Source organism: Ruditapes philippinarum, unplaced genomic scaffold (assembly GCF_026571515.1).
Source record: "Ruditapes philippinarum isolate M1 unplaced genomic scaffold, ASM2657151v2 ctg500_1_1_1_1, whole genome shotgun sequence".
Taxonomy (NCBI): domain Eukaryota; kingdom Metazoa; phylum Mollusca; class Bivalvia; order Venerida; family Veneridae; genus Ruditapes; species Ruditapes philippinarum.
In genome coordinates this window covers 256,794-308,779 of record NW_026867377.1, presented here as the reverse complement: position 1 = coordinate 308,779, position 51,986 = coordinate 256,794, and the positions used below count along the sequence as shown (strand labels likewise).

Sequence of the window (51,986 nt, the reverse complement as noted above, 5' to 3'; positions counted from 1 at the left end):
ATTTGCAAAGGTTTCGGATTTTGTCCTATTTATAAAGGTTGGGAAAGCAGTATTGGCAACCTGCATGGTTGGGGCGTTTTTGAATTATACCATAGGGATTTTTATGGGCCCGTCGGGCCCTTTTGATTTGTTGTTTTTAAAGGGTTTTTTAAGTTTTGGTGGATTTAACTGTTGCCCAAAAATTTTATTTAAATCAGCAATGGTCCCCATTACAAAATGTTGGGGATCTTGTGCCAGGGTAAAGGGTCTTTGGGTTTTCAAGTTCTTTTTTTTTCATCATTTTTAAAATTTTTTAATCACCCCAGGGACTTTAAGTTTTTTCTTATGGGTGATGTTCATGTAGTTTTTAAATTAGGTTTTTATTATGTGATGTTTGTTTCCCAAAAAACTCCAATCCCAAATTTTAATTTTGGGACTTTGTTGTTTAAATTAAAAAAATTAGTCTCTAATTACAATCCCGGGAAAAAGTTTTTCCCTGGGTCAATTTTAAATTATCTTAATAAAATTAGCCTTCGGGTTTTAAATTTCCCTTGTACAAACTAAAATTCAGTTTTAAAACTAACACTTCCCGATATTATTTCAAAATTTTGTTTAAAATTGTTTTTGCTAAGGTTTAAAATTTTTTTAAAAAAAGACAAAATTTTGATTTTAAAAAAACCATTTTAAAAAATTCCCCCGTCACAATTAAGGTTTAAACATTTAGGGGGTGTGCAAAAATAAAGTTAGTTCAATAAAGGGTAAATTAATTTTTGTGTTTTATGTAGGGGAGCAGTTTTTTTTTACTTACCATGTTGAAAAAGGTTCCGGAAGGGGGTGATAAAGTCCAAAATATATGTTGAAAAATTTTTGCCCATAACTTTTGTCAGACAATAGATAGATAGATTTCCCCTTATTAGGGTTGTTTTCTTTCGATGAAATGTCCTCATCCCCTAAAAAAAGAGTCAATTTTTCAAAAAACCCACTTGAAAAATGTAAGATTTTAAGGAAGAAACCAAGCTTCAGTTTTTAAAGAAAAATAATCAAATGTTTGTGAAATTTAAATGAGGGATTTTCCCAAGTTTTGTTTGTTTTTACTGTTTGTATAAGGGGGAAAAGGGTTTTTTTTGAAAAATTTTTTGGCCCCTCTTTTGGTATTTTTTGGTTTGTAGGTGCCTTTTTTGCTTTTGAAAATTTACTATTTTTGTTCAACTTTACAATATTTAACTTTTGAATACATTTTCAAAATTTTCACGAAAAATTAGCATTAATCTGGAGAGGCATGTTGCTTTAAAAAAAGCTTTGATGTCTAAGAAAACAGCATAACTTGACTTTTGAGGTCAATTGATGACATAGATAAATTGAACCATGTAACTTAGTTGTATATTGGTACATTGCGTTACATAACCTGCATTTTCTTCATTAAGTTTTGTTACTTTTACTTAATACTTATTATGTTATTTGTTCTGTGGTTAGATTTAATTCATATTATGGTACTACAGTTGAGTTAAAAATAAAGTTCCTACCTTTGTGCACTTAGTGTGCACTAAGAGTGCACATTGATATGTTTTTGATTAAAACTGCCATGATGATTCCTAGACAAGTTACTCCCCTTTATAATAATGTAAAGGTAATAATGAAAATATACTTTATTATTGGTATTTTGTTTTTGTTGTGTACTTTTTGATACTAAGCATTTATTGATAGACTTTCTTACATGCAGTATGATCTTAAATCCTTGCATCTAAACTTTTTAGAAAAATAATTATTGAAATAACATGGAAACTGGTATTTACATTTTCATGAAAAGTTAATACTTGGTTTTGTTGTTCATATTTATAGTTTGAGTCTTTCAGATTAATTTGAAAGCTGTCCAGCTATGGGTCTATACTGGTGCTTTTCTTAAAGGAACTCCACTGAGGTTTTTTGACATGATGGGACTGAAAATATTTTTTCCAGATAAATGTACCATTTGATGAAGGTTTAGACCACTAATCTTTGTGCAAAATTTCAGATCATTCGCCCACTTCGTTTTTCCAGAATAATTATACAAATTGTAAAAAGTGACCCAAAAATGAAAAGCGTTTTAAACGCTTTTCACTCAAATCGGGCTAAGGAAGGCCCAAACATACAATTTACAATTTATTTCAAAGTATATTTTTAACAATTTTTTGCATATATTACTGCTTAAAGTGTCCCAGCTCATTTATGTAAGAAATTCAAATGTTATGTTTTTAGGCTTTTAAACCTCAATTATAATATTTTAGAATAACTTATTGACTGTTCTTTCATCATAAGATCTGTAACACTGTCATGAAGCATTTAATTGTGGTCATGTGACTGATAGCCCAAATTAACTAAAGATCTTTTACAAGGTAAAATATATACTAGTTTTAAATTGATTTGGATAATAATTTTTGTTTACTTCAGTTGCTTTTTATGGAATATTTTAACTCAGTGTTCTGTTGTGTTCAAATTTTAATACACTTGTTAGAAAGATTATATAGTATCTTACTTTATTTGCTTTATTATATATATTTTTTGTATTAACTATTTTTTTGTAGTAACTTTTTGATCTCATAACATTTGTAGAATTACCCAATGAAAGGTTGGTTAATACAAAATTTATTGAGTTTCTCATACAGTAAACAACATTTTTAAGTTAAAAGGTAAGGTAAGGCTAAGTTGAAAGGTAATACATGTATATCTGTTGGTTGATAGGTCAGAATTGTACCATATCATGCATGGACTTTCACACCTTAAAATTTTGCAAACTTTTAATGGGCTAGCCCTGCTTTGAATTTGGAATAGTCCATTTACTGTTGTGGGGGAGTGGTGTTGAAATTGGAACAGTCCATTTACTGTTGTGGGGGAAGGGGTGTATACCAAAAGGCAAAATTTCAGGAGCCAGCTGTATAAGATGCTGGTATGACAATATATTGTTGAAAAAGGCTAACAAATATTTTATCTAGCATCCATATAGTTTACCCATCCTGCTGAATTTATAAATGGACTTGCCTGGCTTCAAGTTTTGGACAGTCCATTGTCAATTCAGGGTCATCAGGATGATAATTTTAATTTTGTCAGTCAAGAGTCTTGCCATACTGTTCAGATGTTCAGAAAGACCTGGTTCATATTGTTACATGTAGCAAATGCTTATCACTTTATATTCCAACAGAGTTACGGTTAAAAGGTATATAAGCAAAAAAAACTTTTTATTACAGAAAAATTAGTATTAATACTTTAATGATAAACCGATGAACTCATATAGAATCTTATGTTTAAACTTTTATATTGATAATTTCTGACAGAAGGTATGAAAAAGATTATTTTGATGCATAATATATTTATTTTTTAGATTCTGTAAGTTTTGTAAATTAAATATTTGCTTTTATCTAGAATTGTTTTTGTCTTTTCGTATGTTTCACTTGATATCTGTTTGATGAAAAATTTGCAAAAATTAATTCATTCTGTTGCTCTAATTGTATGTTTGATATCAAATATTACATCATTTTGTTGTAGTGATATATGTTTGATAACAAATATTACATCATTTTGTTGTAGTGATCAAATAGAACATCATTTTGTTGTTGTAATATGTGTTTGATATCAAATATTACATCATTTTGTTGTAGTAATATATGTTTGATAACAAATATTACATCATTTTGTTGTAGTGATCAAATAGAACATCATTTTGTTGTAGTAATATATGTTTGATATCAAATATTACATCATTTTGTTGTAGTAATATGTGTTTGATATAAATATTACATCATTTTGTTGTAGTAATATGTGTTTGATATCAAATATTACATCATTTTGTTGTAGTAATATGTGTTAGATATCAAATATAACATCATTTTGTTGTAGTAATATGTGTTTGATACAAATATTACATCATTTTGTTGAAGTTATATGTGTTTGATATCAAATAGCACAGCTGTTTATTCTGTTGCTCTAACTGTTGGCTCGACAATTTATCCACATAATGAAAATTGTTTCAAAGTTTTCATCCCTGATTACATTAAAATTGGGGTTCTATCAACTGTATTTTTGTAACTTGATGATATATTCAAGATATGTTTTGTTTGAGAGATTTAGTATATATACACAGAGTGTTTCACCTATTCTATTGTTGTATGGTACAATTTTGCATTATATATTGTATCAAGAGTTGTTGCCCCTGATTTGGTCTAGCTTATATAATTATATACTATATTAGATCTAAATTCCTTTGATTAGTATGTTGTATGCCGTAAAAAGTTAATGTTTGGAATGATATTTTACTTGCCTCTTATAATTCTGTAGCAGTGTTTTATATTTTTGTTAGCATGATATTTGTTGATGGTAATTAATATGAGCTGCCTTTTATTTCATTTTACATGAGTACTGATAACTGTTGGCGCAATTATCAATATAAGCATAAACAATCATAACCTTTAACTTGATGAATTATTATCATAAATTTGTACAGTCCAATATGAAAACATAAAGATTGATTTATCAACGGTATAGAGCCTGATATTACTGCACCTTTGTTCAGGCCAGGCTGGCTTTATATCAGTTGCCAAGGGTAACCACTTTCTGTTCCAACATGTGTTCCAGCACATAAAGGGTACATGTTATGAGATAAGAATTGTCTTAAAAACTGTGTCACATTTTTAGACTTTCCTCGCAAAAACCAATACTTATCTGTTTTTGCTAAAAAAAAACAAAAAACAAACTTCACCAATAATGCCACCGATATCATTTTGATACTGCATCAATCTGGGCTATTATTTATTAAAACCATTATTACTTTAAATTAGAAATGCACATTTCTGTCAAGTAAAAATTGCTCTCAGGGTTTTGAATTATTTTGATTTTTTGGACATTTGCTCAATATCAATTGAATCAAACTGCCAATACAATCTTCATTTACTTAAATCAACATTAATTACTGTTTCTTTACTTAGAAGATAACAGAGATACATTTCACATGCATTATTACAGTAGACAAACGAAATCTCTATTCACTGTCTTCACAGCCTATACAATTTGATAATTTACTATGTCTTTCGAGTACAAGCACTTGTTACTGCCAGTCACAGTACCTTCTAGTGGAGCCTATATATTTTAACTTGTACCTTTCTTGCTATAACAGGAAGTAGACTTGTTAATGCACTATTATTATACACAAGTCAGTATTTCAGTCATTATTTCTAATATGCAATTATTTATAATGTATCGACCATTTATTCAAGTGGGATAAGTTAATTGTCTCATGTTTTGAAATTTCTTGTCAAATTATCAAGTCAATAAAGATAAAAGTTCTTCGACTTAACTAGCTTGTGAATTTTTTCTTAGTTTTTCTCTGACTCGGTCTTTAATTTAAGTTGATAGCAAACCTTTTTTTATTAGAAACTTTATCATGTTTTGGGAATTTTTACTATTTTCTTGAAAAGTTTCATCTGTTTTATGAATTTATAAGGGTAAACATTTTGGGACCATGGTTCTTATTTACCATAACATTTTTTTTCTGCTTCTAACTGACTGAAAACTGTTTTTATTGCCTATTTAGAAAGAACTAGCAGGAAATACATGAAAAAAGTATTGGAAAATAAGTCATAAAAGAATCTGAAAACACCTGTAATTGTTGTTGACTTTTAACAACCTTACCCTCACAGCATAAGGGGAATGCACAGAGGGGAACTTGATGTCTTCCTTCATCAATAAAGCTGGAAGATTGCATATGACCTTTGATATGTTTGAGCAACATTAAACCCAACCAAAAAACAAAATCTGAAAAACATATTATTGTTGGACAACAACCCACCTTTAGAAATAATTATACAGTTTTCTTCTCTTATTTTTTTTTTCAAAGATTTTACTTTTGTCTATAACTTTTTCAAATTTAAAATCATTCTGGAAACAATTAATTTGTAATTATCTACTCCACAAAGTTTTCAACTCCAATGTTTCTAGGGGTTAAACCCCTCTTTATCAAGGAGTTTCTGTTGAGTTTTATAAACCACATATTTATCTTTTTATCTTACACTTTGTTATGTATACATGAAATTTTTCAAATTTAACTTTGATATTACATGTACCTACAGGATTTTCTACTGTTTACATTAGTGCTAAAAAGCTTACACCTCAAAAAAAATGTTTTTATTATATAATAATTTATATGTAATATGCTAAAAAAAGATCAAACACTGTCTCCCATTACTAACGGATATATTGGGCTCTTGGGTAAAAGGTGTATCTGTAACCTGGACAGAGCCTCATTACCCCTGTTAACAGATACTCTTGAGCCATAAGTTCAGGCTGTATAGGCAGCCAGTGTAAGATTCCTTTTTAAATGCTATCTGTTTTAACATCTACTTTTGTTTGCTTTTTCATTTACCATTGATCTGTTATAATATCAATCTTATTATTTTTACTTTATCATTTAAATTTTTTTGCTTTTCTATTTTATCTGCCAATAATATATACCTTTTAGCAGCTTTATTATCAACATTAATCTGCTTTGACTTTTACTGTTTATTTTCTTTTATATTTTCATTTTCCTTATATTCACTTTAATAATTTCCTTAAAATGAACCAACTTTTACCTTATATTTGCTTTAACATTTACTGTTTATTTGCTTTAACTTTTTCTTTATTCGCTTTAACATTTACCTATTTTCAACTTCAACATTTACTTTTTCTGCTTTATCATTTACTGTACCTTTTATTTGATTAAACAATTATAGTTCTTTTATTTGCTCTAACATTTAACTTATATTTCCTTTAACATTTACTTTTTAGCTCACCTGTCACAAAATGACAGGGTGAGCTTTTGTGATCGCTTTTCGTCCGGCGTCCGTCCGTCTGTCCGTCCGTCCGGCCGTCCGTCCGTAAACTTTTGCTTCAAATGACATCTCCTCATAAACCACTAAGCCAATTTCATCCAAACTTCACAGGAATGTTCCTTTGGTGGTCACCTTTAAAAATTGTTCAAAGAATTTAATGCCATGCAGAACTCTGGTTGCCATGGCAACCGAAAGAAAAAACTTTAAATATCTTCTTTTAAAGAACCCAAAGAGCTAGAGCTTAGATATTTGGCATGAAACATCTTCTAGTGAGTGTCTACCAAGTTTGTTCAAATAAAAGCCCTGGGGTCAAAATTGGCCCCGCCCCAGGGGTCATTGATTTTCCCTATATGCATATAGTAAAAACTTGAAAAATCTTCTTTTAAAGAACCCAAAGAGCTAGAGCTTAGATATTTGGCATGAAACATCTTCTAATGAGTGTCTACCAAGTTTGTTCAAATAAAAGCCCTGGGGTCAAAATTGGCCTGCCCCAGGGGGTCATTGATTTTCCCTATTTGCATATTGTAAAAACTTGAAAAATCTTCTTTTAAAGAACCCAAAGAGCTAGAGCTTAGATATTTGGCATGAAACATCTTCTAATGAGTGTCTACCAAGTTTGGTCAAATAAAAGCCCAGGGGTCAAAATTGGCCCCGCCCCAGGGGGTCATTGATTTTCCCTATATGCATATAGTAAAAACTTAAAAAATCTTCTTTTAAAGAACCCAAAGAGCTAGAGCTAAGATATTTAGCATGAAACATGTTCTAATGAGTGTCTACCAAATTTGTTCAAATAAAAGCCCTGGGGTCAAAATTGGCCCGGCCCCAGGGGGTCATTGATTTTCCCTATATGCAGATAGTAAAAACTTAAAAATCTTCTTTTAAAGAACTCAAAGAGCTAGAGCTAAGATATTTAGCATGAAACATGTTCTAATGGGTGTCTACTAAGTTTGTTCAAATAAAAGCCCTTGGGTCAAAATTGGCCCCGCCCCGGGGGTCATTGATTTTCCTTATATGTGTATAGCAAAAATTTCAAAAACCTTCTTTGAAAAAATCCCTAATAGCTAGAGTTTAGATATTAAGCATGAAACATCTTCTAGTGAGTGTCTACAAAGTTTGTTCAAATTAAAGCCCTGGGGTCAAAATTGGCCCCGCCCCGGGGGTCATTGATTTCCTTATATGTGTATAGCAAAAACTTAAAAAATCTTCTTTGAAAAAACCCAAATAGCTAGAGTTAGATATTAAGCATGAAACATCTTCTAATAAGTGTCTACAAAGTTTGTTCAAATAAAAGCCCTTGGGTCAAAACTGGCCCCGCCCCAGGGGTGTCATTGTTTTTAACTATATGTGTATAGTAAAAACTTAAAAAATCTTCTTTTAAAAAACCCAATGAGCTAGAGCTTAGATGTTTAGCATGAAACATCTTCTTATGGGTGTCTACCAAGTTTGTTCAAATAAAAGCCCTTGGGTTAAAATTAACTCTGCCAGGGGGGGGGGGGGGGAAGGTCATTGTTTTTCCTTATATGTGTATAGCAAAAACTTAACATCATGAAACATCTTCTAATGGGTGTCTTAATTCCAAGTTTGTTCAAAAAAAGCCCTGGGGTTTAAACTGGCCCCGCTTCGGGGGCCTATATACAGGTGAGCGACCTCAGGGCCCTCTTGTTCTGGTTTAACATTTACCTATTATATTCTTCAACATGCAATTTTTTATGCTTTCCCAGTTACTGTATATTTTATTTGCTTAAACAATTAACTTTATCTGTTTCAACATTTACCTTACATTTGCATTAACATTTACTAGTTATTTGCTTTAACATTTACTTTATCCGCTTTAACATTTGCCTTATTACTTTTTTCTTCTTTATCATTTACTATACCTTTTATTTGATAAACAATTTTAATTCTTTTATTTGCTCTAACATTTAACTTATATTTCCTTTAACATTTACTTTTTAGCTCACCTGTCACAAAGTGACAGGGTGAGCTTTTGTGATCGCTTTTCGTCCGGCGGCCGGCCGTCCGTCCGTCCGTAAACTTTTGCTTCAAATGACATCTTCTCATAAACCACTAAGCCAATTTCATCCAAACTTCACAGGAATGTTCCTTTGGTGGTCACCTTTAAAAATTGTTCAAAGATTTTAATTCCATGCAGAACTCTGGTTGCCATGGCAACCGAAAGAAAAAACTTTAAATATCTTCTTTTAAAGAACCCAAAGAGCTAGAGCTTAGATATTTGGCATGAAACATTTTCTAGTGAGTGTCTACAAAGTTTGTTCAAATAAAAGCCCTGGGGTCAAAATTGGCCCCGCCCCAGGGGGTCATTGATTTTCCCTATATGCATATAGTAAAAACTTGAAAAATCTTCTTTTAAAGAACCCAAAGAGCTAGAGCTTAGATATTTGGCATGAAACATCTTCTAATGAGTGTCTACCAAGTTTGTTCAAATAAAAGCCCTGGGGTCAAAATTGGCCCCGCCCCAGGGGGTCATTGATTTTCCCTATATGCATATAGTAAAAACTTAAAAAATCTTCTTTTAAAGAACCCAAAGAGCTAGAGCTAAGATATTTAGCATGAAACATGTTCTAATGAGTGTCTACCAAATTTGTTCAAATAAAAGCCCTGGGGTCAAAATTGGCCCCGCCCTGGGGGTCATTGATTTTCCTTATATGTGTATAGCAAAAATTTCAAAAACCTTCTTTGAAAAAATCTCAAATAGCTAGAGTTTAGATATTTAGATATTAAGCATGAAACATCTTCTAGTGAGTGTCTACAAAGTTTGTTCAAATTAAAGCCCTGGGGTCAAAATTGACCCCGCCCCGGGGGTCATTGATTTCCTTATATGTGTATAGCAAAAACTTAAAAAATCTTCTTTGAAAAAACCCAAATAGCTAGAGTTTAGATATTAAGCATGAAACATCTTCTAATAAGTGTCAACAAAGTTTGTTCAAATAAAAGCCCTGGGGTAAAAACTGGCCCCGCCCCAGGGATGTCATTGTTTTTAACTATATGTGTATAGTAAAAACTTAAAAAATCTTCTTTGAAAAAACCCAATGAGCTAGAGCTTAGATGTTTTGCATGAAACATCTTCTTATGGGCCAAGTTTGTTCAAATAAAAGCCCTTGGGTTAAAATTAACTCTGCCCGGGGGGGGGGGGGGAGGTCATTGTTTTTCCTTATATGTGTATAGCAAAAACTTAACATCATGAAACATCTTCTAATGGGTGTCTTAATTCCAAGTTTGTTCAAATAAAAGCCCTGGGGTCTAAACTGGCCAGCTTCGGGGGCCTATATACAGGTGAGCGACCTCAGGGCCATCATGGCCCTCTTGTTCTGGTTTAACATTTACCTATTATATTCTTCAACATGCAATTTTTTATGCTTTCCCAGTTACTGTATATTTTATTTGCTTAAACAATTAACTTTATCTGTTTCAACATTTACCTTACATTTGCATTAACATTTACTAGTTATTTGCTTTAACATTTACTTTATCCGCTTTAACATTTGCCTTATTACTTTTTTCTTCTTTATCATTTACTATACCTTTTATTTGATAAACAATTTTAATTCCTTTATTTGCTCTAACATTTAAGTTATATTTGCTTGAACATTTACTAGTTATTTGCTTTAACATTTACTTTATCCGCTTTAACATTTACCTAATTTACTTTTTTCTGCTTTATCATTTACTATACCTTTTATTTAATTAAATAATTCCTTTAGTTCTTTTATTTGCTCTAACATTTAAGTTATATTTGCTATAACATTTACTAGTTATTTGCTTTAACATTTACTTTATCCGCTTTAACATTTACCTAATTTACTTTTTTCTTCTTTATCATTTACTATACCTTTTATTTGATTAAACAATTTTAATTCCTTTATTTGCTCTAACATTTAAGTTATATTTGCTTTAACATTTACTAGTAATTTGCTTTAACATTTACCTATTACCAACTTCATTATTTTTTTTTCTGCTTGATTATTTATCATTCATTTTATTTTTATTTACAGTAAATAAAACAATTAACTTTTGCATTAACATTTACTGTTGATTTGTTTTAACATTCTCTTTATATGGTTTAACATTTACCAATGTATACCTTAGCATATTTTGGTATAACATTTCCCTTTTATTTACTGTGGATTCTGTTTGTTAACATTTTGCTGTTTCAAGGTAACCTGTTACTTGTCTATGAAGAAGTTCATGTTTGTTTTTGATTTTGGGGGTATTTTTTTCTTTTTCATGGTTTTCTTTTTATTAAATATGGAATGTGATGTTTTTTCTTTGAAATGAAATTTTATATTTTCAAGCAATTGGAAAATTTTTGGAAATTGTCATTTTGGATGAGGAAAATACTCTACTGATATATCGCGTACCGTTCATAAAAGTGCCATACTGATTGGTTGAGATATCACAAGTCTAGAAAAAGACGTGTAGACCCCTAAACACGTGTAGATCTGATTCTTTTAATCACAGCGTGATATTCTTTCAAACAAATAAACATATACTATATCTTAGCCCATTACTGCACCAAGTGAATATGTTTTTATGATTTGTTCCGTTGACTACCGTTTGAACCAATGAGATTGTAGCTATTTTTAGATCATATAATTATATATTTTATGAAGCAAGGGTGTCATATCTCTAAAGGAAGAGTATTATATCTTATAAAACGGGAAGAAGGGTAATGATTTTATGTTTACTGTGTTTACTTGAGTATTATATATTATGAAACACGAGTATTATATCCTGATATAGATAGCATCTTCGTCTCTGTTATTATGTTATTCATTATAATTATTCCAACAATCATTTGACATAGTCAGCCAGCGATCGTCTGGTCAAAAAGTCCAATCACCGAAATGGTATAATCAGTACATTTATAAGAGGTGTAAATGTCATAACTTAATACTGGGACATATATGTATTATACATGTATTATGTTACGTAATTATGTCCTAACTTGAAGCAGGGTCTTTCAAATAGAATTCTATTTGAAAGACCCTGCTTGAAGTATACATGATTGTATTATTTATAAGAAAAGTGTTGATGTATATATTATTTATATGATAAATAGATTGTTTTTCTTTCAGAATAAATTTAGAACTTGTATTTTCTTTTACAATTTACCTTTGCCTGTCATACTTTAAAAATGTTATCCTTTAAAACCCTGTGTAATGTATAAATGCTATAGAGAGGGGTACCAGTCTTGTTCAAATGGTTAAGTGTATCTCTGTTCCCTCACAACTATGTGATTATAGAATAACTCCATGTAACTAACTGGTGGTTCAGTCTGATGGTTTATTCTACTGCATCTGTGCTAAAAATTATAAAGCATCCAACCAATAGCATTTCAAGTTATCAAAACTTGTAAACATTTTTAATAAATACACTTTTTGCATGTTTTGCGCAAAAAAAAAACAAGAACACAATGTCCGTGTGATTGGTGGACGAATAAATTTTACAAGGATTAAGAGGGTTTCATATAGTGGCCGCTGAATCACTATTTTGAATATAATAAGGGACTTTGGAATCTTTCATGTGAGGAAGGTATCCAGCTAACTGACGGAAGGTTGGTGGTTCTACCTCGGGTGCCAGTCCGTGCGTGGCATAATGCAAAAAGGGGTTTGAGGTTTTCCTCCACCAGTCAAGCTGGAAAGTTACCATTTGACAACAGCATCGGTTTGACTTAAAATCAAACAAAACAACACAACACAACAAATGATTTTATGAACATGCTCAATTAATCCCAATCTGAAATCTGATTTAAATCAGCTTAAAATAACGCTCCGTATTTAGATCTGACCGTGACCAATACGAAGTCATTTTTGGCGACCTTTCACGCAGCCAATCATTGGCGAGCTTTCATAATTTCGAAAGCGATGCTGTTTCTAATTTTAACCCTGGAAAACCAATACTCAGTAGGTAAATTTCACGATTTCGAGAACAAACATGGCGTTGTTCATATAGCCGACAGGCAAATTGGCAAAATAAAAGAAAATTACACTATTCCTGTACTGGAAGTGAACAACTCGAATGTAACTTCTCCTAATCTCAAACTAATGTTCTACATCAAATATTCTACAACACCCAGCATACAAGGAGGAATCTATCAATACCAATTGACTTTCGTTTTTGCTAAGAACTATTAAGCTTTCTAAACATAATGCCCTTAAACCCTAGACCCATTAAATTTCCCTGTGGCGGCTGCTACAGACCTGTAGCTTTAAACCATCGTGCAGTGTCTTGCAAGGCATGCTACCCTTGGTTGCACATCAAATGAGTTACTATTTCAGCGAACGAATACGCCAAACTTAGTAACAATGATGAACCCTGGCTTTGCAGAAATTGTGACACATTTCATTTTAGTGACTCAAATTGATGACAAATAATTTTATACGCAGGGTAAAAAATATAATAATTATCGTAAAAATGTGAAGTTGTTTTCTCAATTTTTAACGTTTAAGCGCCAATAATTAAAAAATTAATTGACCTATACAGTACCGACTACAAAATCAGCATTTGCAACAAATACCGATCTTATTATAGCAAAACGGTAAAATTTATACAAATACATCAATTGATATGTCTATTAAATTTTAATGTAAATAATGCAATTAATAATTGTTTCGTAGACGCCTTACGATGAATTTGATATAAAAGACAATCGTGCAAAATTTTCATCATGGCTTCGTCGTTTTCGGACCGGCAATTTGCTGTTTTCAATATAATCGTAGATCAACTAAAATTTGCAAAGTCACATCATGGATACAAAACCCTCCTGAAATTTTCTTTTACATACATGTATTTTGATCCATAACAACTTGACCAGAATGTTATTTAGTTCTGTTACACAAAACAAGACATCATGCACAGCTTACCATCGTAAAGTGAACGCTACGTACTTAAAAAAGTAGAATAATTAAGTATATTGTGATGGTTTAGAGGTCATTCTTCACAAAAATATATTGCTTATGATAGCAATAGACCCGCATAAAATTGCCGCTTTTTATACCGGCGACTAGTTCTGTTAGTATATAAAGTCTTAGAAATTTCATGTAAAAAAACAACATATTCTACAGTCCACCATTTAAACATCATTTGTCTGATCCCATTGCAGATTCGTTGTTGTACAACTTTATAGGGTCGTCTTTGCACAAAATGAGGACCAAAGCCCTAAGCCAAACAATATGTCCGGGAGATTTCCGCGTGGCATGGTCATTTTTTGGACCGGCGATTTGCTCCTTCTCGATACAAATGGCAAAAACAATACCATATTCTACAGTCGACCGTTTAAACATGATTTGTATGATTCCGTTGCAAATTAGTACTTGTACAACAATGGATGTCTTCTTTGTACAAAATGAGGACCAAAGCTCTAACCCAAAAACTTTGTCCGGCATATTTCCGCATGGCATGGTCATTTTTTGGACCAGATTTTTCTTCTTTCTCTATATAAAGTGCATAAACTTTCGTAAAAAACACCATATTCTAGATCCAACCGTTTAAACACCATTTGTCTGATTCAGTTTCAAATTCGGTTTTGTACAACTATGGAGCGTCTTCTTTGCACAAAAGGAGGACCAAAGCCTTAACCTGAAAAATATGTCCGGGAGATTTCCGCATGGCTTCGTCGTTTTCGGATCGGCAATTTGCTGTTTTCAGTATAATCGTAGATCAACTAAAATTTGCAAAGTAACAGCATGGATTCAAAACTATCCTGAAATTCTGTGTTACATTATTTTGATCGATCACAACTTGATAAGAATGTTATTTAGTTTTGTTGGACAGAATGCGCTCTAGAGCACGTACTTACAGAAATAGACGGCATGCACAGCTAGCCATTGTAAAAATGAACACTACGTACTTAAAAAAAAGTAGATTGTGATGGTTTAGATGTCATTCTTAACAACAATATAAGGCTCATGATGGCAATAGACCCGCATAAAATGACAGCTTTTTATCCCGGCTATTAGTTCTGTAGGTATATAAAGTCTTAGAAATTTCGTGTTAAAAAAACACCATATTCTACAGTCCACCGTTTAAACACCATGTGTCTGTTTCCGTTGCAGATTCGTTTTTGTACAACTCTGGAGCGTCTTCCTTGCAGAAATTGAAGACCAAAGCTCTAACCCAAAAACTTTGTCCGGCATATTTCCGCATGGCATGGTCATTTTTTGGACCAGAGTTTTTTCTTTCTTTACATAAAGTGCATAAAATTTCGAAAAAACGCCATATTCTAGATCCAACCGTTTAAACAGGGTTGGAGGGTCTTCTTTGCACAAAAGGAGGACCAAAGCCCTTTTCAAATCAGTCTGGATGACATGCACCCTTTAATAACTTTCTAATGCTACGGTATAGATATTGTTTGCGGGAGTTTATAGTTTCTAATATGATACAGTGATAGTAACGTATTTAATAGTTAATGTCATGAATATAATCTGACCTTAATGTGTGTTCACCTGTAATTCATATATATACCGAGATTCATGACCGAGATTTAAGGTTTACTTACCCCATTTATAAATAAATAGTGTAGATTCTTTTTCTTTAGGAACACCCGCAGTTTTCTCCTTTGTATAAATACATACAAATTTGTTATTACAATCAATTTACGCATGTAGTGGAGGGTTTTTTGTGCGCTATGGGATATTCAGCCTAAGGGCTTTTTAAGCGAGAGCAAAAATATTTGAATTTTAAATGAATTATTAAGATGTATAGATTTGACATCTAGTTTGATTAATAGCTCTATTGTTGGAACATTAAATTAAATATTTTACTATATAACTACGATCATTTCGTTGTTTTGAACATTAAACGAAGGGATTTAAAATGAAATCAGGTATGTAGGTTTTTACATTAATACATAAAAGTGGTTTATCTGGGGAGATGGATAAAAACATCCTGGGTTTAATGTAAAAAATATATTTGTTTTTCATTGTTCAGATATATGATATATCTCACTGAGAAGTCAAGCTTTTATGACGTAATTATATGGAGAGCAGAAGGTTTGTTAATGTACGTTGCATCTTATCGTATATCGTTCCAATAAGTTAAAACAACAACAACAACAACATTTATTAAGCATTAAACACCTGAAAGGTGCATATAGCCAATATTTACAATCATATACTGATGTGAACTTTAAATGAAGCTTAACAAAACATACAGAATAGTCAGAGAAGTATACACGATATCATCCATCTTTTAATTTCTTAAATTGTTCGCAAAGTATATATATTTGGCAACTTTGTTAACTGTACTTTTTTGGTGCTCTGACATAAGCTTTTCAAATTTTAAAAATACTTGGCCAATGGCAATAAAATCTTTTAAAGTATTTAAGTCTTAGATGTCTGTATTTAGGGCAAACTAATAAAAAATGGTATTCATCTTCTAATTTATGCATGGTACAATTATTACATAATCTATTCATTCTATCTATGTTGTTATACCTTCCATACATTCAATGAAAAGCGGATTATGGTCCTAAAGTATACAAAATGCGCATGCCCTAAGCGTGCACAAAACAAGGAAAATGTTGATAATTAATAATAAGTCAATGGAATTTTGAAGGGAGGTCCTAGGTTACGAAGCCTGCATATCAGACAATCCGTCAAAAAAAATCTCATTTTAAAAGCAGGCAACTTTTCCTATAGCATCAACTTTGCAAAAGTAAGGAAAAATGAATTTAATGCAAACTTCGAATTTCAAATTAAAACAATACATGTGTTATCTGCAATTTGTTTCTTGCAAAAAACAATTGGAAGTAAACAAATACTTGAACAAATTTAGTTTCTCGTGGGAAAATTTGAACAATAAGATGTTTATGGGTAAATAAATCTAATTAAGACATGGGGTTAAACTTATTAAAAAGTGATACATCACAATCAGAGTAGAAGTTTCTAGTTACAAGTGGGGCATGCATACTTTATCTAGGTATACTATTAAAGGCCCACTATGCCTTAGAAATTTCATCATTTGAGCCGCGTCACGACAAAACCAACGTAATGGGTTTGCGACCAGCATGGATCCAGACCAGCCTGCGCATCCGCGCAGTCTGATTAGGATCCATGCTGTTCGCTATCAGTTTCTCTACTTGTAATAGAGTTGGTAAGCGAACAGCATGGATCCTGATCAGACTGTGCGGATGCGCAGGCTGGTCTGGATCCATGCAGGTCGCAAACGCACTATGTTTGTTTTGTCGTGACGCGGCTCATTTTATTTCTCAAAAAAACATTCTTTATATTTTTCGTATCTTGTTGCAGTTTCAAAAAAAAATACCATACATAAATTTGCCAAATAGGTGAATTAACTTTGCTTCTTTTGCTATTTGGGCAGAGGTTATAACATAATTATGGTAAATTAGTGTTTTGTATAGAAGTCAAAATACTACTTTGTTTACATTTAGCTACCTTTACGACACATAAGCGCACATTCAGCGTTACTTTCTTCAGCTGTTAAACATCTAACATGCTCTAAATCATTTATTAAAACATTATTAAACACATGTTTGACATTTCTAGAGAATTATATAAATATTGACTTCTGAGGCATAATGTGCCTTTAGGTTTTATTTGCGGCACATGAACAAGTGAATCTTCATGTAATGATTTACACTTCAGTATGAGTTATTTGTTGTTGTCATCTTTTTAATAGAAAAGTTTCTTTATTTTGACGAAGGAAAATATACCTGTCATAATACTATATACAAGTTTTTGCTGTATTTTTTATGTTTTCTTAATTTTTGTTATTGTTGTCTCACAAATTAGAAAGCATTCTCTTTATAAGCCTTAAAGCTGTACGCCTCTAGATGTGTCAAAATATTTCATTGAAATCAAACTTGAGAAATATATTAAAATGATTCAAGTTATATTTTACATGTTATGTGCGGTTAAATACTGATTTTTTAGTATTTACAACTATATTTCTACAGCGTTGCTAAGGCAGTAAGGGCTATTTATGCATATTTTGACCACTTTTTTTGGTAATTTACGTGGTTTGTAAGTGCCATTGATAATGTATAAATTGCTTCAATTTGGTTATTTCACAATATTATACATTGTACATTCAAATACATTTTCAAAATTTTCATGAAAATTACCATGAATCTGGCGGCGTGCTGCTTTAACGTGCAAAATATCAACACTATTGCATTCCTGTCATTACAATATTGCATTATAATTAAGAAATGTATCCAAATGTTTTACGTAATTTGATCACCTTATTCCTTTTCCGATGTTTCATACGGAATCTCCCGATGTTGTTTACGGAAACTCCCGATGTTAACGTCAGACATTATGATAATGTACGTATTGTCAATCGGAGCATCCTCAGCTATTATCTATAATAACCTCGGAAACAATACGGATTGAAAATAGTTCTACCACGTGGTTTCATATGTAAGCAGAAACAGAGATAATGTAAAACGAATGTATATATTTGACATCCAAAAGAAAAGTAATGTCTGTTTCGGTACTCTTATGATTGAAAATATGTCTGACAACAATTTGTAATTTAAATATGCCCACTGATGTACAATTTTAAACAAATCCGACTAAATGTTTTTTTTGTACTTACGGTTTCTACAACCATAATAATAAATAAATATATAATGTATTGTTTGCTTTTGTACCTATGAATTCAATTATTTTAGGTGGACTTTTACTACATGTTTTGGAAATAAACTTGTCAACAACCCCGAGCATTAATTTACTATTTGTTTACGTGTTTAGTTTCTTAGCGTAGGTTAGACCGAAATACCGCATCCGTTCTGTGTATTCATACTATTGTGTTCGAGGTCCTTATCCGAAGACTGACGGAAAGGACCGAAAAGTTGCGATTGACGTATTGTCTCTCACTTAGTATAAGATTAGTGTACGTTTGGTTTATCATTACGCCTAATTAGGTATTTTCAATCATTTTTAGGGTAGCACGCGCTTGAAGAATTCAAGCTATGCCGGATTTTAAAACCGTTTGATTTTTGCTGGTAAGAAAATATATATTTTGATTTTTATTACAAATTTCGTATCAAATCTGTATATAGTTTTCTTATTTATATTATAGACTGTGTCTTAAATATAATAAAAATTGCACCATAAAAAGATAAATAGTAATGTACTTTAATATCATTATACAATATGTTTTTATTTATCTTATTTGTCTTTACACTAAATATTTACACGTTTATTAAATAAAGATTGCGTTATTTTTAGTTCCTCCTTTTTTTGGTATTTTGTTTGTTCGCTTTGCTACTGTACATTGTAATTTCTAAATGTGTTATTTAATATTTTTGTAAAGTCATCAATATGTGAAATAAAAACATTATTTGTAAAAAAAATGTAATTATTAGTTGCTAACGCTCTAGTAAACTTACAAATCATCCGTGACATGAAATATGTTTATGTATAAGCATTTTAGAGTATTAGTTAAACACAAATTTATTACATTTTAAAGTTTACAAGACGTAAATAGCTCACATTTAAAGCTTCTTAATTATTATAATTATTTTGAATTCGGGATGTATATCTAAAAAAAATATTATACATGTAAATGAGACAAAATATGTGAAGCTCTAAGTCGTAAAAAGTTAGTACATTCCAGAGGGTAAATTCATAGTGTTTGAAATTTGTTATTAAGATAATTATATGAAAATTCATTTTCGTGTGTAACCTTTTTTTGCATTTTTGCTAGGACATGATGAATTAGTAAAGCGCATTTGTAAATAACTCTATATCAGTTTTTTATGTTCGTGTATTTTTCTTGCAGGATTTCGACCAATACCTTATCAACTAAAGGAGCAGACAAAGTTAAACAATTTAATCTGAAAGTATTGTTAACGTTTAGTTTTGTGAAATGAAATATTTAGCTAGTGTCTTGTTAAAGGATAAAAACGGATTAGCTAGATAAAATTTTACAAATAAAGATATGTAAGCGCGGGAAAATAAATGTGCAAATACGGATTGCAATGAATGACTTTATATTGCAGAAATGATGAAAATACACATATTCGTCCCTGCAATAAACTGAGGTCCCATAAATTGCTCATGTTTTATTGTGGAGGGGTAATACTTAAAGATACTCGAGCCAGTCGATAGCAAAAAAATAGAGAAGAAAGTGGATTATTGAGTTTTATTGCCCGGATTATATCCAGACTCGTAAATGTAGCATTTATTCCCTGCTTTTAAAGTATAATTATGATGGAAATGTTGTGAACCTTTATATCACGGTGAGTTTGAATTTACTAATAAGGATTATTTCGGACGGCCGAGAACGAGAAGTGTGCGTAGTTAATGAAATGGAAATAACGTATATGATGCGTTTGAATAGATTTGTAAATAAACCTCCAATTGCTACATGACTTAATTTGGATCATTATTGATGAAGTGGTGATAGATACCGGAAACATGAGTGGAATATATGATAAGATGGTATTCAAATGGGGACTTTAAATTTGTTCAACACTTCAGATATGTTAATTTAGTTTATATACACTACTTTGACATATTTTAAGAATATTTGGTTGATCAAATTATATGTGGGATATAGTATTGTTAAAGCAATGTCGGGACTTTCGGGAATCGGAGTGTTTTGGGCATTTTCGTCCTTCATTTCGTCTGCAATATTGTGTGTTGGGTATTTTATGCCATACTGGATAACCGGACAATTGTTAATTCAACTGAATGGGAAATCGGAACAAACTGTTCCCGTACATTTTGGTATATTTCGTCGGTGTAATTATCCGGCGTTAAATGCCGCCGGGGAAGTTTCAGTAGTCTTAGAATGTGGACGCTACACGACGTTCAAGGACATTCCAAGTACGTCATGGCAAATAACCACCCTTGTTAATGGACTAGCATGTGGCATTTGCCTTCTCGTATCACTAACTGCTATGTTTGGCGTTTGTATCAAGGGCGTGGTCATCCCGACGGTTGCACGGTCGGCGGGAATTCTTCAAATGTGTTCAGGTATACATTTATATTTTATTGACAAATGTTATGTGACCATTTATTTTTTCAAATCACACTGCAAGGCGCCAGCTTTCGTCTATGATGGTTTAATAACAATTAACATTATTAATCTCGTTATATTTATATTTAATTATTCATTTAAATGTCGTGTATACGTTAATAAATGCCTAGGTACGGGTTTTCTTCACATTTTCGAAAAGGTTCAATCTTGTCAAAACGAAAGGAAAATGTTTACTGTGTTTGTGTTGTTTTTCGCTTGATTCTGAATAATGAAGCTTATTTCCTTTTAGTAACAGAAAAATAATATCGCCTTGGTAACTCAGTTTTCCTCCATGTCAAAAGAGGCGGGGGCGTTCATGAGAGAATATACGGTTCACATGGAAATATTAATGCCTTTTAACGGATCAAGACTTCTGCAAGATTTCTGACATGCGTAAAATGTCAATTTAATATATAATAGTAGCTCCTGACACTCGTTATGCTATAGCTGTTGACTATCGGAATTTGTATATTTACTTTACACTTTTATTTTTAATATAATGAAGGCAAGGTTGTTTATAGCAAGCATTAAATACAATCAATATTTATTTGATGTTTAAATTTAAACATACAGTTCTTAAATTATTGAATACTCTAGTCTTGATTTAGAAGAATCCGAGCTTTCCTGCAATTCGTCACCTGGTAAACTCCGTTAAATTTAAAAGGATTTGACCAGTTACTGCACTTAGGTGACGAAATTTTTTCTCTAAGTTTCATATATATCACTGTGTCAGGACCTCGCTTATTTCGAACTATTCGATTTACATTCATAATAAGCAAAGCAAACGATCACATAGCAAATCTACTTAAACTAGTCACTTAACCACATGTTGCGTAAAGTACATGGCATGTGTCAAAATGTCAACAAACAAACATACCTCTTTAAGTGAACTCTGACACTTGCCATTTTTCTTAATTGCCACTTGTTATACTTTATATACTGAGTTAAAAAAGAAAGTCAGCATGTTGGATTTTTATATTTTTATAATATATATACATGTATCTATTTATGATAGATAAATATCGCTTGTTTTTAATGTTATTTAAAATCATCACATATTTCTGTTTATTAAACATGCTTTATTATGCCATGTGTTAAAAAAAGAATCTTGCCTTTGTTGTCATTTTATATAGCTTTACATTGAACTCTGACTTGTGAAGCTCGCCAGACTCACTGACTCGCTATAAACTAGAATATATCTGTCTTTAAGAAATATTTTCATTTGACAGTTTAAAGCTGCATCAATATTTATATATTTACACATGTTGTAATCTCCTAATTGTCCCAAAATGTCATGTATTCTATTATTCATGTACAGGAAATTTAAATTTGCAGGTTTACTAATGGTTACTGGCGTAAGTATTTATCCGAAAGGTTTGGACAGCCCGGAAATTCAACAGGCATGTGGAAACACTTCGAGGTCTTACAATCTTGGTAGAGTATGACTTTTCTTGTTGTTGTTGTGTTGTTGTTGTTTTTCTTACAGATAATAAAGGGCGGAATGCCCTAAATGAAATGGAATAATAGTTTTTCAATAAATTATCATAAAAGTGGTTCATCAGCACGTGAAACATGTATTGACACATATGTATGTTTATAAACAAATATACATACAGGCAGATGGAAAATAAAAGTACTGTGGCATAAAGGGGACATAGTAAATCGTTCGTACGCAACGATATTACGTTGCCACGTAATAGCTAATACATTAAAATACGTGGCCACACGATATGTTTTTCATGCGCACGCATACATAATACATACGTAGTATGTAACGCATGGTCACGTATTACTATCGTAATACTATAACTATCTCATGGCCACATAATAACTACCCGTGCGCACGAAATTGCCTGTGTGGCCACGTTATATCGCAGGGCAGTATTACACAATCAGGGCCCCAGGGGTTTATACCTATCGATTGAAACAAAAACCCTATCACGTACGCACTAATATTTTCGTGTGGCCACTAATATCCGAGGCACGAATTGCCTCACATGGTTTTGTGATATTTTCCCACATCGCATTGTAAATTGGGCTTTCGCTTGCACGAAGTAAGTAAACGATCTAGGGCCCCCATTTTGCCCGGTAAAAATCCTTATAAACAAAAAATTACAAAATTTACTAGTTAATTGTTATTTTTAAATGTACAAAAGCGATCGAGAATATAGTAGAGTAATTTAACATACTACATCTATTCACATTAGTACAAACAATGGTTGTACTCAATATCAAACTACTCATTGTTATAAATACGATCATAGGACGGTACAGCTGTGTCTGGATGTTTCTGTATTATAATATTTTCAAACCGTTGAGACAAACCATCCCTTTATCTTTTATTCTAAATTAATATAGAGCTTGCATTTTAAAGCGAGTAGATCCGAACCAAACAGAATCACTCTATACCATGTCATTACTGATTACCATTTAGAAGATTATGACGATTTATTGGATTCGTGTTTTACATATGCTATTCAAGCCACGTGAAGTAAAACAGACGACTGAGTGGCATATAAATATAAACAACTAAGTTAACATCTGTGTAAATTGTTTAATTTCAGGTGATTGCTCATTTTCATGGTGTTTCTACATCACTGCAGTGGCTATAGTGGTTACATTGGTTTGTTCGGCTCTCGCGTTTCACGCTCCAAAACGGAAACACGTGTCTAACGGGGAATCGTTTTTAGCACGAAAATTTTCGGGGCCATAATAAAAGCACTTTTTTCCCTAGAAAATAAAAAATGCTAAAATATAGCCCAGGACTATATGTGCTTATTTTTAATCCCCAATTTAATTTTTTTTGGTTTTGAAATTTTTGGACATCAAAAAAAAACCCATCAAGAACTTTTTATTTTTTAATTGAAATTTATGCTAGATCTTCAGCCTTTTGCAATTACATATGAAAAAAAATGAAGGATTTGGTTTTTAGAGCATAAAAATTTTACACAACACGCCCCCCGCACACTAGTAGTAAAAGTATGACTGAGACGTTGGTTCCCATTTTTGATGAATTTGTAAAAAATTGAATGTCCCTTTTGCCTTATTACAATAAAAGTACAGGCCCCGCGTTTTTCGAAAAAAATTTTGACTCGGAAAAAAATTTCATGCTAGCCCTGTGATCCCTTTTTGATTTGGAATCAAATAAAAAGGGTTCTCCTTTATAAAAAATTTTTTCGGTTTGCGCCTAAACCTTTTGTTGACCAATTTAAAACGGGTGTCAAAGTACGAGATCTAATGGAGGAGGCCTATGTTCACAGACGGCAAGTGGACTTTGTTTGCATAATTTGTACTCGTCTATATAATGTAATACCAACTGTTATTACGTAACTATATTATAGTGAATGATCATTGCCAATATCAGTTCTATTCATCTCTCTGTACTAACAATTGAATTGACATTACATAGTCAGCCATCATAACTTACATGATTTAATTGTCTAACAATGTTTTTTTTTTAATAAATTTATATGATTTTCCATGGCATATATATTGCACTGTTACACATTTTAAGATGTTTATATCAGTGCTATGAATTTTATTGTAGACAAATGATATTTATATGTGTTAACATGGTTGTCTAAAACTTGAAATTGAGATCACTTATATGTATGTCACATAAGAATGAAAGATGTGTGAATGACTTGTCCATGTTTAAAAAGAGCTGTTACTAATGGCACCTATTTGACTCTCGTGAATATATATCCATGGTTTAACACATATCTATAATAAGAACTATTATTTGACGCTCGTGCACGCACATATATCCATGTTTTTAACATATATCTTACACAAGAACTTTACTGTATCACGTGTTCTTCGCTAATGGTGAACGAATGACTTCCATTGCTTTGGAATAAAATGTTTACTTTTCCTTTAAATTACACTTTATATGAAATCATGTTCAAATGACATTCTAATATTATGCGTAGAATTGGAAATATACAAAATGGCACTTTATTATCGGAAATATACAAAATGGCACTTTATTATGAATCTCATTTCCCGGCATATTGCCACGTCTGTGTATTTTTATTTTATCAAATATTTAGTACAAGACATTTATAGTTTTGAATGACCAAATAGTCTGAATAGTACAAAAAAATTGTCTCACTCTATAAAATCATTGCAATTTACGCGTCGTTTACATCTTATATAAACATTCAAATGTATATTATTTCATTATATTTGTTTTGTTGTTTCCTAAAGTTGTATATACTTATTAAGTTTTAGTGAAATAAAAGTGACATGATTTTGAAAACTTGGTTTGCATTCACACGTTCCCTGTTATGTTATATGTTATCATTTCCTATATTATAGGTCACAACAGCCGTCATATTTATAATCAATACATGTATACACTGACTCATTGTTGAATAATTTAATAGACGTTTCATAAAATCGTACAATCTGGAAAATTGCAAGTTTCGAAAACCAAATTAGTATCCATGGAAATTATGTAACGGAAAAAGTCAAAAGGATTGTTTTTCCTCACATAGGCAAAGATCTTATCGGTGAAGACTTCGGTAACCCCGATTTCATTTTCCGCCATAAACAAGTTTAGTAAAAATTGTAGCAATTAGTTCTGGAGGGTGCGAAAAAATGGACAACACAACCTCCTCCCGAGCTTGCCTTTTTATGAGAATTTTATGACGTTCGTGTTTATCAATCGTTATAATTTCTTTGATCTCTGGACATGCAAACACTGTGCTAACTCCGTCCATAAGCAGATAATCTACTTTTTTAATCAAAGCATAGCTTCGTAGCTTACTTTATTGAGGAGCAGATTTCTTGTTGGTATCATGTAATTTTTAAGTTCTCTGTTATTTATTGACGTTTTCAGATACAGCAAAGCGTCTGTAAACCGTTCATTGAAGTATTTCTCTTCCCAATGACTGTGTTCACTTTCTTCCATTAACCAGAACAGGATGTTTTTTATGATATATGTGGTAATATTTTTGCAAATTGGTTTAAGGCAATGCTTCGTTACCAGCTTCAAAGCCGCAAAAAGTTTGATTTGGGTGTCGTTAAATGATTGTACTAATGCAATCTCGGTCAGTGTAAAACAAATTCGCCATTGTAAATTTTCATCAGTATGATCTTTTAGCCCAACCGGAACAACGTAAGCATCTTGCGATATCACTGATTGGACAATATATGTCGGAGGCCATTGGCGCCCACTGACTCGTTCACAACACTGATGAACAATAGCAGGACATGAGCACCGAAACGCTAGAGCCTCATCAAGTTCTAAATTTGTTTGCAATAAAGGTATGCGAATATTATAAGGTGTAGAAGGTCCAGCTTTGACTTTGGAATATACAATGTTTTGATGAAGCCAACTGTTTGACACTTGCCCTGGTTGGGGACCAATAGCTGAGCATAGCGTATGATCATTCCGTAGATATTGGATTCCATCAACATTGGTGAGAGCTTGTTTTATTCTATGTTGCAATATGTCGCCTGTTTGATTGGTATCTGCTCCATCTTGCATACTATGTAGTCGAAGTTTTGCATAACCACTTGGGATTCCTTCTGTTTCTAATCGAAATACAGTTTTAAAAGAAGCATCGATCGCGTCAATTCCGATTTCATCAAAACATTTAACTTCATTTTGAACAAATATTTTATCTACATCACAGTCTAAATACACTCCCGTACCGTCTCCTCTACTTCCGCCTATCACAATATCAAAATCTCCACCAAAGTTTCTTCTCTCAAATATTGTTACTCCTTTTCCAGCATTTTCATAAATTTTGGCGCGTTTCTCCGAGAGTTCTTTTGAATACCCGACTTCATGTAACAATCCTAAAACTTCATTTTCCATTTCACAATCTTGCACAATCTGCAGCAATGTTGCTATATAATTAGAATACCAATAAACTTATACATGCATATCACGCCATGTGTTCGAATCAATAATATAATCATAATATATATATATAAATGTGTGTATTTCTGCATTTTCTATAACAGTTAATGACATTAGAATTTAGATTATATATAGAAATTCACATTTAAACTGTCACCAAAAATGCTTTATTAGTTTTTAATGTATTAAAATATGACATTGTGAACTTAATCAGCTTTACCAGAAACTAGTATATACCATATTTTACAATTTTTTCATAAGTGAAATGCAAGTTTGATAGTATTTTGTGTTGATAGGTTACACGTAATATTTCAACTACTTGCTCATAGAAGAAAGCAAAAATGTGAAAATTGAAAGAAAATGAATCCTTAGAATACACAGTATACACATATACTGAAAAGAAAAATTCAGCCCTAATCAATGAAGAAATTAAAACTAATTAAGTAAGAAGCAGCATTCTTCTCGAGTACAACGTTTCAGCCATGTTTTAACCCGTGTTATTATATAAATAACACATGGGTTTGTGGGTAACAGTAAAAATATCATCCCTCGTATAAATACTGTTACCCTCGGCTACGCCTCGGGTAACAGTATTTTCCTTGGGATGATATTTTTACTGTTACCCACAAACCCATGTGTTATTTATTTTATTACCCCGAACAAATACTGTGATGATCTGAATTTGTCAACTAAATCTAACTGGAACAAAAATAAGCCAAGAGAAACAATAACTAAACTGTCCTTACCTTGTAAGTTTAAGTGCACTGTAGGCCTACTTAAGAAGCTGTTTTTCTTTTATTCTTTAGGCAAGTGTTGATATCTACCAGTCATAAACATAAAATAAGCTGTGTTTTATTCAGAAAACAAAACACTAACCCATTTATAAGGTTATGATCTGTGAAATCTGATCCTTCTGCATCCAGAATATTCTTCGCATGGTTTTAGACAAAGTGCATTTAGAAAATAACGATGATATCCTACATATGTCTGTCCACCAACTCTATCTGTAACGTTTCACAGGTTAAAATTGTTAAATTATCCTTTGTTGCATGCTTTAATTGTCTGCATCTTCCAGTTTGACACAAAATTATTTACATTTCAATAACTTCCGTTGAAAACGGATGTTTCCTGTTGACTATTCAACAAAAAGATATTTAATACGCGAAAGGGACTCTAGGGTGCAAAGAACTAAATTTTATCAGAGTTACTTCGGCGATGCCCTATCGTCGCAAATAAGAATGAATCGAGAAAAAAATGGCGGCCATTTTATTTCATTTTATTTAGAAAATAGACCACGTGACCAGATTTTATACTGTTAAAAAATACTGTTACCTATGTAACAGTACAAAATTCGTAGTCACGTGGTACACTTGCATTAACAGTAAGAATAACTCCCAGAGGTCTATGGGAAATTAACATTACGAAAAAAGTGAGGGGTAATAAAATAATTTGGTAAATGATTGTTATGTTATCGGCGAGGAATATCGAATGGTTTTTTACCCTTTTTGTTGTGTCCAAACTGCACAGCCTTTAGGGCACTCTTTTTCTTTCAACAATCAGTTACAGAAAGAGGCCTTTATTGTTTTGTCGTTTAAATTGACAAATGTAAAATTTACACATTTGATTGACTGAAAGTAGGACTAGAACAATAACGAAATTCAAAAGGTAATTTTAAATGCAAAATCTGACAACAAATATGATAAATGCATTTGTCATTCGATGTTATACATGCACCGATGACATTATATCGTTGTAATCAATCGTAATAAATGAATACTTCCAAGCGTTTTATTCATCAGATTATAATTATTTGAAAATTATCAAGATCCTACTAATGAAGCAGAGTTCTGGTTTACTGAAATACCTTTTACAGTATTATGTTCAACCGATGTATGTGTTCTAGATTAATGAGGGTCTATCCGCCCCCTCGGGCACTGAGAGTACGGACCGTGTACATGACACCATTACCTACCAAATTTTCACTGAATGATACAAACTATGCATGCAAGTCGATTTATGTTCAACCGATGTCACACATACAGTACATGTGTACATATCCACGGGTACACGCAGCCCTAAGCATTTCATAGTGCTATATGTTTTAGATATGACAGTACTTTATTTCAGACGTTGCATTGATTGTCTTGATTTCCTTGGTTTCTATCACCGGTTAGATTTAGGTAGATACATTAAGTTGTGGTTGGTACAAAATTTCCTTTCTTCTCAGGAGTAACTATGACACTCATAAAATTTAGTTGTTCGCACCCTGGTGTGCTTTTCGCGTATGAAATATCTTTTTGTTGAATAGTCAAAAAGTGAACATCCGTTTTCAACGGAAGTAATTGCAATGTAAATAATTATGTGTCAAACTGGAACATGCAGACGATTTAAGCATGCAACAAAGGATTATTTCACAATTTTAATCAGTGAAACGTTACAGATATGGTGGACAGACATAGGATATCGTCGTTATTTTGTCAAAAACCATGCTAAGAATATTCTGGAAACAGGAGGATCAGATTTCACAGATCATAACCGTGTAAATGGGTTAGTGTTTTGTTTCCTAAATAAAACCTAGCTTATTGTATGTTTATGATTTGTAGATATCATCACTTGCTTTAAGAATAAAAGAAAAAGAAAACTTCTCAAGTAGGCCTAAAGTACACTTAAAACTTAAAAGGTAAGGACAGTTTAGTTATTGTTACTCTTGGTTTATTTTTGTTACAGTTAGATTTAGTTGACAATTACAGATCATCAAAGTATTTTTGTTCGGGGTAATAAAATAAATAACACATGGGTTTGTGAGTAACAGTAAAAATATCATCCCGAGGAAAATACTGTTACCCGAGGCGTAGCCGAGGGTAACAGTATTTTCCTCGGGATGATATTTTTACTGTTACCCACAAACCCATGTGTTATTTATATACTACCATTTTGGTGCTTTTATAAAGGTAGGGGTGGAGGCATTATAAAGATCAGTAATAACTTCGAATTTATAACTTTAGGTATAGTGCCTTTGATTTGATATTGCTTAGCCGGTGAAAGAGAGTGTGGGTGATGTTGCACTTTGGAACAGACTTAATAAAATCGTGTCTGCCGCAGGAAACAAAAAGAAACTTTACCGAAATATCGTGTCAACTTTTAGTTCAGATATTGCTTGAAATTTATCAATCATAATCCAGCTAAAGACGGCTGCTATTAATTAAACTACATGTACATGTAAAGAGACTGCTCTGCGGTGAATGTGTAATTTTGACAAAACTTCATATATGAACGCTACCTGTACGGTAAATACTGTATAAATAAATGTTGACCCTATTCAGGTATTCATTTATAAATTTATTAACAGTCTTGACCGAATTTCACGGTTTATGAGTATATTGCGACACAATTTTATGAAAACCTAAAATGTTTAGCATATAATTATGATATGATAAAGTAAAATAAATAAAGTGTTATTGTCGTATCCGCTCCAATAGTCGTATGATGTTTAATTGCCAGCTTGCAGCATTTAGCCTTTCCTGAGATTCAATAGGTCTCTGATATTAAATGACAGTTATAATTCCCACACATGTTGGAGTTTAAACATTGAAATAAACCAATGAATAAACCAATGTACAAACACATTTATATTCCTCCAAACAAAAAGGTACCTAAATGCTTAATGGGTGGGAAATTTGAATTCTAACAAATGGTTAACTTATACTGAATGACGAGAAAAGAAAGCAAATGATATAAACGACAAATGAAAAATTGTTATATATGTCAAAACGGTGCATAAATACATTCAGACTAATGAAAAGATGTTTTGTTAAGGTCAGATCCTTCAACCTGATAATTAAGTTACTTTTAAATCAAAATAAACAAAATTTCGTAGTTTTTGCTGTTCGACATGAATAAAACATCGAAAAGTAAGCTGAAAAGAATAAATAACCATATAAAATGATGGTTAAAATAAAAAAAGACTTCACATCTGATGTGACAACTGTTAGCAATTTGATACTTCTTTATAATTGATGTTGATAATATTTCTTTTGATTCGTTTTGAATTGTTATGAAAGTAATAGGAAATAAGTAGAAGGTATACATTTGGTATTTTTGCAAAAAATAACAAACAAATAAATAAATAAGCTTACTTATTATCCTTTTTATACGTTTCAAGCGTTGAAAATACTGTAAAATTAAATTGTTAAGGAAGTGGAATTCGTACATTTTGAGAAATATGATTTTTAAATATTTCCAAGCCATTGATCTTTTCTGGACTTATTTATCTTTCAATCTGAACAAAACTATTCTCATTTAAGGAAAAAAAATCAAAATATGCATTAACTGAATAGTAATTAATTAGCTTTTCAAATACATCATATGAACTACTATACAGACATTAATTAAGATAGAATGTTATTGTTGTTTTTTATTGCGAGGCACGGTAGTTGTTATCATTTTCTACGCTTAAAGGTTAATAGCTGTATGCTGCGGTACCGGATGTTTTACCATATTCCATATTTAGTGTTATAAGTTAAAACTTGCAACGTTCTCTATGCTCAAATAATACATCCATTTCTATAAGACAAAACGTTATGATACATACAACAATATTTCTTACATTCAATGAAGCGATGTGAAGGGAATATTATACAATCTTGGTAAATACTTTAACATACCAACCTTTTATAACCATTAATGACCAGTTATTTTTTTGAAACTCTTCTTTTATCTATTAGAGGAATCACCATTCGTTATGCGTCTCATAGAAAAAAAAATAAACATCAATAATGAAGATAAACTTTTAAAAGAAATAAAGAATATTGAGTCCCATCCTAACACTAATTATGAACTTTTAGAAAACAAAAGAAAAGAACTTTTAGATTTACGGAAGAAAAAAATGGATGGTGTATTTATAAGATCAAGAGCTAAATGGATACAAGAAGGAGAGAAACCTACAAGATACTTTTGCAATTTGGAAAACAGAAATTATGTCTCAAAATTTATGAATTCTTTAATAACAGAAACAGGAAAACATTTACAAAAACAGGAAGAAATACTTACAGAAACAAAGAGGCATTATGAAAATTTATATAAATTCAAAAATACTGAAACAGTGTGTTTAAGTCAAATTTTGTATAATACTGACATACCAAAATTACTAGATAATGAGAAACAATCTATTGAAGGTGCCCTAACTTACAATGAAATGTTGAATAGTCTGAAACGCATGTCAAATAATACAAGTCCAGGCAATGATGGTTTTACTGTAGAATTTTTTAAATTTTTCTGGAATGATTTAGGTATGTTTTTAGTTAGATCAATAAATCATGCATATAACATAGGTGAACTGTCAGTAACTCAAAAACAAGGTGTTATAACCTGCATTCCAAAAGGAAACAAAGATAAATCCTACTTGAAAAATTGGAGACCAATTTCACTACTAAATGTATCTTATAAAATTGCATCTTCTTCAATAGCTTTTCGCATAAAAAATATTTTAGGAAAGATCATTAACGATGACCAAACAGGCTTTTTACCCGTAAGACTCATGGCGACAAATATAAGATTAGTTTATGATCTCTTGTTCTACTCGGAAAAGAATAATATACCTGGATTGTTACTATTAATAGATTTTGCAGCTGCTTTTGATACTGTTTCCTGGAAATTTATGCATCAAGTTTTAGAGTTTTTTAATTTTGGACCCTCTGTTAGATCATGGATCAAACTTTTTTATACAAATATAGAGTCATGTGTTATTGTTAATGGTCACATGTCAGATTGGTTCTCGCTACAAAGAGGCTGTCGTCAAGGTGATGCTCTGTCTCCCTACCTGTTCATTCTTTGCGCAGAAATCCTGTCAATATTGATAAGAGATAATAATAATATAAAAGGAATTAGTGTTAATGGTACAGAGTATAAACTCTCTCAATATGCTGATGATACTAGTTTATTCTTAGATGGCACGTCAGAATCATTAAAAAACACAATGTTAACTTTAAAATTTTATGCAAACATTTCAGGCCTTAATATAAATATGGAGAAAACAAAAGTAATTTGGTTTGGGTCAAAAAAATACAGTAGCACAATACTTTGTCCAGAATACAATTTATCATGGGGAGATAACTTTTTCACACTTCTTGGAATTAAATTTTCAGTAGATTTATCTAATATAGTTGATATTAATTATGACTCAAAAATTGAGGAAATTAAAAAGTTGTTTGCTTGCTGGTCAAAAAGAGTGTTAACGCCACTCGGCAAATTAGTGGTTATTAAAACCCTTGCTTTGTCAAAATTAAATCATTTGATTTTGAGTATTCCTAACCCACCACTAGTAAAAATAAATATTATCTTGCAAATGTTTTTCAATTTTCTATGGAGTGATTCAAGAAATAAGGTTAAAAGAAATATTATATCACAGGAATACAAGTTTGGAGTGCTTAAGATGGTTGATCTCAAGTGTTTTATGTATAGTTTAAAAGCAACATGGCTAAGAAGACTGTTGACAGTTAATTGTAATTTTTACACTTTGTTAAAAGTGTATGCCCGTTTTAAAATAACATATATAAGTATGGTTCAGATTACGCAAGAATACAATTACATCAAGATTTAAATCCTTTTTTGAAAGATGTGCTTTACAGTTTTTATTTAATTTTTTCAAATGTAGAGGTGAATTCTTGTCAGCAAAGTTACTCAGTCAATTTATGGCATAATCCCGGCATTAAAGTAGCAGGATCTAGTGTTTGTTATAACAGATGGGTATCTAGGGGAGTAATATTTTTAGGGGACCTTATCAATCAAGAAGGGGAATTTTACACCTGGCAAAATTTTATTAGTATATTCAATATTAGAACAAATTATTTGGAATATCAAGGTTTTTTAGCTGCAGTAAATGAATTTCTTTTGAATAATAATATAAGACATTTACCTAAGAAATCATTCAATATCCACATTCCTTTAGGTTTGGCTATTATAAATAAAGATAAAAAAGGATGCAGATCTATATATAGAATGATAAAAAAGAAGGAAGAATACCCAAATTCATTGCAAAAATGGAAAAATGAATTAATAAGTTTAGGCGATATGAATAACTTGAATTTCAAATTAATATATAGTAATGTTTTTAGAGTAACAAAAGACCCAAAACTGATCTGGTTTCAATACAGAATCAACCATAGAATTTTAGCCACAAACTATCTTCTTAAAAAAATGAATATTATTACAGAAAATGACTGTACATTCTGCCAACATGAGCCAGAAACTTTAATACATTTGTTTTGTAATTGTGAAACTATTAAACAATTTTGGCAACAATTACAATCATATATCAAAGAAAAATGTAATATAAATTTCACTAATTGGAGTAATTTTGATATCTTATTTGGGAATGTTAATATAAACATCATCCTAAATAAGATTATTTTGCTAGCAAAACAGTACATATACTATAACAGATTGAAGAAAATAAGGCCTTCTTTGGAAATTTTTAAGAAACAAATAGTTTCTATTTATACTACTGAAAAATACAGTGCCAAACAGCTGTTTCAATATGAAAAATTTGAACGCTCATGGGAAATGTTTAAAAATTTAGTAAGTTAGTGAGACTATGTAATTATTGATATTTTTAAGTAGTAGACACCCCTTGTTTAATTATTAATATTATTAAGACACTCTACTTACCTGACAGACCTTCCATCAGTGACCTCTACTAATATTTAGAGAATATTAATAACTTGGAAGTAAATCCTCCAAGTTTTACACCAACAACCTTTTCTTTTTTACTTTTTAGAGAAGACTTATATAGGTAAATGAAAACATTTTCCTCTGAATTAGATGAATTCTAACCTCAAACTTGTTTTTGCCTTTTCCATATACCTGTTGCTTTATTAAATTCAATAACTTACATGAATATGCAACATTGCTGTGTAGTAATATCTTTAGTATTTTGTTTTAAAAACGAGGTTATTTTTACTTTGTCTTTTTTTGTATATATAATTCGAATATAAAGGAAAATGTAAATTCAGCAATAGACTACTTTAAAAATTCACAAAAACCCCATTTTAGCTATTAATAATTATTTTAGCATATCAATATTGTATCTATTTAGTTAAAGTGACATTATGCCCATCCAAAGCAAATAGTGAATATAAACAGTGAAAGTTGAAATACATTTTTGCCATGATTCGTCTCAGTTTTTCAATATATTCCATAACTCTTATGGCTCAAGGAACATTTTGGAAATATATGTAGAGGGAAAAATTATACTTAATAAAAGTATGGGACAGTCTTTATGTTTTAGGCAGATATTTATTTTATCCAAAACTTTTTCTTATATCAACTGTTGTCAAACACCATTATTATTGTCAATAATGAAATTTATAGTCAATAAATCTCAACTTGACTTTGAAAAAAAAAATGAGCTTAATGTCACTTAAATGTTTTAAATATAGTATGATGATATATGCCATGAATTGATAATGTAAGGTACAGTAGGGGATGGCTCTCCGACCCCACTGCACCAATTACGGGGAAAATAAATGGGCAACATATGTTGCTGAAAAAATTAAAAAAAAAACAAAAAAAAAAACCTTTTATATCGTTAATATTTTAGCTGAAACGCATTAAACCACAGTAATGGAGAGAAATGGATTAAAAATGGCCATATCTCTTGTTCAAGGCGGATTGGTAGGGATAAAGCAGGATATTGGAGAAATAGAAAACTCCCCAGAAGCTGAAATGAGATATCTCTGATTGCAGGAAATATTAGTATTTTATACGGAGAGGGCGGAAACACTTGAGTTTAATTAAATCGTATCGAAATAATGGCTGTAATATAGATTAAATCAGGGCATGCTGTTTTATTTCGTTCCTACTTTGAGCCAATGAAGATCACGTTAACATTCTTGAAGGATTGATGAGCTGATTGAATAATTATTTTTGTACAGATGATTTAAGATTGTTCGTATTAGTTTTACAAGCTAATATCGCTACATTTTACCTAATAAAAATTTGTTATTTACAAAACTTTAGATTAAAGAAATTAAACCCTAACTAATGATCCAAAGCGGATAAATAGTTGGTTTTAAAGATAATGTACTGAGAGTTTAACAGATCTATATGGATGATATGAATATATGGATCTTATTGTTAATTTTAAGTGGAAATAACACATGGAGACCTGACAGGGATAAATTATCATCATACCTTTAAATTTATCGACCCTGATTTCTCTATGTAAAGATAAATAGATTAATTAACCATATTTGATTATTGTAAGATAGTATCTGATGAAAGATGTCTGGGCTTTCTGGAATAGGAGTGTTTTGGGCATTTTCGTCCTTTATCTCGTCTGTGACTTTGTGTGTCGGATATTTTATGCCATACTGGATAACTGGACAAATTTTTATTCAGAACAACGGAAAATCAGGACAAACTGTTCCCGTAAGTTTTGGAATATTTCGTCGATGTAACTACCCGACAATAAATGACAAAGGACAACTTGAAATAGTTCATGAATGTGGACGATACAAAACTTTCACGGACATTCCAAGCACGTCGTGGCAGATAGCAACTCTTATAATTGGACTAGCGTGTTGTTTGTGCCTTCTTGTCTCACTAACTGCTATGTTTGGTGTTTGTGTCAAAGGTGTCGTCATCCCGACGGTAGCACGGACGGCGGGAATACTTCAGTTATGTTCAGGTATATATTATATTGACAGTTATAAATATTTATTTATTCAATCATGTACTACTTTAACTGCTAACAAATCTTGCATAAATAGGCATACAATTTACAGCAAAGAATTAAACATGCTTTGATGAGCATTCATTTTAAGTTAACTTTTGCGATTATGTTCCTATTTGAAATGACTTTTTAACTGACATCTATCAAGATATTAACAACTTTTGCCGCTTGACTACACGAACCTGATGTTGAGGTACCAGGTTACGCATATTGTTGTTATGCTGTCGCTACAAACTTGATCTCCTAAATTATTCTAATATGCTACATATTTAAATGGTTATCTGCAAAATGTCGTTATATATATATCAAAAACTTTATGTAAAGTTTTATAATGTAAACTGTAGCAGAAATTGTCGAAAAACAAATAAATGATATAAGATAATTGTCTATTTATAATTTTTAATTATAAGATATTAATTCGGAAAATTTGTGACGTAAAACCTTTTTTATTTTTCTTATTACCGAAATAGTTGGGCTTATTGCGGGTCAATCTGTCTGCTAAGAAGCTTTCGCTATCGGACACGGACCCCGGACCCCGGACATGTCACCAGTCATGCACTTTAAGGTTTAATTCAGAAGCACAAAGTGGTGATTATTTACCCCCGTGTAATTTCCACAGAATTTAAGCCGAAGAGATGAAGATGAACTACCTTAAATTTGATAAGAACAAGAGATTTCATCCAGAGAAATTGTTGAACGATTACAATAAGGAATCACATATTAAGTTTAATCAGATAAAATGGAAGTTATCTTTTCGACAAGATAAGACACTGCTCAAATATTTGCCAAAACAACTTTTGTAGATAATTTTAAACGAGATATATCGTATATGTATATTTTCTTAGGCGAAGAATCATTTCAGACTTAAGTCATGTAATGTAAATTTCGGCCTTCTTCAGCTAGTGCACGTAGTTATATCCTTAAAATAACTCGGGGACAATCGGTATGTTTGTAAATAATCCGTACAAACTATTTGTTCTATCAACGCATTAATTATAACGTTTTCAATTCTTCTAGGACATATTCATTTGACTTTCTGATATTTATTGCGGAATAGTTCAATTTGTATTTAAATATAATTCTTTTTCTTGAATAAAAGTGATAGCCTGTATTTGACGCTTTAAACTAAACACATACAAAGTTACTTTATTGTTTACAAACAACTGGCTCCAGCTCTAAGTAGATTGCACTTTGTAGAATTGTATTCATTATTGTTCTCTCTAACTTCTGTTACATTTGCATTATAATTACCAACGGTCTATGTCTGTCGTTTTCAGTGCTGTATGAATACTAATTATAACGTTACCATGGAAACAAACATGACAAAGAATTATAAAAGATACAAGTATAAATATTGGGTTTCTTGTGTGATTGTAATTTCCGCTTCAGTCAAATTGACAATTTACAATCTTGAGTGTTAAAGAAAAATAAGCTTGACCTGAACATGCTTCTGTTCTAGCTTGATCGCAACTGAATAAAAAATTCCATACTGATAAAAAAACATAATGAACATATATATATTAGTAATAAACCACTTAAAGAGTTGTGTTTTTGTTATTTTGTTTTTTGTGCTAATGATAAAATGAATTTATTAATAGATGCATAATTTCAGGCACGAACTGGCACCTGAGTAGAACCATCGATGTTCTGTAAGCTAGTTTGATAGAAAGAATCCAAAGTCCCTGTCGGGGATTCGAACCCACACGATGTTGCACAAGAGGTTTAAAGTCAACAACGATATTAACCACTCGGCCACGAACGCCCCTACATAAATATTTATTTACACAGTAAACATATTATAACAGAATGTATGATTATTTAAAATTTGTGTTTTCTATTTACTTCAGGCTTATTACTGACAACAGCGGTTGCGATTTATCCAAATGGTTTTGGAAGTCTGGAGGTACAGCAAGCTTGTGGGAATAAATCAAAATCTTACCATTTAGGTAATAGGCCTATACAGACAACAACGGTTTAGTTTGTAAAATATTTACAATATATTTTATGTATATTGTATTTGATGTATTCTTTTTATTTGTAATTTGTAAGTCGTAATGAAATTATTGAATTTGTATTTAAAATACATGTAACTTTTCTGCAATCTGATATAACATACGAACTATTAAATTATAATGATACTGATATTAAATCACAATTATAAGTCTCCACGGTTATTCGTAACAAAATGGTTGCAATGTAGGTAGGCGTTCTATCAGGGGCGTGTCTTTTTTCGTATAAGGAAGACAACCAACCAGCTTCCGAAAGATAAAATGGTTATACCATACAACCATCTCGTGCCTTACATTTTGTACAAAAGTGTACTCAAGACTTTACTTCATCAGTACAGCTTCATATTTAACACAAAAACAACCAGCTATTTACCTGATATTTATTAAAATGTTATCATTATTCCAAATTGATGTTGTTTTGTATTTGAATTGTCAAACGATAATTTATTATGATTTCCTGGTTTTATGTTTATTACGTGCCGTCTTTATTTCAGGTAACTGTTCGTTATCTTGGTGTTTATACATCACGTGTGCAGGTGTGGGCGTTACTTTTGTTTGTTCAGCTCTCGCTTACCACGCACCGAAACGGAAACAAATCGTGAGAGGACATGCAATGTAGCATAGACATGGATAACTACTTTTTATAAATTATTTTATAAAAATGGCGCTCAAACTCCAGCCACATGCAATAGCAAACTCTATGTTGGTGGCCCAGTTCATGTCAGTTAAGAGGATCTGGGTTTAAATTTCGGCCAATGTTTCGAGAACCACAAGAATGCTAATTGTTGAATACCCAACACCGTCAGTCTATTGGTGCAGTATATGACAAGGATAATACTTTTTTGAGATATCTGATATTATACTCTTTTGTGATATATAATCTTGCGTGCAATAATGTTATTGTATGTTGGGCAGTGTCTTTCTAGTACATTTTGTGCAAGACAGACGGCCAAAAAACGATTAACATTTACATGGATATATTTGTGATCCACTGAGGAGAATTTTTCAAAATTATCAAGAGTTATGAAGATAATACCATAGTGCAGTCTCATATATTATAAAGAATGGGATAACAAATATTCTTCAAGTGAATCATCATAACATTTGGTATGGCTAAATATTGAATAAGTGTCTAATTTAGTTTACATGAAGGTGACGCGAAAAGAGATAAATTGTAACTACTTATATAAATATATCTCAAAGACGGAACATATCACCTTAAATTGTGTCATCTTGAATAAACTCCTGACCGCCTAGAACACGAAATTCTAGGTTTTAGATATGGCGTATTCCTAACTGTGATAACCGGGTGTGACTTCTCTTATTTGATTTAAAGTATTTTTCTTTTCTTAATGTGATTTATTAACAAATTATTATAAATATATAATGACTAAAACATCAAAAAAAAAATGAAAACAAATTTCATTATAAATTTATCAAATTAATGTGAATATATTACAACCTATAAGGTAAACCCTATTTAAATGAATATTGACCCTATTCTAGCGTTCATTTATTAATTCATATACAACCTTGACCGAATTTCATAGTTTTATACCACATTTATAACAGTATGTGACACCTTATTAAGAAAACCACATTGCTATGCATAATATAATATAATATGCTAAAATATAACAAATTGTTGTATACGCTCTAGATAAAAGTAGTAAAATTGAACCACGAAGTTTTAATATTCGACATGAATTAATCATATGCATTTAATTGAAACAAAATTAATTACCATTTCAAATTATTAATTAAATCGTCAAGAATAATTGAAATTGGATTTGTTCAAAACTGAATAAATAGTGAATCTTTGTAAAAAAATCTTAGTAAACATGTAAACATATCTTAGTAAACATATATTTATAAAAATGTATGAGGCTACCGTTTTACCAGTAATTACATATACTCCGGCGGATTCATTTATTTTTTCGAAAAAAAATGCATGTGCTTCATTCTCGATATAAATACAGATATGATGTTTGTTGTTCGTACATTTTTATTGTAGAATTCTTACAATGTAACAAATAAGTACTGTAATTTCTAGTACAAAACTCCTATGTACCTATAATTCAAAGGTATTTATTTATATACCCTTTGATATAAAGAGGGGAAATAAACATTTTTTCGGAAAAAAAATCAGGTTAATGACATATGTATTACATTTCAAAGTAGTGACCAACCTTTATTGTTACTGATATGTTACAAAGGAGACGTTAAATGCATCAAAATATGATCGTTTGTTTCAAGTATAATGTTGATAGATAAAAAAGACCCACATTAAAGAAAGATACTTTGTGTTAACATTCCATGTATCCTTCACTTGAACTTATTTTTGCTTTGCATTGATTAAAATGGCAGTTATTTGATTTAAAACGGCAGTTGAACTTACTTCTCTCTGAAAAGGTCAGGAGAAACATTTTTAGTAGAAAAATACTATTGTTTGACCATGGCCTAATTAATTGATATATTCATATAAATAGCAGTACTTACTATAACCAAATGTTCAAATGTTGAATTTTGCTTAAGCCGGTGCTAGAGGGCGTGGTCGGCAGCTTGAATTTAACACTTCCGTCTGTGAACAGGCTCAATCAAAATGAGCATGCAACATTTTCAACAGTTCTTTTGCGTTCTTCATTGATTATGTTTTTCTTTACTTTAGCAAATACGGATAAAAGCGAGTAAATAATGCAGTAAAATTAGGAATATTTAACAGATTTTTGTTTCTTGTAAAGGCGGACAGTATTATGTGAATCGCCGTATTTCTAATAAAGGGCGAATTGGTTTAAATTAGATGCGATATTGGAGAAATAGAAAACTCCCCAGAAGCTGAAATGAGATATCTCTGATTGCAGGAAATATTAGTATTTTATACAGAGAGGGCGGAAACACTTGAGTTTAATTAAATCGTATCGAAATAATGGCTGTAATAAAGATGAAATCAGGGCATACTTATTTTATTTCGTTCTGAATTTCAGTCGATGAAGATCACGTTTATATTCAGGATTGTTGATGCTGATGGAATATTTATTTTTGAAAAGCTATCGTAACACTGAAGCTTAAACTTCGTATTAGTTTTCTACATTTTACTGATAAATTAAAGTTTAATACCCAAACTAATTGCCCAAAGCGGATAAATAGTTGGTTTAAAGATAATGTACTGAGAGTTTTACAAATTAATATGGATAATTTGGACTTTATTGTGAATTTAAAGTGGAAACATCACACGGAGACATGACAGGAATAAATAATCATCATACAATTTGAATTTTTAGACCTTAAATTCCCTAACGGATTTAAGAATGCAAAGATAAATGAATTAATAAACCACGAGTGATAAATTTCATTTTTTTTATTAAAGATGTCCGGGCTTTCTGGAATCGGAGTGATTTGGGCATTTTCGTCCTTTATTTCGTCTGTGGCTTTGTGTGTCGGGTATTTTATGCCTTACTGGATAACTGGACAAATGTTTATTCAGAACAACGGAAAATCAGGACAAACTGTTCCCGTAAGTTTTGGAATATTTCGTCGGTGTAACTACCCGGCAATAAATGACGATGGACAAATTGAAATAGTTCATGAATGTGGACGATACAAGACTTTCACGGACATTCCAAGCACGTCGTGGCAGATAGCCACTCTTGTAATTGGACTAGCATGTTGTTTGTGCCTTCTTGTCTCACTAACTGCTATGTTTGGTGTTTGTGTCAAGGGTGTCGTCATCCCGACGGTAGCACGAACGGCGGGAATACTACAGTTGTGTTCAGGTATAAATTCCATCTGCTAACTTTGCAGATAAAATAATTATTAAACTGAACTTTCATTTCATGTTTGATTTTAACTGGTAACAAATCTGGTAGGAATTTCAACATGGAAACATACATGTAGTGTGTAGCATTCATTTTTAAAGTATATCTACTTAACCTTTCCACTTATGTTTCTATACTAAATGACTTTTTATCTGACATCTGTCAAAATGTCAACAACATTTGCTGCTTGATTACACGCACTCTGACATTTAGCTACCAGGTTACACTAACCGTTGTTATGCTACCGCTACAAACTTTATCTTAAGTAGGATTTTATTTCTCGTCTGCGACTAATTTATCTCGTTTATCTGCCATAAATCGTTATTTATCACAATTTTAATGTAATCATTTATATACATTGTTTGTTATTTACTAAACTCTCGTGGATCTTATTGAGAACATGAGTTTACTGCAGTAAATATCGAAATTTGTAATTTGATAAACATGAGAATATTTTGTTGATTTTATGTACAACTTATTATGATATAAACATCTGCGTACATCTCATTCATGTTCCAATATAACTTTCTTGTGTATGAGATACAAGATGAAATTTGTTTCAGATATTGATTCATTTAGTTAATAGTAGTTTAAATAATAATAAATCATAGATCATTGATTTATAAATAAATGAAAATAGCTGTTTTGCATGCAAACGGTTGACTTTAATATCAAACAGAATTCCGTTCCTATATTAGGCATTATATACTGCTATCTTTTTACGGACTGATATTTTTTTATATGTTTAATAGACAAGGTAGGATTTCATTAAAATAAGAGGTCCTCTTTGCAGTATATTGTGTCTACAGAGATTATTATTGACAAAGAGTCATTTGAGATTTTATGCTAAAAAACACACACGTAATTCTGTATCAACTGAAAATATTCAAATTGAATGTCCCAAGAAATAAATCTGTTTATCACATAAACCGCGGCGCAGGAGTGTAATAAAGCCATTTAATAAAAACGATATTACACTAGACGATATTACACTAGTGTAATAACACTTTGACGTCACGTTATTTGCACTATAAACATAGCGTTAAAGCGCGCTAATGTTAGCGTTACACTATAGGCGCGTCAAAGAAAAATGACTCTTGTTTACCGTTCTCATTTTATATATGTGATAAATAGAATATTATATTCGTGTAGATTCAATACTAAATTTATTGAACTCGTTGAATAAAACAAAATTATGCTCGCCAGATGCTCGCATAATATGATTTTATTCAACTCGTTCAATAAATTTAGTATTAAACCTACACTCATTCAATATCCTCTATTTTGTAGCCTGACGCGACGTTCTAAGATAATGTCTGGAAATGAATGACTGGCTAAAAAGCACACAAAGCAATAAAAACAGTTACACTGTTATTCCATGATATTATTAGAATTATCAAAGACAAGAGTAACTATTAATCATAAGGAAGAAACCTCTTGTCATTTTATATAATCTAGAACATTATGTAATAAAAACGGATTTTTACCATTATACGCGGTGATTATACATTGCTAAAAGATACTTGTGAAAGAGTAACAGTGATATAATAGAAAAAAGTAATTACAGGCATTTCAACAATAACGGCAGCGAAAGGCTTGCGTAAATAACAATGGAATTGTCAACCACTGTGGCTGGATTGTTGATAATAGATACATTATAAAATGATGTTACAATTTGTCATAAAGAACGTAACGAAATTATTACAAATAAGAATATTTATCATAAATGTAGGTAGGTATATCATGAGCAATTTTACGATTTGACATTTCAAGTTAAAAGAATGAATTGTCCGTAACGGCATTTAAATTAAGAAGATAAACAACGTCTCAATAAATTAAAAAAAAAAATAACGCAAAGTAACACATTTTTTTAACATTTCTTTTCTGTGTGTTATTTACTTCAGGTTTATTACTTACCGCTGGAGTGGGTATCTATCCAAATGGTTTCGGAAGTCCGGAGATACAGCAAGCTTGCGGAAATACTTCCAGTTCTTACCATTTAGGTAATACACGGACACTACAGTTTAATTGAACGAAATTGTTATTCATGCCAAAAGAAAAAAAATGTATGACTTTTTTTTCTATAATCATTTTTGTTTGAAATTAAAAAGTTGTCTTAAAAACAGAATAACGTTTACAAATAAATATAACTACACTTCTTTTCAAATAAGCATTCTTATTATTACGCTTCAATCAGATTACGTGTATTGTAGCAATTTAGTAATGATCTTGGTATGAATATTGTTTGTAACATTCATTGTTTTCCTTTTCATATTATGAAAATGCACAGGCAACTTCTAAAATGTCAGGTTAATCTTGGCACACTCGTGCCTTTTACAAAATCATATCAAAATCTTATATAAATCGATTAGGGGTATTTCAAGTTCACATTATTTGCATCCAGATAGTCAAACCATATTTGACTTGTCTACCGTTCATTTTATTGCGTGTGTGCTTAATTTCAGGTGATTGTTCATTATCTTGGTGTTTCTACATGACGTGTGCAGCTGTAGGCGTTACCTTTGTATGTTCTGCCTTGGCTTTCCACGCCCCTAAACGGAAACAAGTCGTCGGAGGGTATGCAATGTAGCCGAGACAAGAAATAAGATGTAAAAGAGTGAAAGAGTGAAAATGGTGTTACAATTCAACTGCCACAAGCTAACTCTATATTTATAGGCTCTCCAGTCTCTGTCAGTAAGGAAGACAAGGGGTTTGAATTCAGGTCGAGATCATCTAGAAGCTTACTGTAATTATACAGTAACACATAGAACCAATTGATATTGTTGAAGTGATTTTTGACAAGAATCATACATATACATGCACGTTGGATGCGTACCCTCCCCGGCACCGTCTTGAGCGCTCTTAATTTATCAACATTGTCAGTTATAGAATCATTATGATATTATAGAGACGAGGTGAAAAGGGTAATAATCAGATGGCTATGCATAACGTACGTGATGGCGAACAATGACATGAACATGTTGATTGAACAAAGTGATCTTACAAACACGTGTGCCTTACCGAAAACTTTACTACCAAATGTGTTCAAACAATTGTTATACTATTTGTAATATTATTTGTTGTATAGATAAATTTTGGCCTGTATTTTGACTTTCAATGGTACGTATGACGACTTTCTGATATCACGGGACATAACTGCATTCATTATTTTACTTTAAACTGGTATGAGTGGTCTCCCTGAAGTAGCATACTGATAATCAAATGATATTATCAATGTGTATATAAAGAAAACATTTTATAAGAAGATGAGATTCCATATTTACATCTGTTGTGCATATTATTTTATGTTTTATTACGGCTGTAAAATGAATGACTTAAAACATACAAAAACCATTTGCAAACAAACTACATGTACATTATAAATTCATCAAATTAATGTGAATATATTACTACCTATAAGGTATGCACTTTATAAATAAATATTGACCCTATTCTAGCGTTCATTTATTACTATATATACCATCTTGACCGAATTTCATAGTTTTACACCGCATTTATAACAGTATGTGACAACTTATTAAGAAAACCACAATGCTAAGCATAATAAAATATAATATGCTATAATATGATTTTATTGTAAAAGTTGAATTACGAAGTTTTAATATTCGACATGAATTAATCATATGCGTTTAATTGAAACAAAATTAATTACCATTTATTTAAACGCCAAGAATTATTGATATTGGAAATGATCAAAACCGAATAAATAGTGTATCTTAGTAAATATACATTCAGGCTACCGTTTTACCAGTAATTACATATATTATTTTTTTTTCGAAAAAAAATGCATGTGCTTCATCCTCAATATAAATACAAATATAATGTTTGTTGATAGAATAAGTACATTTTTGTTGTAAAATACTTGCAATGTAAAACAAAAAAGTATGTACTGCAATTTCTAGTACAAAACACTTTCATATTGTAGCTGTAATTCAAAGCTATTCATTTGATATCCTTTGATATAATGATGGAACATGAACTTTTTTATGAAAAAATAAATGAATCAGGTAAATGACATATGTATTACATTTCAAAGTAGTAACCAAACGTTATTGTTACTGATATGCTACAAAGGAGACGTTAAGTGCATCAAAATATGATCGTTTGTTTCAAGTATAATGTTGATAGATATTAAAAAGACCCACATTAAATTAAGATACTTTGTGTTAACATTCTATATATCCTTCACTTGGACTTATTTTTGCTTTGCATTGATTAAAATGGCAGTTGAACTTACTTCTCTCTGAAAAGGTCAGAAGAAACATTTTCAATAGTGATATAATTTTGTTTGATCAAGGCTTAATTAATTGATATATTTATATAGACAACAGTACTTACTATAACCTAATGTTCAAATGTTGAATTTTGCTTAAGCTAGAGGGCGTGGTCGGCAGCTTGCATTTTACACTTCCTTCTGTGAACAGGCTCAATCAAACTGAGCCTGCAACATTTTCAACAGTTCTTTTGCGTTCTTCATGGATTATGTTTTTCTTTACTTTAGCAAAAAAAGGATTAAAAACAAGTAAAACAATGCATTATTAGGAAGATTTAACAGATTTTTGTTTCTTGTAAAGGCGGACAGTATTATGTTAATCGCGGTACTTCTAATAAAGGGCGAGTTGGTTTAAATGAGATGCAATATTGGAGAAATAGAGAACTCACCAGAAGCTGAAATGAGATATCTCTGATTGCAGGAAATATTAGTATTTTATACGGAGAGGGCGGAAACACTTGAGTTTAATTAAATCGTATCGAAATAACGAGTGTAATAAAGATGAAATCAGGGCATGTTTATATTTTCGTTCTGAATTTCAGTCGGTGAAGATCACGTTTATATTCAGGATTGTTGATGCTGATGGAATATTTATCTTTGTAAAGCTATAGTAAGATTGAAGCTTAAACTTCGAATTAGTTTTCTACATTTTACTGATAAAATTAAAGTTTAAAACCCTAACTAATTGCCATAAGCGGATAAATAGTTGGTTTAAAGATAATGTACTGAGATGTTTACATATTAATATGGATAATATGATAATATGGACTTTATTGTGAATTTGAAGTGGAAACATCCCACGGAGACATGACAGGAATAAATTATCATCATACAATTTGAATTTTTAGACCTTAAATTCCCTAAAGGATTTTAGAATGCAAAGATAGATGGATTTATAAACAACAAATGATAAATGTAATTTCATGAAAGATGTCCGGGCTTTCTGGAATCGGAGTGTTTTGGGCATTTTCGTCCTTCATTTCGTCTGTGACTTTGTGTGTCGGGTATTTTATGCCATACTGGATAACTGGACAAATGTTTATTCAGCAAAATGGAAAAACAGGACGAACGGTTCCTGTAAGTTTTGGAATATTTCGTCGGTGTAACTACCCGGCAATAAATGACAATGGACAACTTGAAATAGTTCATGAATGTGGACGATACAAGACTTTCACGGACATACCAAGCACGTCGTGGCAGATAGCCACTCTTGTAATTGGACTAGCGTGTTGTTTATGCCTTCTTGTCTCACTAACTGCTATGTTTGGTGTTTGTGTCAAGGATGTTGTCATCCCGACGGTAGCACGGACGGCTGGAATACTTCAGTTGTGTTCAGGTATAAATCCCATCTGCTAAGTTTCCAGATATAATAATCATTAAACTAAGCTTTCATTTCATGTTTGATTTTAACTAGTAACAAATCTTTTATGAATTTCAACCAACAGGGAAAACATACATGTATTGTGTAGCATTCATTTTTAAAGTATATCTACTTAACCTTTCCACTTATGTTTCTATACTAAATGACTTTTTATCTGACATCTGTCAAAATGTCAACAACATTTGCTGCTTGATTACACGCACTCTGACATTTAGCTACCAGGTTACACTAACCGTTGTTATGCTACCGCTACAAACTTTATCTTAAGTAGGATTTTATTTTTCGTCTGCGACTAATTTATCTCGTTTATCTGCCATAAATCGTTATTTATCACAATTTTTATGTTATCTTTTATATACATTGTTTGTAATTTACTAAACTCTCGTGGATCTTATTAAGAATAGGAGTTTACTGCAGTAAATATCAAAATTTGTAATGTAATAAACATGAGAATCATCTGGCGGAGAAGTTTAGACTGACAAATTTCTAGATTTTACGTATAACTGATCATGATATAAACCTTAGCTTACATCTAATTTATATTCCAATATAACATTCTTGTGTATGAGATATAAGATACAAGATGTAATTTGTTTTAGATATTTATTCAATAGCAGTTTAGATAAATAATATTTAATAAAAAATCGAATATAACTGTTTTGCATACTCTAATATCAAACAGATTCCGTTCCTATTATATAGAACTTAGGCATTATATACTGATATTTTTTTGCGGACTGATATCTTTTTATAATTATGTTTAATAGACATGCTAAGATTTCATTAAATTAAGAGGACCTCTTTGCAGTTTAGAAAAGCGTATATTGTGTCTACAGAGATTATTTTTTACAAAGAGTCATTTGAGATTTTATACTAAAACCAAGTACGCGATTCTGTACTAACCGAAAAATATTCAAATTGAATGACCCAAAAAAGTAATATTTTCTGTAGCCTAACGCGGCGTTCTAAGATCTGGAAATGACTTGCTAAAAATAGTTTAAAGCGTGCATGAAATGCGATTTCTACACCTCCTTGATGAATAAACATCCATAAGGCAATGTTAAAAATTGCTAGAATCATGTTTTAACAACGCTTGTCTTTATATGCAAAAATTATTAACGTTTCCATTCACATTATGGATTGCCACCACAATTTCTCGTTATCAAATTTCTTTTATATTTTTTTCCCAGAATATTTTTCGGATAAAGACGTTAGCATGAGTTGGATATTGTTATACCCTTTTTTGCTTTTTATTATTCGGATTTCTTGAATTTTCATTTTTATTTCTTCCGACTTCTGTTATATTGTTATTCTAATAACCACCCGTCTGTTGTCGTTTTCAATGATCTATGAATACTAATTAAAATATTACCATGGAAACAAATATGACAAAGAAGCAGAAAACAAAGACATGATTGGGTTACATATTTGAGAATAATTTTCTATTCATTCTATATTTGGTATCAAATTATCTGCATCGTTAAAAGAAAGAAAAAACACGAATAACTGGGAATAATTGTTTACTTTTGTATTAAAGCAATATCATTGTATAAATCATTGAATTAATGATTCTTTATGTCCCACCGATGTTCACACATAATACATGCAAACAAAGCAATAAAAACACTTACACTGTTATTCCATTATATAATAAGAATTATCAAAAACAAGAGTAACTAATTATCATACAGAAGAAACCTCTTGTCATTTTATATAATCTAAAACATTATGTGATAAAAATTGATCTTTACCAGTATATATGCGATGATAGTACATTGCTAAAAGATACTTGTGAAAGAGTAAAAGTGATGTTATAGCAAAATAGTAATTACAGGAATTTCAACAATAACGGCAGCGAAAAGCTCGACAAAAAGCTTGCGTAAATAACAATGAAATTGTCAGCAACTGTTGTTAGGATTGTTGATAATAGATACATTATAAAATGATGATACAATTTGTCATAAAGAGCGTAACGAAATTATTACAAATAAGAATATATATCATAAATGTAGGTAGGTATATCATGAGCAATTTTACGATTTGACATTTCAAGTTGAAAGAATGAATTGTCCGTAAAGGCATTTAAGTTAAAAAGATAAACTCAAGTACAACAACGTCTCAATAAATTAAAAGTACAGCAACGCACAATAACATAAAACGCAATCACGTTTTTATACATTTCTTTTCTGTGCTGTTTACTTAGGTTTATTACTCACAGCGGGAGTGGGTATCTATCCAAATGGTTTCGGAAGTCCGGAGGTACAGCAAGCTTGTGGAAATACGTCCAATTCTTACCATTTAGGTAATACACGGACAATACTTTTTAATTTACCGAAATTGTTATTCATGCCAAATGATCATTTGTATAACTTGTATTTATATAATCCTCTTTTTGTTAAACTTTGAAATTAAAATGTCGTTTTAAAAACAAAATGACGTGTAAAAATAGATATAATTTCACTTCGATTTTTACGTTTTTGAAATGAGCAAACTGGTAATGAGCTTCAATAAGATACATGTATTACAGTGAAATGGTTACAGCCTGAACCGATTAAAATATTGATTGTTTTTTATTGATTGTAACTATAAAGACCTACCCAGTCAACTTCTAAGATGTCATGTTGTTCTTGCTTGTTCTCCAGAGCACACTCGTTCCTATTACAAAATCATATCAAAATTTTATATAAATCGATTAGGGATATTTCAAATTCATATAGTTTGCATCTAGATAGTCAAACCATATTTGACTTGTCTATCGTTCATTTGATTGCGTGTGTGCTTAATTTCAGGTGACTGTTCATTATCTTGGTGTTTCTACATGACGTGTGCAGCTGTAGGCGTTACCTTTGTATGTTCAGCCTTGGCTTTCCACGCCCCTAAACGGAAACAAGTTGTCAGAGGATATGCAATGTAGCCGAGACAGGAAATAAGATATAAGAAAAGAGTGAAATGAAAACGGTGTTCCAATTCACCTGCCACAAGCTAACTCTATAATTATAGGCTCTCCAGTCTCTGTCAGTATTTGAATTCCGCTCGGGATCATCTAGAAGCTTACTGTAATTATTAGTAACAAAGAACCATATGATATTGTTGGAGTGATGTTGGACAAGAATCATACATGTATATTTACATGTACATTGTTTTAGATGCGTTAATCAATGTTACATATATGGGAAGCTGAACTTGCTACTCTGGGTTTAAAATTGTGGAATGTCAGTTCATATAGAAACAGCGAAATATGCAACATCTCCAGTGCGTACCCTTCCCCAGCACCGTCTTGAGCGCTCTTAATTTATCACCATTGCCAGTTATAGAATCATTAAGATAGTATTGAGACGAGGTGAAAAAGGTAATAATCAGATGGATATGATGGCTATGCATTAAGTAAGTGGTGGAGAAAAATAACGTGAACATGTTGCATTGAACCAATACATATTACAAACACATGTGCCTTGCCGAGAACTCGACTACCAAATGTGTTCTGTCGTAATAATATCTGTAATGTAATTTGTTGTATAGATAAATTTTGGTCCGTATACTGACTTTCACCAAATTATGACGATTTCTGAAAAATACGGAAGATAACTTCATTCATTATTTTACTTAAAACTGGCATGAGTGGTCTCCCTGAAGTACATACTGATAAATGATGTTAAAAAGAAAACATTTTATAGGTTTGAGATTCCAAATTTCCATCTGTTCTGCATATTATTTTATGTTTTATCACGGCTGAGCAGTTAGAAAAAAGTCTTGAAAGCACCATATTTGTATTAATTAATTAAATATTTTGTTTTACCACTCGCTCCATACACAGCAAACTTATCGTTATTTAAGTACTTTCTGGATTATACATAACCGTAGGTATCAATATGTTTTATGTTTTATTAGTTAATCAATTTAAAAGAAATGAATTAACGCATACTGCTGCTATGGCGTTATACTTTAATCAGCATTACAAATTTTTCAAGGAATGTGTTTACTTTTTAACATCATTTGTGAGAATGACAATCTGACTACCGTTTGGAGAAGACTTTGTGTTTCGTCGATATTGATAGGTACA

General features: G+C 31.4%; 5 protein-coding genes and 1 long non-coding RNA gene across 6 annotated transcripts; 5 read left to right on the top strand and 1 right to left on the bottom strand.

The window, feature by feature from the left end:
* The first annotated feature begins 15,384 nt into the window (after positions 1–15,384).
* On the top strand, positions 15,385–19,790 carry LOC132735889 (uncharacterized). Its single transcript, XR_009626513.1, has 3 exons — positions 15,385–15,660; positions 18,744–18,804; positions 19,584–19,790. It is a non-coding gene; the product is annotated as an uncharacterized LOC132735889 (long non-coding RNA).
* Positions 19,791–19,834: 44 nt separating this feature from the next.
* On the top strand, positions 19,835–23,538 carry LOC132735882 (LHFPL tetraspan subfamily member 6 protein-like). Its single transcript, XM_060722900.1, has 3 exons — positions 19,835–20,782; positions 22,161–22,259; positions 23,390–23,538. The coding sequence occupies exons 1-3, from the start codon at positions 20,377–20,379 to the stop codon at positions 23,536–23,538; spliced, it is 654 nt and encodes a 217-aa protein (XP_060578883.1). The 5' UTR covers positions 19,835–20,376.
* Positions 23,539–25,572: 2,034 nt separating this feature from the next.
* LOC132735871 (uncharacterized) lies at positions 25,573–26,652 on the bottom strand. Its single transcript, XM_060722889.1, has one exon. The coding sequence runs from the start codon at positions 26,650–26,652 to the stop codon at positions 25,573–25,575; it is 1,080 nt and encodes a 359-aa protein (XP_060578872.1).
* An 8,693-nt stretch (positions 26,653–35,345) lies between these two features.
* Positions 35,346–40,717, top strand: LOC132735873 (LHFPL tetraspan subfamily member 6 protein-like). Its single transcript, XM_060722891.1, has 3 exons — positions 35,346–36,382; positions 38,275–38,373; positions 38,931–40,717. Exons 1-3 carry the CDS (start codon positions 35,977–35,979, stop codon positions 39,053–39,055), a joined length of 630 nt encoding a protein of 209 aa, XP_060578874.1. The 5' UTR covers positions 35,346–35,976; the 3' UTR covers positions 39,056–40,717.
* Positions 40,718–40,940: 223 nt separating this feature from the next.
* LOC132735877 (LHFPL tetraspan subfamily member 6 protein-like) lies at positions 40,941–46,012 on the top strand. The gene is made up of 3 exons (XM_060722895.1): positions 40,941–42,209; positions 44,156–44,254; positions 44,717–46,012. The coding sequence occupies exons 1-3, from the start codon at positions 41,804–41,806 to the stop codon at positions 44,839–44,841; spliced, it is 630 nt and encodes a 209-aa protein (XP_060578878.1). The 5' UTR covers positions 40,941–41,803; the 3' UTR covers positions 44,842–46,012.
* A 1,117-nt stretch (positions 46,013–47,129) lies between these two features.
* Positions 47,130–51,408, top strand: LOC132735876 (LHFPL tetraspan subfamily member 6 protein-like). The gene is made up of 3 exons (XM_060722894.1): positions 47,130–47,881; positions 50,130–50,228; positions 50,716–51,408. The coding sequence occupies exons 1-3, from the start codon at positions 47,476–47,478 to the stop codon at positions 50,838–50,840; spliced, it is 630 nt and encodes a 209-aa protein (XP_060578877.1). The 5' UTR covers positions 47,130–47,475; the 3' UTR covers positions 50,841–51,408.
* Positions 51,409–51,986: the final 578 nt, after the last annotated feature.

Excerpts from the sequence above, each read along its gene's own strand:
- LOC132735882 (XM_060722900.1), top strand. The coding sequence starts at position 20,377 with ATGTCGGGACTTTCGGGAATCGGAGTGTTTTGGGCATTTTCGTCCTTC. Across the intron at positions 20,783-22,160 it reads AATTCTTCAAATGTGTTCAG|GTTTACTAATGGTTACTGGC; the intron begins GTATACATTTAT and ends TTAAATTTGCAG. Across the intron at positions 22,260-23,389 it reads TTCGAGGTCTTACAATCTTG|GTGATTGCTCATTTTCATGG; the intron begins GTAGAGTATGAC and ends GTTTAATTTCAG.
- LOC132735871 (XM_060722889.1), bottom strand. The coding sequence starts at position 26,652 with ATGGAAAATGAAGTTTTAGGATTGTTACATGAAGTCGGGTATTCAAAA.
- LOC132735873 (XM_060722891.1), top strand. The coding sequence starts at position 35,977 with ATGTCTGGGCTTTCTGGAATAGGAGTGTTTTGGGCATTTTCGTCCTTT. Across the intron at positions 36,383-38,274 it reads AATACTTCAGTTATGTTCAG|GCTTATTACTGACAACAGCG; the intron begins GTATATATTATA and ends TATTTACTTCAG. Across the intron at positions 38,374-38,930 it reads ATCAAAATCTTACCATTTAG|GTAACTGTTCGTTATCTTGG; the intron begins GTAATAGGCCTA and ends TCTTTATTTCAG.
- LOC132735877 (XM_060722895.1), top strand. The coding sequence starts at position 41,804 with ATGTCCGGGCTTTCTGGAATCGGAGTGATTTGGGCATTTTCGTCCTTT. Across the intron at positions 42,210-44,155 it reads AATACTACAGTTGTGTTCAG|GTTTATTACTTACCGCTGGA; the intron begins GTATAAATTCCA and ends TATTTACTTCAG. Across the intron at positions 44,255-44,716 it reads TTCCAGTTCTTACCATTTAG|GTGATTGTTCATTATCTTGG; the intron begins GTAATACACGGA and ends GCTTAATTTCAG.
- LOC132735876 (XM_060722894.1), top strand. The coding sequence starts at position 47,476 with ATGTCCGGGCTTTCTGGAATCGGAGTGTTTTGGGCATTTTCGTCCTTC. Across the intron at positions 47,882-50,129 it reads AATACTTCAGTTGTGTTCAG|GTTTATTACTCACAGCGGGA; the intron begins GTATAAATCCCA and ends CTGTTTACTTAG. Across the intron at positions 50,229-50,715 it reads GTCCAATTCTTACCATTTAG|GTGACTGTTCATTATCTTGG; the intron begins GTAATACACGGA and ends GCTTAATTTCAG.